Source organism: Diplotaxodon limnothrissa, linkage group LG18 (genome assembly GCF_057381915.1).
Source record: "Diplotaxodon limnothrissa isolate DT_005_m linkage group LG18, D_limnothrissa_male_GT1.1, whole genome shotgun sequence".
In the NCBI taxonomy this organism is placed as follows: Eukaryota; Metazoa; Chordata; class Actinopteri; order Cichliformes; family Cichlidae; genus Diplotaxodon; species Diplotaxodon limnothrissa.
In genome coordinates this window covers 32,761,362-32,833,450 of record NC_140613.1, presented here as the reverse complement: position 1 = coordinate 32,833,450, position 72,089 = coordinate 32,761,362, and the positions used below count along the sequence as shown (strand labels likewise).

At 42.5% G+C, this 72,089-nt stretch overlaps 3 protein-coding genes and 1 non-coding gene across 4 annotated transcripts; 3 read left to right on the top strand and 1 right to left on the bottom strand.

Moving 5' to 3' along the window:
* Positions 1-20,829: 20,829 nt before the first annotated feature.
* Positions 20,830-20,901, top strand: trnah-gug (transfer RNA histidin (anticodon GUG)). The gene has a single exon. It is a non-coding gene; the product is annotated as a tRNA-His (tRNA).
* Positions 20,902-32,685: 11,784 nt separating this feature from the next.
* Positions 32,686-36,113, top strand: LOC146614006 (uncharacterized). Its single transcript, XM_085377926.1, has 6 exons — positions 32,686-33,063; positions 33,187-33,287; positions 33,726-33,846; positions 34,542-35,089; positions 35,338-35,521; positions 35,786-36,113. The coding sequence occupies exons 1-6, from the start codon at positions 32,686-32,688 to the stop codon at positions 36,098-36,100; spliced, it is 1,647 nt and encodes a 548-aa protein (XP_085234052.1). The 3' UTR covers positions 36,101-36,113.
* A 505-nt stretch (positions 36,114-36,618) lies between these two features.
* Positions 36,619-37,667, bottom strand: LOC146614005 (uncharacterized). Its single transcript, XM_085378604.1, has one exon. The coding sequence runs from the start codon at positions 37,612-37,614 to the stop codon at positions 36,619-36,621; it is 996 nt and encodes a 331-aa protein (XP_085234730.1). The 5' UTR covers positions 37,615-37,667.
* Positions 37,668-39,413: 1,746 nt separating this feature from the next.
* On the top strand, positions 39,414-53,287 carry LOC146614004 (uncharacterized). The gene is made up of 8 exons (XM_085378603.1): positions 39,414-39,546; positions 41,532-41,726; positions 49,081-49,167; positions 49,839-50,092; positions 50,171-50,296; positions 52,454-52,594; positions 53,051-53,162; positions 53,283-53,287. Exons 1-8 carry the CDS (start codon positions 39,414-39,416, stop codon positions 53,285-53,287), a joined length of 1,053 nt encoding a protein of 350 aa, XP_085234729.1.
* The last annotated feature ends 18,802 nt before the right edge of the window (positions 53,288-72,089 follow it).

Below are 72,089 nucleotides of genomic sequence, written 5' to 3'. Positions count from 1 at the left end.
AGGATTTTGGCCCGATCCGCCATTTTGGGGGTCTAGCGCAAGTGAAAAGGGAGCGAAGTCACACACACCAGCCATGGTTCGTATTTGCTGTGTGGTCGGCTGCAATGTTCGATCACACGACCGGCAAGAGAATAAGGTTGAAAATGGTTTATCTTTTCATTCTTTCCCAACCTGGAAGCAACATGAGGCAGCTCGTGTATCGATGTTACCAAACGAAGGCGTCTAGCCTGGATAGCAGCTGTGAGACGAGCTGACGTGCAGTTCTCTTCCATCTCCAAATATCTGTTGGTGCTCCGGACATTTTCATTCCGGTAAGTGCTAAATATGTTCATATCACTCTTTATAGCCTATTAGTTTTATTTTCTATGTGCTCTGAGCTCATAGCAATTTAGAACAAACATCCTACTGAGTGATTTTGCAGAACTACCCTCTATTTATAGAGTTGCTAATTATTTGGCATTATTGCAGCAAACCAGCCTATGAAATGGATGAAAAATCGTGACTGGGTTCCAGCGCTACACAAGGGACCTGCTGCAAACATACCACCATGCCAATCAGATTACTTCTTCCATGTGAGGGTGAAGAGGTGACCCTCCTGGATAAGATGGTGAAGGTTTGCTGCGTTTTGGTGAACAGTGTGATAATAAAACCAGGGAAGAATGAAACCTGCTCCTGTTAAATATTCTTAAGTCTTGTGCTGTTAAAATTGCTGTATTTTTTCAAAAGATACAGTAAATAATGTTAGTAGTGGGTGATGTCATGTAAACACTCATGATTTTGTGTAAACATTTTGTCATTTGTAAACTATAAATGACATGGATTCTACATTGTAACTGATGTGATGTTCTATAAGGTGGTTTCAATAAAAAAAAAAAGAGGCAAAAATTAGTTTGTTTCTTTATTCAACTTTTGAACAGTGGTACTCAGTCAGTATATATTCAGTAAATGCAAATTATTTACATGGCAGTGCACTACAGGCATAAATCTAGACCCCTAGATAAAACATTATGGGTCATTCCCACAACCCACAGCTTTACTGTGTTCCAGCAAAGTATCCAATAGCAGTGACAACTCCTCCAAAGTAGCAGGTGGGATTTTTCTGTTTTGAGGACCCCTCCTTTTCCCTGTCACTACAGATGGTCTGTTTATGTTTTGATCAAGAGCCTTTTTTTGGGCAGCTGAAGAGGAGAAGTCTATCTTATGGCCAACCTCTGGCTGTATCTTGGTCATATTACCCAGCAAAACCCAGTATGCAGGTTCATCTGTAACAGTCCTTGTGCCACGGATCAACACTGTTGCTTCTACATTAAACAGAAGAGCAGCGACATGGCTGCAGGTCTCTGCGACTCCGGCCATACAGGTGCAGTGGGCGGCTTCAACCTTCCCTGTGATGCTCACGGTGACCCATGGCTGCAATGCTGGTTCATTCAGTCTTTGAGTGCAGTACCTGAAACACACACAGACAAAGTTCATTTAAAGACAAGAACTATGAGCCAAGGCCGACGTAAATGTGTTTTATCTACTTTATCATAAATGTAACAAAGTGTTTAGAAAGTTAGGACATACATGTAATTTTTCATTTCTTTATGTGTCCATCTATAGAACGCTGCATGTTATAGTGTAAATCTGCCTGCAGAAAATGAACCTAAAGTATGTACCGGTAATGCAAGGATGTCATCACTTTAGAGATGGAGAAAGCATAAAGTGACAATTATGAATCCCTTAATATGATAAGGAGATTCTGCAGGTCATTGATCAATATATAAAATTAAAATAAATTGTATTTTTAGTGACACAAGATACAAACATGGAAGCAAGATGTTTAATTAGGATTATTTATAATAAATATGAATAAATTAGTGCAATTTCTTTAACCATAAAGAATAACAATCCTTCAGGAGAATGTCACATCAATGCACTGAACTCGCTATGTTATCCACCTAACAGCCTCCACATGTTCTCACTGTAATTTCCCCTCATGAATGAATTTATGCTGCACTAATCTGAATGTTTGCAAGGAAATCAAACGCATTTCACTCGCAGTACTCCAGCTGACTTACCTTTGCTTGAATGACGACTTGTACGCGCTGATTCCACAGATAAGGTACGAAAATATGTCAGGCTACGTCAGTAGCGGTTGGTCTTCAGGGTTTCTACTCCACGGCCGTATTTCATATGGGTCCACATTTCCAATGCACGCTATTTTCTGCAAGTACCGCTGCTTCGCCTCTGAATGAAATCGGTCTCTATACAGTTCATTCTCTTTTGAGCTGCTTTTAAGCATCTTTCTTGTAGTCGTCGTTCCAACACAGTGTGTTTGGTTTGATTCGTAGACCCCGAAAATGGCGCTGCGCTCCCATAATGCATTGCGGCGTGACGTCAACTCCAAAGCCCTATTGCAGATTCAGTATTCCCAGCCTGGTGCAGGTCTACAATTTTGTTTCTTGTGTACTTTGGTCTTGGCCATATTGGAGTTTGGAGTGTGACTGTTTGAGGTTGTGGACAGGTGTCTTTTATACTGATAACGAGTTTCAAACAGGTGCCATTAATACAGTTAATGAGTGGAGGACAGAGGAGCCTCTTACAGAGGAATTTACAGGTCTGTGAGAGCCAGAAATCTTGCTTGTGTGTATCAGACAATGTAATTTTCTGGATTTTTTTTTTTCTCATTCTCTCTCTTATAGATGAGGTTGTGGAGGTATGTAACAACGACAGGAGAGGTCTCAGTGTCTCACTCCAACAACTTTATTAACTGACTGAACTTCACATATAGTCAGCGCCAAAATCTCCACCCCCACACTTCCCTTCAACTTGTGTGTGAGTGGAGCCACCTGGTGGTCCGCCACACATACTCCCCCTTGAACACACAGTCAGGTCTCCATTCAGTCCCTGGGTCTAAGCAAACGACCCGCACGACTGAACCTGGGAGGGAGAGAACAGGCAGAGGCAGAGGAAGGTCCATCCTGTGAACGAGGCTGGTGAAGGCGAGCAGGAAAGGCAGGAGGAGGCTCAAACGTTGGTGGTCCGGGGGTAGTCCTGGGGGGAAAACCAGAGACTGTCAACCCCAGCGCAGGAGGTCGGCCACGGCGAGGGGCCTGGGCCGGCACTACATCACTCTCCGGAAGAACATGTGCTGGTTTAAGTCTGTCAACACACACAGTCTCCCTTCGACCCCCAAAATCCAAAACAAAATGTTTCTGGCCCGGTTCAATAACCCTGAACGGGCCGTCATACAGCGGCCGCAGCGGTGTCCTGTGGGCATCGTGCCTGACAAAAACAAACTTAGCAGTCTCTAAAGTCTTTGGAACAAAGGTGTCAGGCACGCAATGGTGCACCGGACCAGGAACCCGAAGCGAGTGCAAAAGCGGGGTGAGAGAGAGCACCGATGGATCGAAGCAGGGAGGAGGATTTTCAGGCAAGAATTCTCCAGGCACGCGGAGGGGCTGACCAAACACTAGCTCAGCTGGGGAAGCGCCGAGATCCTCCTTAACCGCAGAGCGCAGCCCAAGCAAAACCCACGGGAGGCGGTCAACCCAATTGCCATCCTTTAAGGAGGCGCGAAAGGCAGCCTTCAGCGACCGGTGGAACCGTTCACACATCCCATTAGCCTGCGGGTTGTATGCGGTTGTGCGGTGGACTTTAGCCCCCAGTCCATCAGCCATGGCCGACCAAAGCTCAGAGATGAACTGGGGGCCTCTGTCTGACGTAATGTCCGCGGGTGGGCCGAAACGCGAGACCCAGGTCGACAAAAACGCCTTGGCCACCACTGCTGCGGTAGTGGACGCCAGGGGGACCGCCTCCGGCCACCTGGTGGTCCGGTCAACAACAGTCAAAAGGTGCGTAAAACCTTGTGACTGCGGCAAGGGACCCACCAGATCGACATGCACATGATCGAAACGTTTGCCGGGTATGAAGAACGGCTCCAGGGGCGCCTTGGTGTGTTTATGAACCTTCGCGCGCTGGCAGGGAATGCACGCCGACGCCCATTCCTTAACAGATTTGCGAAGGCCTGGCCAAACAAATTTAGAGCTGACCAGTTTAACAGAGGCCCGGACCCCTGGATGAGAGAGAGCATGTACCGAGTCAAAAACTTGACGACGCCAGGAAGCGGGAACCACAGGGCGAGGGCGGCCGGTGGAAACGTCACAGACGAGGAGGGGACCACCGTCCTGCACGGGTCTGTCCTCCAGTATGAGGCCCGTCTGGGTGGATTTAAGCGCGAGGATGTCAGGGTCACCGCTCTGATCGGCAGCCATAGCGGAGTAGTCTATGCCGAGAAAGACGGGAGAAACCAGCGCACGGGACAAACAGTCAGCCACATGATTGGATTTACCAGCCACGTGCCGAATGTCCGTGGTAAACTCAGAAATGGCTGCCAACTGGCGCTGCTGGCGTGCACTCCATGGATCGGAAACCTTGGACATGGCAAACGTCAAGGGTTTGTGGTCCACGTATGCGGTAAAGTGACGACCCTCGAGAAAAAACCGGAAATGACGAGACGCCAGGTGGAGCGCCAGTAGCTCCCTGTCAAAAACGCTGTAATTGCGTTCGCTGCCACGTAGCGTACGGCTGAAAAAGGCGAGCGGTTGCCAGACACCCGAGATTCGCTGTTCCAGCACCGCACCCACCGCTATGTCCGACGCATCAGTGGTCAACGCAATCGGCGCTGAGGGGGATGGGTGGGCCAGAAGGGCAGCATTAGCTAACGCTGACTTAGCATCAGAAAACGCTTGGATGCTGTCCGGAAACCAGTCAACGGGGTCATTAGCTTTTTTACCCTTTAACGCCCCATAAAGGGGCTTCAGCAGATGTGCCGCTCTGGGGAGAAAACGGTTGTAAAAATTCACCATCCCCAAAAATTCCTGCAGTGCCTTAACAGTCGTGGGACGCGGAAATTCCGAAACAGCTCGGACTTTGTCAGGCAACGGAACCGCGCCCTCGGCGGAAACACGGTGCCCAAGGAAATCGAGAACGGGCAACCCAAACTGGCATTTAGACGGATTAATAATCAGTCCATGCTCCGCCAAACGCTGAAAAACCTGACGCAGATGGAACATGTGCTGCTCCTTCGAGCTGCTGGCCACCAGTATATCATCAAGATATACAAAAACAAAGGGCAGCCCGCGCAAGACCGAGTCCATCAACCGCTGGAAGGTTTGGGCGGCACCTTTCAGGCCAAACGGCATGCGCAGAAACTCGAAAAGGCCGAAAGGTGTAATTACGGCGGTTTTGGGGACATCCTCCGCGCGCACGGGAACCTGGTGATATCCCCGTACCAAATCGACCTTAGAAAAAACCGAGGTCCCCGCAAGATGGGCGGAAAAATCTTGGATGTGGGGAATGGGATAACGATCGTTCTCCGTGACATTATTAAGACGGCGGAAATCCCCACAAGGTCGCTACCGACCATCAGATTTAGGCACCATGTGTAACGGAGAAGCCCAGGCACTGTTCGAACGCTGCACGATGCCCAGACGCTCCATGGTGGCAAATTCTTCCCTAGCGACAGCCAGTTTGGCGGGGTCGAGGCGGCGCGCGCGCGCGAACACCGGGGGCCCTACTGTAGTTATGTAATGCTCTACCCCATGCTTCGTCACCGTGCTCGAAAAAGTGGGGACAGTGAGTGAGGGAAACTCAGAAAGCAAACACTGAAAAACGTCACCCGAATCTACTGAGTTAGCATGCACCACGGGCTGAGCACCCCGAGTCAAACAGGGTAATGAGGAAAAGGACACAGCATCAATTAAACGTCTGTTAGCCACATCAACCAGTAGTCCGTGAGCACAAAGAAAATCAGCGCCTATTATAGGCACAGAGCTAGCAGCAACAACAAAGTTCCACTGAAAGTCACGGTCGTGAAAGCAAACAGTCACCAACCTTTCACCGAAGGTTTTGATGGGAGAGCCATTAGCCGCTGTTAGCAATGGCCCGCAACCCTCAGCTAGCCTGTCCGAGCCAGCCGGGGGAAGAAGGCTCTTCTGTGAGCCGGAGTCCACCAGGAAACGCCTCCCCGAGCGTGAGTCCTCTAAGAAAAGCAGCCTTTCCTTGTTGCCAGCGGTCGCGGCTGCTACAGAGCGCTGACATGCCCGTTTCCCTGGGTCTGGAAACTGCAAGGCGGGAGGCAGCGCCGTGCCGTGCCTTCGCTACAAAACGCTGGTGATAAAAACAAAGCCCCTTACCGCGGTGCCACAGTGGACGAGTCGGAGGGCCCGTGGAGCATCGGTGAGGGGGAGGGGGAAAACGCTGGTGGGTCCTGAATAACCGTCTGGACGCCGAAAGTCCTGGTAGCCAGGAGGATGCGATCCGCCTCTTCCGCAAGGGAGCGGTAATCCTTCGTGGCCAATAGCGGGGAGTTGGCAAGGCCAGCGCGCACTGGAGCCGGCAGCTGTCGAAGAAAGAGGTGGGTGAAGAGAAATCCTCCGTCCTCCGCGCCCAGCAAGGACAGCATGCTCTCCATGAGCTCGAGGGCGGTGCCGTCGCCCAGGCCCGCGATGGAAAGGAGTTTCTCGGCCCGCTCAGCATCAGAGAGGGAGTAACGCCGCAGCAGCAGCCCCTTGAGGGCGGCGTACTTGCCCTGGGCTGGGGGATCCCGGAGGAGAGTCATCACACGGCGGGTTGACAGCGGGTCAAGTGAGGCCACCACATGGTGGTATTTAGTGTCGTCGGCTGAAACTCCACGAAGAGCAAACTGAGCTTCTACGTGCATGAACCATGAAGGAGGATCGTGAAGCCAAAAATCCGGCAATTTAAGCGCCACAGCAAACGCAGCCATCGGCGGAGGTGAAGGTCCGGCGGCCGCCGATGCTTCCAGGCCAGAGCTGGCTTCGTCGTCGAGCCTTAGCATGTTCACTACAGGGGTCACCAATGTGGAGGTATGCAACAACGACAGGAGAGGTCTCAGTGTCTCACTCCAACAACTTTATTAACTGACTGAACTTCACATATAGTCAGCGCCAAAATCTCCACCCCTACACTTCCCTTCAACTTGTGTGTGAGTGGAGCCACCTGGTGGTCCGCCACAAGGTATACCTATGATGAAAATTACAGGCCTCTCTCATCTTTTTAAGTGGGAGAACTTGCACAATTGTTGGCTGACTAAATACTTTTTTGCCCCATTGTATGTCAATAATAGCATTTATTTGCCTTAGATCTGACTATTTGTTCTTCTTTTGCAGAATGCACAATGTCTGTATGTTATTGTCCGTGCAAAGAGAAAACTTGGAGGATGGATACATAGAGACTGTACAACAGTGATAAACAAATGGGTAAATAGTGAAGTTAAATAAAAAACAAAAACTATTGAGCCATTAAATATATAAATAAATAATTTTAAATGCATTCCACTGATGCTTTGTGGGCTTTTTAGAAGGACACTTGAACTGAGATCAGTTCTCTTATCAGTTTGCTTGTTGTCCAGGTCGATTGATTTTCTAGTGTCTGTACTAAATTATGCCTCTTTAACTGCTTGAGGATTTGGTGGACTTGCTCTATGTGGTTAAATTCAAATCTATAATTATTCATTCTGAATCATTCCTAGACACTACAAATTGACATCCAACTAATTAAGCTGCTTTTAATGTTTTTAATGTTTATGTAATTGAAGGGCTTAATACATTTGTAAACAACATATTCAAATATTCCTTTTCTTATGATGCTAAAAGTAATTTATTGACGCGTTTTAGTAATGTTGTAATTGCCAAGCACTGTATGAATAACTTCATGATTAGGGGCTGAGCCTGCTAAAGGTTTGATCCAAGAATTGCCCTGGTTTCAGATTACATCAGGATTTTCTGCACTCTGCTGCATAGTGATGATAAACCATAGAGCCACTGTAAATCCCCTAAATAACAGAGTTTGAGATGTCTGAATTCCATGGTGCATTTAAAGTACACAAATATTTTTGTTTTCATTACAAATAAATTAAAACTGTGTGTTGAGCTGTCGAAGTTCTTTCTAGTTGTAGTTCTAGTTGTATTTCCTTGCTCCTCCCCTTTGTGAGTGTGGACGCTTCATCTCTTTGCTCTTGAATGCTTTGCTTCTTATATTGATTTTTATTGATTTTTATGCTGATTTTTTCCCTTTTTTCCGTGTGAGCTTACCTGCGATAACTTCTGGACACTTGTAGATCATTAGGACTAGAGTGTTCTTAACAGAAACAGCAACATTTTATGGTTACCTTATCCTCAGCGCTCCGTGTGTCTGTGGCCTAGACACAGCTGAAGCCTGATTACAGCGTCTGGGCACCGAGCAGCCTCAATAGCCTGGAAAGGTGCTAACCGCTAGGCTAACTAGCAACAAGATGCCTTCCCTCTCCACAGATGACTACCACAGCCTCCTGCAGAAGATTGCAGTACTGGAGACAAAAATTCATCGCTTAGAAGTAAACGTGGAGGTAAATGGACTGTGTGGAAATGAAACAACCTTGCCTTTGATTCAAAACAATGGCGATGAGCAAGCTAGTACACAGCTAAGGAGCACAGATAACATGACCAAGAAAGTAGACTCTGTGCATTATTATAAATCCTCAAGTGATAATCCCCCCTTAGACTGTCTTGGTGCAAAACCAAGACATAAATCATGTCTCCTGGAAGGGGGAGGACGTATCACAGGCAGGGCACAGCGAGCTGAAATCTCTGAAACCGACTGGCCTTCACTTCCTACGAGACAGAGAAGCTCTTCTACCCCTGTATACGGGAGGAAACAGGACTGGACAACCGTGAATAGGAAGGTTAACAACAAACCTCCAAAACAACTGAATGTGAAACTGCAGAACAGATTTGCTCCACTATCAAAGGACCCTGGATCTATATCGGACAACCATCCATCTAAAAGCAGCGAAGTAAGGTCTGAAAATCTGTTGAAAAGTGAAAGGCCACAGGGAAAGCTAAAGGCTAGGCCTGAAACTCTGATTGTGGGTGACTCTGCCGTAAAGGATGTACAAAGGATGTGCGGTAAGAACACTAAAGTCCTCTGCTTTCCTAACGAAATTGCAGATGAATATCCAACTGTGACAAACATTGTTCTGCATACAGGGTCAAACGATGTGTCCAAACAACAGTCGGAGGTTCTGAAACGGGACTTTACTGGATTATTAAATACTGTAAACTCTCTGAATGCAGCTGTATTCATCAGTGGACCTGTACCGCCGGTCAGAGGAGGAGACGAGAGATTCAGCAGGTTGTTTACACTGAATAAATGGCTCATATCAGCATGTGCTGACCACTCAGTGCATTTTATCGACAACTTTAATATTTTTTGGGAACGCAGGCATCTGTTCAAAGCAAATGGATTTAATTTTAACAAGTCAGGGGTGAAACTGTTCACCTCCAACTTGTTTTATTCCATACGTCATCCATCCGTGCTTGGTGCCAAGGCTGAGATAAACGAGGAGTTATCTCATAAAGAGGAACAAACAGTACTCCAAGAACAGACAAAGCCCAGCAGAAACCTTGAGGAGGAGCTCCATCTGCCCCCACCTGGGAAGAGCCTCAGAAAGGAGAGACATCCATGGCATCTGAGGAAGAGCCTCAGAAAGGAGAGACATCTAAGGCAAGAAGAGGGGTCCCTATTTGCCTCCAACTCTCTCAACAACACCAACGACCAGGACAAGGGACCACGACCTTCCCCAGTCCCCCAAACCCCTGACAGGCCATCACCCTCCTCCCCCTCCCTTTCTCCCTCCTCCCCACACCTGAAATTCACTGAGGAGATGATGGAGCGGGTCAATGCTGGGCTCAGATCTACCCCCCGTCCCAATCCCTTTTTGTCCCCCATAAACCCCCCACCAGAGCGGCCAAAGGTTCGCCATCGAGCCCCACCCTCAACAGAGCAATCGAAGTCACATTGCCCAGCCTCGCCCCCCTTAGTTCCTCTTCATGCCCTGTCTCCGCAGTCTGATGCGTGATGTGTGAAGGGTCCGGGCTGTGAGGATTATGGCAGTGATGACTTTTCCCAGGAGAAGCTGGGACCCTGTTTACTAGAAGGTTTTAAAATTTCTGTACTTTTAGGTGACAGGAGACATGTGGCCTGGTCAAAACACAGAGAGCTGCACTCTAAAAGATCTTTAAACATAGTAAACATACCTCGTGTGCCACAGACTGCTCCCAAACACGAGGGGACAAGTAATACCTCTAAAACACTTAAGTTGGCTTTATTAAACATTAGATCTCTAGCTGGGAAAACATTTTTAATTAATGATTTAATCACTGAGCACAGCCTTGATTTTATGTTTTTAACTGAAACTTGGTTGGACCAAAGTAACAGTGGAGCTGTTCTCATCGAGACGACCCCTCCTAACTACAGTTTTATCAGTGAGGTCAGGGCGAGCAGGAGAGGAGGAGGGGTTGCTGTCTTATTTAATGAATCATTTCAATGTAAGCAGCTATCTCCTGGAAGTTTTCAGTCTTTTGAATATGTGGCTTTACAGCTGAAGGCCCCATCCAAAGTTGTGTTTCTTAATGTTTACAGGCCTCCCAAATACTGCACAGACTTTTTTAATGACCTCAGTGAACTGCTGTCTGTGATCTGTGTTGATTTTGACTGTGTAATTATTGCTGGGGATTTTAACATTCATGTGGACAACCCTCAGGACAAAGGGACTAAAGACCTGAGTAACACTCTGGGCAACTTTGGGCTGACTCAGCATGTAACAGAGGCCACACATAATAGAGGACACACTCTTGACCTACTGATCTCCAAAGGCCTGAGCATTTCAAAGGTTACTGTGTCTGATGTGGGCCTGTCTGATCATTACTGTGTTTTCTTTGAAAGTAAAATCTCAGCCCACACAAATATATCAACAACAGTGATCACAAAACGGTGTATAACTGAACACAGTAGTGCAATTTTTAACCAGGTCTTCCCATTAACACCTGACCTGCCCAGAGGGTCAGTCAATGAGCTTGTCAATAGCTTCAATGCTAACATGTTAAATGTAATGGACACTATTGCTCCCATTAAGGTGAAGGTTATCTCTGGAAGGAAAAGGTCTCCATGGAGAAACTCCACACTGGTGAAAAATGAAAAAAGAGAGTGTAGGAAAGCTGAGCGCAGATGGAGAAAAACAAACCTCCAGGTTCATTATGACATTTATAAAGAGAAACTTCACAATTATAATTTACAACTGAGGAATGCAAGGAGGTCCTACTTCTCTGACATCATCACTAAAAACAGCCATAATGCTCGGGTCTTATTTTCTACAGTTGACAGGCTAACAAACCCTCCTGTGTCAGTGGCAGCTGAACTTCATTCGACCATGGCCTGCAATGACTTTGCCAAATTCTTCACTGAAAAAATCCAAAAAATTAGACAAGCAATTGGTACATCAACAGCAGATCCAGGATATGTACTGTGTCCACCAAAAAACTGTTTAAACACCATGAAACAGTTTCAACCTATTAACAGCAAAGACCTGGAGGACATCTTAGGTCAGCTGAACTCCTCCTCCTGCTGTTTAGATGTCCTGCCAACAAGTTTTTTCAAAAAGGTCTCAAAGACTTTAGAGTCAGACCTGTTACAGATCGTCAACTTTTCTTTATTATCAGGTGTGTTTCCAGAATCACTAAAAACTGCTGTAATCAAACCTATACTGAAAAAGGACAATCTTGACAAGACACAAATGAACAACTACAGGCCGATCTCAAATCTCCCGTTTTTAAGTAAGATCATTGAAAAAGCAGTTTCTCAACAGCTCAGTTACTTCTTAAAACAGAATAATTGCTACGATGCCTTCCAGTCAGGTTTTAGACAGAACCACAGCACTGAAACCGCTCTGACCAAAGTGTTTAATGACATATGTCTGAATACAGACAGTGGAAAAATGTCAGTCCTAGTTTTACTGGATCTCAGTGCAGCATTTGATACAGTTGACCACAACATATTACTCAAACGACTGGAGAACTGGACAGGTCTTTCAGGAACTGTACTAAACTGGTTCAAAACATACGTAGAAAACAGGAAATACTTTGTATCAATAGGTAACTTCACATCTGAGCAGACAAGTATCACACGTGGAGTTCCCCAAGGTTCCATCTTGGGACCCCCTCTGTTTAACATCTACATGCTCCCACTGGCACAGATTATAAACAACAACAAAATAAACTACCACAGCTATGCAGATGACACACAAATATATATCACAATGTCACCAGGAGACCGAGGCCCTGTACAGGCTCTTGGTAAATGCATTGAGGAAATCAATGACTGGTTGTGCCACAATTTTCTCCAGCTAAACAAAAACAAAACTGAGGTAATAGTCTTTGGCGCCAAAGAAAAACGATTACAGGTCACCAGAGAACTTCAATCTATACATCTAAAAACGACAAACCAGGCGAGAAATTTGGGTGTAGTGATGGATGCAGACCTAAACTTAGAAAAACACATTAAGACAATAACAAAGTCAGCTTACTATCACCTCAAGAATATATCAAGGATAAAAGATCTGATGTCTCAATAGGACCTGGAAAAACTAGTCCATGCATTCATCTTTAGTAGGCTTGATTACTGTAACAGCATCTTTACAGGTCTACCTAAAAAATCAGTCAGACAACTACAGCTCATTCAGAACTCTGCTGCTCGAGTCCTCACTAAGACCAAAAAAGTGGACCACATCAGTCCAGCTCTGAGGTCCTTACACTGGCTGCCTGTCCGTCAGAGGATAGACTTTAAAGTTCTGATGCTGGCCTATAAAGCTCTGAATGGTTTAGGACCAAAATACATCAATGACCTCCTGACCCAGTATGAACCATCCAGATCCCTCAGGTCATCTGGATCCGGTCTTTTATCAGTTCCCAGAGTCAGAACCAGACACGGAGAAGCTGCATTCAGCTTTTATGCTCCTTATATCTGGAACAAACTCCCAGAAAGCCTCAGATCAGCTGAAACACTCAGTTTATTTAAATCCAGGTTGAAGACTCACCTATTCTCAGCTGCATTTGAATAAAGCACCAAATCCACACTTTAAGCTTAAATTTCAAAACTTACATTTAACTACTGATTTTATCTACTGTTCTGATTTTATCTGTTTTGATTTTATATACTGTTGTTTGTTTGTTTGTTTGTTAATTAGTTAGTTAGTTTATTTGCTTGTTTTATTCAATTTTAAATCATGCTTTTTATTTGTTCTTGTTTCTAATGTCTCTGTAAAGCACTTTGAATCACCTTGTTGTTGAATTGTGCTATACAAATAAACTTGCCTTGCCTTGCCTTGCCTAATCATGAAAATGATTACAGCCGCATTACATCCGCAAAATGGCGGAGCGAGTACTTTCCTCGCTTTCCGATTTTTTGACTTTAGAGGAAAAAAAACATGATCATTGTGGTAAATGGACTGATTCTTATATAGCGCTTTTCTACTCTCCCGGAGTACTCAAAGTGCTCTAAACGAGGAGAAACCATAGGCTTCTCAATTTAGATACAAATGAACAAACCAGAGCGCTGAATTACACATTAAACAAATTGTGTTTTCTTTCGGGCGACCTCCTGCGTTTCCTGGTCACATACTGAAAGAAATTTACCAAATTAATAAAAGTACCGTCAGTTTTTAGCCTAATGTAACGGTCTGTGTAGCGTTGGAAGCTGTTTTCATATCAGTTATAATCGGGAAAAAACGAAAAGATGGTTCACTTTTTTGAGCATAAAAGATCTGTCGATATAATCTGAGTAGACTCACCTAGGGATGATGCGTGATCGATTTTCATTTAATAATAGAAATATTAAACCTTCGTGTTGCTTAATGATATCGCTTAAGTCTGTTTATCCTTTCGAATCTCCCACAGATATTGTTGAAACTTTTCAGTCTTCGTTAGTATTTCAATCGTACGCGGAGTTACGCCACATTCCGTACAACGAAACCTCCCCGAATGAAAGTGAAAGTGTTCAACAAAGAGATGGAGCTGGCTCTGCCGTTACGTCATACAGCCGTTAGTTACAGATATTCTTGTTATGTCGTGCAGTATTTAACGTGCAGCAAGACGGTGTTTAAATTGCACTTTTTTTCCATCATTTAACTCCCTGGCATCTCCTGTGTTAGTTATTTGTGCCTCCCTATGAAGTCTGTCTTGTCTCCTTGTTTAGTTGGCTGTTTCCCCATTTATGTCTGCGTGTCTGTCTGGTTTCTCTTGCCCTGTGTCACTTCCACATTCCTTCTGTCACACTGGTCTTATCTCTATCTCCTCCCTTTGTTCCATGTATTTTGTCAGTGTATTTCACCGTGTTTTCCTGTGGGTGGTCTCTGTTTGTTTCCTGGTTGTTGTTTTTTTTTGGGGGGGGGGGTTTGTGATATTCTCTTGTCCCATGTGCATTATGTTGCTTTCTCACCCAATGGCACGTACATACTCTCCAACCAAAATTGAGCCAGCAGCAAAAGAAGATTAGAACTACGCTTCACATTTGATAAACATTGTTATGAATTCCCTCTTACTTTTGCTGTTTTGCTTCCACCACAGCTCTCTCTCTCTCAGTGTACTTCAAGAACAGTTTCCCATCTCTTTTCTTTCCTGCATCATTCATTTGCTTATTACGCACAAGTCATGTACAGCGCGGTCGGCTGCTGTTTTTTTTTTTTTTTTTAATGACCTTTGGCAAGAAAGCCTCATTTCTGCTATTTAATAGCAAAAAAATAAAACTTTTAAAAATGATGCCAAATTGCAAAACGCTTAGCTGTGTCTCTCTGTAACTTTGCTCTGCTTCACTTTAGCAGCATCAGGTAATGTTCATGGTTTTCTTCTGTTTTTGTTCTACTGCAGAATATTTTTAAGGTTATCTGCTATAAAAAGCCAGGCCAGGCAAATCTCATTCATGTTTTTCCGTGTTTTATGATAAGTTATTTGACATAATTCTGATAGATGATCAGAATTATAATATTTCTGACTGTTTGAGGCTAAATTGAATTGAATCGGGATGTCATGAATTCGATTTGAATGGATTATAGAAATCAGTGACAATACCCAGCTCTAGTGAGTAGCCAAAGCACGACAGAAGTGGATGTTATGTTAAGGCCCGATCTATCTGAAATTCAGAGCCAGTGCTCTGACACAGAGTCATCAACCTCTGAACACTGAAAAAGCACAGTGTATCCAGAAAACACATGCCGCGATAATTGCACTGCCCAAAGTGTCCCCTCTTCCCACTGACACTCACCAAATATTGTCTGTATGGACAGCAATTTTAAAAAAAGTGAACATGTAAAACAGTGGGGTTAAGGAATGAGGTTGAAAAGTTTGGGTGTGGCTAACTTTTGTGTTAGTGCACCTAAGAAAAAAAGTTAGGGGTACCAGTGCAACCGTGGCAAAAAGTTAGTCTAGAGCCCTGATTAAAGGACCTTCTGGTCCCAGCATGAAGCTCCTCAGCATTCAAAATTCAAATTCAAATTCAAATTTTATTTGTCACGTACACAGTCATACACAGTACAATATGTAGTGAAATGCTTGGACAACTACTCGTGACCTAAAGAAAACAAAAAAAGGAAAGGCTATGAATAAGATAGGAAATAAATATGCAAAATTAAAAAGGGTAAATTTAACTAGGAAGGAATAAAATATAAATTAAGGTTAAAAATGAAATAACTGTACAACACAAATTAGAATGAAGGGTAAATTTAACTGGGAAGAATAAGATAAAATATATAAATTAAAGTTGAAAATAAAATAACTGTACAACAAAATACACAATACACAATATAGAACTATATAAGAATGTATGAAGAAATCTAAATCTAAATAAATATATACACAATAACAGCAGCTGTACAAGTATTAACTGGAAATGAAGAATATAGTGACCAGTGTTGTGCAAAAACAATGTCCAGAAAGTCCAGTGTGTGTGTAAGAACTGTATGTGTGGGTCAGGACTGTGTGGTGGTGTGATTGAGAGACCGTATCGCCTGCGGGAAGAAGCTCCTCCTCAGTCTCTCTGTGTTGGTCTTCAGGGAGCGGAATCGCTTTCCTGACCTCAACAGAGAGAACAGTCTGTTGTTGGGATGGCTGAGGTCCTTCACGATCTTCCTGGCCTTGGTCCAGCACCGCCTGCTGTAGATTGAGTGCAGGTCAGGGAGCTCGGAGCGGATGGTGCGCTCAGCTGACCGCACAACCCTCTGTAGAGCTCGTCTGTCCTGCATGGTGCTGTTCCCGAACCAGGTTAAGATGTTTCCCGCCAGGATGCTCTCTATGGTGCACGAGTAAAAGTTCCTGAGCACCTTGGAGGGCAGTTGGAAGTCTCTCAAGCGTCTGAGGTGGTAGAGACGCTGTCGGGCCTTTTTCACCACGGTGTTGATGTGACAGGACCATGACAGGTCCTGCGTGATGTGAACTCCGAGGTATTTGAAGCTGTCCACTCTCTCCACTGGGCACTCGTTGATGACGGGGGTCTGGTAGTTCCTCTCCTGCTTAGTGCTGAAGTCCACTATCAGCTCCTTTGTCTTACTGACGTTTAGAAGGAGGTTGTTCCTCTGGCACCAGTTCTCCAGATTCCTAATCTCCTTCAGGTAGGCCGTCTCGTTGTTATCAGAGATCAGGCCCACCACGACGGTGTCGTCAGCAAACTTGATGATGGTGGTGGAGCTGGTAGTGGCCACACAGTCATATGTGTACAAAGAGTACAGCAGGGGGCTCAGAACACACCCCTGGGGGGCTCCAGTGCTGAGAGTGGTGGAGGCTGAGACATGTCCGCCCATCCTTACTGCCTGTGGTCTGCCAGTTAGGAAGTTGGAGATCCACTGACACATAGATGAGCTGAGTCCCAGATGCTCCAGCTTGGTGGTGAGTGTGGAGGGAATTATGGTATTAAATGCAGAGCTGTAGTCTATGAAGAGCATTTTAACATAATTCCCCCTTCTAGTGTCCAAGTGAGTGAGTGATGTGTGGAGGAGATGAGAGATGGCATCGTCTGTGGAACGATTTGGACGGTAAGCGAACTGTAGTGGGTCCAGTGTGTCTGGTAGTGAAGAAATGATGAAGTCTCTGACCAGGCGTTCAAAGCACTTCATCACTACTGAGGTGAGGGCTACAGGGCGATAGTCATTGAGAGAAGCAGGGTGGGGTTTCTTCGGGACAGGAACAATGATGGACTCTTTGAAGCATGTGGGGATCACCGACTGAGATAAAGAGATGTTGAATATCTCAGTGAACACAGGAGCTAGCTGGTATGCGCAGTCTCTTAGGATACGACCTGGGATGCCGTCTGGTCCTGCTGCTTTCCTGGTGTTCACTCTCTTGAAGGCTCTCCTTACTTCATGCTCGGAGATGACGAGCACGTTTCCGGCGCTGGCAGTATCTTCCTGTCTGCAGCCGTTAGCGCCGCTAACACTAGCATTGTTGGAGACCTTAGCTGCAGCCTCGAAGCGAGCATAGAAAGTGTTCAGCTCGTCTGCCAGAGTCACGGCCGCGTTCGTCATACCGGTTGTTGGTGCTTTATAGTCCGTTATTGTCCTTAGTCCCCGCCACAGGCTCCTAGAGTCACTCTGTTGGAGTTGTGACTCTAGTTTCCTCCCGTAGCGCTGCTTCGCCTCTTTCACCGCCCTCCGCACGTTATATGACGCGGCTTTGTACGGGTCCATGTCCCCCGTCATGAGTCCCGTGTTGTAGGCAGCGGTGCGGGATCTCAGAGCGTCGCGGATGGTTTTATCCACCCACGGCTTCTGGTTGGGAAACGTTGTGATAGTCTTTGTCTCCACGGTATCATCCGCTAGTTTCCCGATGAATCCCACAACCGCTTCCGTAAACACGTTGACGTCATCGTCGGAGCTGTTTCTGAACATGCCCCAGTCTGCGTCATCGAGTGCGTCCTGTAACGCGGCCACCGATTGATCCGTCCAGCGCGCGACCTTCCTCTGAACCGGAACTTCCTGTTTCAGCCTTTGTTTGTATTTTGGCATGAGGAAGATGGCGGCGTGATCAGATTTGCCAAACGGGGGGCGGGATTGTGCCTTGTAGCCGTCCTTGACCGTAGTGTAGCAGTGGTCCAGTGTCCTTTCACCCCTGGTGGGGCAGGTGATGTGTTGATAAAAGTTCGGCGCTGCGCGTTTGAGGTTGGCGCTATTAAAGTCCCCCGTCACAATAAGCGCAGCGTCCCGGTGTTGTGTCTGGTGCTGTGTGAGTGCCTCATGCAGCTCGCATAAGGCGGTGACCGTGTCCGCTTGTGGTGGAATATAAACGGCACTTACAATGACCGATGTAAATTCCCGAGGTAGATAAAAAGGACGACACATGATGGACAGTAGTTCCAGATTTGGTGTGCAGGAGCGTGTGAGAGGAACAACGTTCGCACTGTTGCACCAGTTGTTGTTCACCATTAAACACACGCCGCCTCCCCTTGACTTCCCCGAGTCCCGTGTCCTGTCCATGCGGTGAACCGAGAAGAACTCGGCCGGCTGGATGGCGTGGTCCGGCACCGCTGGGTTCAGCCATGTCTCGGTGAAGCATAGGAGATTGCAGTCCCGAATGTCTCTCTGGAACTTTATCCTGGCCCTGAGGTCGTCAAGCTTGTTCTCCAGTGACTGGACGTTGGCGAGCAGGATGCTAGGCAGAGGTGTGCGGTGTGCACGAGCTCTCAGCCTGTTCCTGACACCGGCTCGCTTCCCTCTAGGCCGCCGCCGCTTCCCTTTGTTCTCCCTCGAGATCTCACTCGGCCAGCTCGGATCCGGAGTTAAAAACTTCGAATTGTGAGTACATTGTATACCAATAGAAACAAGAGTGTCACTGTCATACCTAATGTACCCAATGGTGATGATTTTGCCGATTTAGAAACGCTGAAAACTAACTTAAAAAACAAAGACAAAGAAAAAGTGGTCGGAGCAGTCGTGACGGCAGCCGACCTCACCGGCGCCATCTTAATCAATATACCTCGAGCTTGGTTTAGCTTTATACATCTTAGTCTTAGACAAAGAACTACTTGACACAAGTAAGGCCATCTTGGATACAACTTTTGTTTTTTCAATAGGAAGAGGGCCATGTGACACATCAAACTTATTGGTAATGTCACAAGAAAAACAATGGTGTGCTTGGTTTCAATGTAACTTTATTATTTACAGGTTTCTCACCACTTATAAAATGTGTTCAATGTGTTCATTGTGTTGGATTGTCAATGCAACCCTCTTCTCCCACTCTTCACACACTGATAGCAACACCGCAGGAGAAATGCCAGCACAGACATCCAGTATCCGTAGTTTCAGGTGCTGCACATCTCGTATCTTCACACCATAGACAATTGCCTTCAGATGACCCCAAAGATAAAAGTCTAAGGGGGTCAGATCGGGAAACCTTGGGGGCCATTCAACTGGCCCACGAAGACCAATCCACTTTCCAGGAAACTGTTCATCTAGGAATGCTCGGACCTGGCACCCATAATGTGGTGGTGCACCATCTTGCTGGAAAAACTCAGGGAACATGCCAGCTTCAGTGCATAAAGAGGGAAACACATCATCATGTAGCAATTTCAAATATCCAGTGGCCTTGAGGTTTCCATTGATGAAGAATGGACCCACTATGGTTGTACCCCATATACCACACCAAACCATCACTTTTGTTGTTCCAACAGTCTTGGAGGGATCCATCCAATGTGGGTTAGTGTGCGTAATGTCCACCTACTGTTACCCATCTATATTAAGATTTAAACATCTAGTTGGTATTGGTATGGCGAGAAACCTTCAGTAATAGTAATAAATCACACAGCAATAGTACATTCATGTAGTTGTAAAAAAGCATGATAATATAGTAAGTAATCCAAAGTAGCCTATTTGAAATACGTTACTCTCATTGAGTAATGTAACAGAATATGTTACAAAATACATTTTAGGGGCATGTATTCTGTAACCTGTAGTGAAATACATTTTAAAAGTAACCTTCCCAACACTTCTTCTTCAGCTCAGAATGGAATCTTCTGGAGTTTTCATATTAATTAACAATAAACTTAGTGTATATGTACTCCTAAATTTGAGGAAAGTGATAAAAAAAGAGACAGCTGTCTCTGTCTCTCTCTCTTTATTCTGACATTTAACTAATTCAAAAGATATTTAAATATTTATTTATCTATAACAAAACAAGTTTACTCTAAATTGGTGTTCAACAGTAAAAAAAAAATGTTTTTATGTTTTCTCCCTCAAGTGTATGTAAATATCTGGTTTCAGTTGTGAATATACTGCTGTGTATTGAAATTCCTCTTGTTTTGCATAGAAATACACTGAACAATATACAAAGCATAATACATAAAATAACATCTACCTGAGTTTTTTCTTTGTAAGAAGCCTCTCATGTCCATTGTTGTGTTCATCAGTACATAACTGAAACTGGTTTAGAGAGCTTTATTTAGCCGTGGAGGGAAACAACTGAAAATATGAAATAAACACACATGTAAGCTAAGACTCTAAAAAAACAGCAGTTGTTGTTCGGCTTTTCATTTCACCATTTGTTGATTCACTCGACATGGGTCAAGTGATCAGTTTGATATCAATCTTTTGTGATACGCCGTCATGTTTACATTATTTGTACAGTATGAATGATTTGCTTTGGTACCTGGTCAAACTTAAGCTTTCCTCTGTCTGCCTGTCTGCACTTCTCCAACAGCAAACTCGCAGGCAGCAGCTTCTCCCCCCTCGCTTACATGCGTAAGTGCTGTGCTCAGTCGCCTAGTGCCTTTAGCTCGGATCATACCAAAATTAGTGGGAATTTTTGTTCTTCTGCACATCGTACAGGTCAGCTGTTACATGCAGATTCTAGTTTTTACGGTGGAACATGAAAAAAAAAGCAAATTCCAGACTGTAACTGGGATTGAAAAGCACAACATGTTCTGTGGATTGGAGGTGATCGACTACATGGACGTTCAGCCTGTAGCTGACTGGCCGTGATCGTATAGTGGTTAGTACTCTGCGTTGTGGCCGCAGCAACCCCGGTTCGAATCCGGGTCACGGCATTGAGCTGAAGTTTTTAAAGCAAATAAAGTGGAGCACGAGTTCAGAATTTAACGACAAAAAAGCTGCTTCCATAAAGTCTAAGGCATAATGGCTTTGACTTCTTGATATGATTCATCAACGCTGGAACAAGGACATTTTTACATCATGTGTTCCTACACAATAGGTGGTACTTAAACAACTAAACATTTTCTTATATATTACACTACAATTTTTATTTGAATTAATACCTATTTTACTTTATTATTTTTATTTTATTTAAGATGTGACATAACTTGATAGAAATAGCTGTTTTTAAACATCATTTTGAATTTTTAAAAAATACTTTAACCCTTTTTTTTTTGGCTGTGTTATGCCTTTGTTGGAAATCTTCTGTTTAATCAAAAAAATTTTTAATTCAGTGTCTTTTACTGTTGCATGTCATCCATACTCTGACAGATTTTGCCCCCTTTCAACAACTTTGTGAATAAAAATGTACAGGCACAAAGTCTGGTCAAGGTGTTCGTCCTAAACACGGTGCTGATCTCAGCTACCAGAAAGTCTTATCTGAAGCTGCTGTTTCATCATTATGAAATCTCAGGGTCACCCTGTGTTTTTCACAAAGCTGGGAAGGTTTCATGTTAAATGCTTGTGATGCTCTTGCAGTATAACAACATATTTACTGGAGCACTTCAGAGTTCTGTAATTCTTGTGAATGTGTGAATGTGATCGACTACATTGACGTTCAGCCTGGAGCTGACCAGCCATGATTGTATAGTGGTTAGTACTCTGCGTTGTGGCTGCAGAAACCCTGGTTCGAATCCGGGTTACGGCATTGAGGCGAAGCTTTCAAAGCAAATACAGTGCAACCCTCACTTACGAGATTAATTCGTTCCCGAGGGTGTTTCGTAAGTCTAAAATTTTCGTAAGTTGAAGCACCCATCGCGCCTTTTGAGCGAACGATAGGCTACAGGCTAATTGCTAACTGCAACAACAATACGTCGTTCAAGTGGAACAGCGAAGCGCAAGTACGAACGCCAAGGGGGTTGTCACATGATTCGTAAGGCATTGTGGGTTTGAATCATTATTCAATTGCACATGTGTTTCATAAGGAGTTGGAGCAGGTGGACAATCAGTCAATCAGTGCAGCCTAAAGGCATTAACTGACAAGAAATTCAGCAAAGCAAATACATGATCACGTCTTACCACAAGAGGACGATAAAGGCAATAAAAGGTACAGTCTTATCAGTTCCCAGAAAATGAAATGTTTTGGGAAAGTTGTTGCCTCAAAAAACAAAACAAAACAATACAAAAAATATGGTACTGCATCCTGTCTCAGTACTCAGGACGTAGAGTGAGAAGGCACCAAAAGATAAAAAGTGAAAATGAGTCACCACTTAAAATGAGATGCTCACTTATTTGTAGTGATGCGTGAATCATGAACGAATCGTTCAATACTTGAGAATCACTTTACTGACTCATGAATCATGATTCACAAGCCCAACTGACTCACTGACTCATCCCTGTTGCTGTTAGTAGCAATGTATCTAGCTTATAATTAAAATTGTGGAGAAAAACACAACATCCAGTATCGTAACAAAAAATTTCTGCTCTGAACTGGAAGAAAAAACCCTGAGTAGAAGCTCACATCAAGAAAATAGCTCCTTGGTTCACAGTAGCATCGCTCTGCTAACATGCTAACAGCACATTTGAGCTACTCACCCCTCCCTCCTGTGCTGAACCATAGAGCGAACGAATCACTCACTAACCCCCTCCCTCCTGTGCTGAATCACAGAGCGATAGAATCACTCACTCACTCACTCACTCACCCCCTCCCTCCTGGCTCACAGCTTCTTCTTCTTCTTGGTTGGCAACCAATGTTAAGGCGCATTACCGCCCCCTGGTTCACAGCTCAGTGGACATTTAGATGAGAAAATATAGGCTGTATCCCAATTCAGGGTCTGCAGCCTTAAAGGCCGCATTTTAAGGCCGATTACGTCACAGCGATGCGACGAAGGCTGTCCCAATTCGAAGGCTGCTCGAAATGCGGCTCTCAAATGCGTCCTTCATTTCCCTGAATTTTAAGGACGTGGTGGTGTAGACTTCGTGGCCCAAACGGCAGATGAGGGGCATCCGAAGAGTAAACTTTAAGTAAGTACTGAATATTATGTCACTTATTTATGTGCAAATGTTTAATAACGAAGAACATTAAAACATTACTGTTGGCCACATGTCGGCAAAGTTATGTGACATTAGTGACGTTTGTACTAACTTGGTTTTAAAGCCTTTACTTTAAAATATATGCCGTTCAATAGCTGAGCTTAATCCTACAGAGAATGATCAAAGCTCATGTAGAAACAAACAAACAAATGAACAAATGATTTTCTCCTTCATGTCTGTCAAACAATGCTGTATGAAACGTTTCCAGCTGTTAGTATCATGGTTGCTAGGCAACCTGGGCAGCGCGAGGGAGGCTAGACCGTCCCATTTCACAAGCCTCGCACTTCCGGCCTTAGCGGTCTTTAAGTACGCGGCCCTTGAGGATCGTTGAGGCTGCATACTTTGAGGCTGCAGACCCTGAATTGGGATACAGCCATATATTTAACACATTTAAGGAAAATACTAATAAAATAAAAATAAAAATAAATAAATGTTTATTAAGCAATTTTGATAGTAAATTGCTTAATTTTAGAAATGTTTTTGCTCTTTTTTTGCTCTATAAAATAGTTGGGTTTTTTTTAGAATCATTCATCTTAGCAGTAGGATTTACATGAAAAGAGAAACAAATTAAGTTTGAGTGAAAATGTACATTTTTTGCACTCTCTGGTCAACTGACTCAGTGAATCAAATGACTCAAAAACCCGATTCACTTTGATGAGTGACTCATTAAAACTCGATTCAGTAAAAAGAATCAAATTTACCATCACTACTTATTTGAAATCATAACCACTCTGCCGTGACCCGAATTCGAACCGGGGTTGCTGCAGCCACATCGCAGAGTACTAACCACTACGATCATGGCTGCACAGCACCCAATCATCTGCATAATACATCATCAGATCACATCCGGCTTTCGTTGCACAATGTACGGAGGACCAAAAGAAATAAAGAATTCTGTGCTAGAATAAATTCTGCATTTGTAAATTCATTTTTGAATTTCGACTGATTTTTAAAATGCTTTTTAAAAACTTCATTTTAAAAAATTTTTGAATTCCACTTTAATAAACTTCATTTCAAAAACCTTTTTCGAATTGCACTTTAATAAAGTGATTTTCAAAATGCTTTTTAAAATGGCAATTCCACTCCTCATTTCAAAATCCATTTCCCTTTCCTGTTCGCTCAGGGATTAACTGTTGGATTAGCTGTTGGATTAACGACTTTATTTTAAAAATCCTGCTGCTATTCAAATTAGCCGTGGGATGTAAGGAGCTCTCTGATTGGTTGGTCAGACACAGGCCGTCTCCCAGCCTGGATTTTTCTAGCTCATAGCTTCGCTCTGCTAAGAAGCGTGTGCGCTTGTACAAAGGCTGTTCAGGATTTACACTCGGCTCGACACGGATATGTGAAGAATGAAGAGACCCTGCAGCGAAACGGAGAGCGCAACCTCTGACTGTGTGCCTGTTTATTCAGTCTGACCACCAGGTAATATTTCTGTTGAAGGTAACGCTAGTGATGGGCAGATGAAGCTTCATGAAGCACTGAAGCTTTTCATCCAATTGGTTCACCCCAGCGCAAAGCTTCTTGAAGCTTCATTTGCTCTAGCAGGACACCTACTGGACGTAAAAATATTAGTTGGCATGAATTTGAAGAGTGTGGCCTTTTGCACACAGCCTGTAAATGTCAACAACAAAAGGAGTGTGTAAAACATGTATATTGTATTGATGGCAGTATACTTTGTATATTTATACTGGCAGCATGGAAAATGATCATTTGGAAATGCTTAAAATGGAAATGATCATTTACTGTGAGGTGAGGTGTGTTTGGGGTGTGGACAGTGGTTGTGCTTTTGTAACGTTGAGATATGGACAGCTACACACTGAGGCGTCAGTCCTGCCCATATTTTATTCAGTAAAAACTAAATTTTCACTGCTTTTATAACCTTTAGTGGGGAGAACTTAACTAGGATTTAATGATTTAACAAATCTTTTGAATCCTTTGTCCTCCACAATGCTAAATGGCTGGGAGTCCTCAATCACCATGCTGACCAGGTCTTCATCTATTGGAGATTGTTCTCCTGAGGAAAGACAATAAAGACAAAGCACAAATATAAATATCACACACGTAACTTATTACAGTTGTATAATATTGTTATATCATTTAGTAACATTACTGCATGCTATAGTATCATGGCATTTGATAGCTCACCTGGTCTTGCTCCACAATCGGTGTTCCCCTTATTCTCATGCAAAGCTCTGTAGTGCCTAAGCATGGATGAGGTGTTGTTGTTATATCCCAGCTCCCTGGCACATACCAAACACTTCACCTTGTACAAAAGTAAAGCCGCTTAACATAAATTATATTGCACCATCAGTATTATGAAAATACATCTTCTGTAGAAATTTACATACCTTGTTGGGAGGAATAAGATCAAAATGTTCCCACACAGGGGAGGACATCCTCCTCTTCTTAGCTGGCTCCATTCTCTCCTGACTTTCTCTCCTCACTCTCATAAACCTCCAAACTGTCTCCAGACTGTCTCCAAACTGTCTCCAAACTCTCACTAACCGCAACTCTCCATCAAACACCTACATTTTGAATGAAGTCTGAGGGGTTTATATCGCTGTCATATCTCGCGGCAAAGTTCGAACCACTTCATGAACCAGTCACGTGGTACAGCCGGGCAGCGAGGCTTCGGACGTCATCATTTTCAGCTCCTCCCATAAATGTAGCAAGCCTCGATACGCGCATCGCGGAAACGCCCCCTCCATTACTTGACACAAGCTTCGAAGCCTCGATACAGAACGTCACATCACTAGGTAACGCGCTTTTAAGGTCATTTTAAGGTCATTTTAAGGTCATCCTAGCTTATGAAAATTTTATGTCGCAGCTGTACGAGCTAGCTACGTGTTTTGTAAGCTGCTGTGCTCTTCACAAATAAAGCTTGAAGCAGCTCAGACTGTTAGAACCAGCACTGAGTCCTGTTACATTTATACAGTGTTAGAGCAATGGCTGCAACCTGCAGCCTTTAAAATAGCGATTAAAATGCAGACAGTAAACTCATCAGTCCAGATGTTACCACATTACTTTGTGATACTTGTGAGTTAAAACAACTGAGACAGGCTGATTAAAATAACAGCTGTCAGTTCTCTCATTCCTTATATCAAGACTGGAGATCACACTACTGATTTCAGTTCATTTAACATGTGAGTGCACAGATTCATTCTCAACTGGACATAAACGATGATCAAAGGTTGTATATATGATGAATTCATCAAATCCCAGCCTCTAACACAGTGCGCTGAATCTTAGCTCTGAATGTCCAGTATATTCTAATCAGTACAATTTAAGCATTCACTGAACCTACGGTATCTACACCTGTGTGGCAAACGTGTGGTAAAGACACAGATAATCAAATTTAATTATTAATACAATATACATCATGAAAAACAAAAGCTGAAATTGATTCAGTTTAGTACTTTTCTCTGTATGCTCTGTGATTATAAAGGCCTTAAATTCTGTGATATATACTGTAAATGATTTTCACAGAGGTCTTAAAGTACTTAAATCACTGCTGATAGTCTGGTTGTTTATATTTTCACATGTTTTTGTGTCTGTAGGGCTGTTTGATGATGATTTGGACTCCTATGGGAGATGAGGACACACCCACATCTGTTCCATACTGCACCCACCCAGCTGTATTGAAACTCCAGCATGCTAGCTAGTACGCAGTACGAGTTATTGTAACTGACTGTAAAAAGTCAGCAACGAAAGTAAACTACACCTAAACTTGGTTTATATCTGACCGAAATAAACTGCAGATCATAACTTCTTACTTGAAGTTCAGTTCACCTGATACTTGGACCGGCGGCCGCCTTCATAACAACTTGAAAGGTTGGGAGTTTAAAATGCAAACCAATTGAAGCAGAAGACTATAATTTCACAGAGTATACGGTGTCTATTGTTGTGTAGATATTTATAAATAAGAAATATGCAGGTGGAGTGATCTTTATCAAAAGTGGAAGTTACATCTGTGGCTAAACCATTATACACCACAACTTTAAAAATCTATAGTGTGTGGCTGTGTAAGTAAGGGGTGGCTTGCCCTTCTCGTCCCGCGTGTAACAAACCATCTGTTGGCGGTAGTGGATTTGACACCTCAGCATTGTGAAAGTGGGGAAAGATGCTTCTGGCTGAGCATAAGATTTCTGCTTACAACTTAGAATCTCAGTTCTAAATGAAGTTCAAATTCAAAACGCAGTCATTAATCTTCCAACTGTATCTTTCTGTTCTGACTTTGGAGTCCTTGTTTGTTTTCTCAGCCGTACTTTGGGAGTCATACTATTTTGATACTGGGGAGAAAAGGGTAAGGTGTGAGAGACTAAACCGTTACAAACAAAACTTCAAAAATTTAAAGAGTGTGAGACTGCTAGCTGTGTCGTTCAGCAATATTGTTTGGAGCAGACGCTCGCGAAACACAAGTGGATGCTGTGCAATTATTCAAAGCTATACGAAGACAACACATGGTACCAGGAGTAAAAGTGGGAGAGCGGAAGCGATAGTAGCTCAAAGTTCTGTTTGAGATGGAAAGTTTGAAGCCTCCGGAAGGACTGAAACTGGTGGGGAATGTGGACAGCAACTGGCGGTGTTTTAAGCAGCAGTTTGAGCTGTACATGGCTGCCATGGGACTGGACTCTAAACCCGATGCCAGGAAGATTGCATTGCTGCTCACGGTAGCTGGTCCTCAAGCCATTGAAGTCTTCAACACGTTTGAGTTTGAGGAAGTTGGTGACAGGAATAAGTATGACAGAGTGGTTGAAAAGTTTGATGCACACTGTTCACCACAGAAGAACACAGTATATGAAAGGTATGTTTTCCGATCTCGGATGCAGCAACCAGAAGAGACTTTTGATTGCTTTGTGACTGATTTGAAGCTGAAGGCACAGTCATGTGATTTTGGAGAGCTGAAAGATTCTATGGTTCGTGATCAAATTGTGTATGGGATCCATGATAAACGGACTAGAGAACGGCTGCTCAGAGATTCCAAGTTAACTCTGGATGAAGCAGAAAGACTGTGTCATGCAAGTGAGTTAGCCCTGCAGCATGCAAAGACATTTAATGAGACGAGCGTCGCTGCAGTACATGATAGTGCAAGAATAGCTGTGGTTAAGAAGAAAATGAGGAAGAATATGTCGCAGAAGCCCAGCAAAGAGGATACAGTGTACTCCTGTAAGCGATGTGGTAGCAGACATGAACCTAGACAGTGTCCAGCTTATGGCAAAAGATGTTTGAAATGCGATGGAAAAAATCATTTTGCCAAACAATGTCTGTCGAAAGCCAAACCCAAATCAGTGCATGTAGTTGAAGAGACTGACTTAAGCGAGACTTTCTTTGTGGGCATAGTGTCACTTGAGGATGTAAAAAGTGAGCATAACGAAGCAGAGGACAGTGAGCGATGCTCAGATTATGAAGACACGTGGATTGTTTCACTCCCAATACAAGGAGCTTTGGTGGCACTAAGGATTGATACAGTTGCGCAGGCGAACCTAATCAGCATGACAGAGATCCATGCCATGAAACCAAAGCCCAAAATAATAAAGAAAAGAGTACCTCTAAAAGACTACAATGGAAAGTATATTGAGAGCAGTGGTCAATGCAGGCTTAAAGTGACAATAAAACATAAAGATTATGATGTATTGTTTAATGTTGTTCCAGAAGGTCGTGAATCACTGCTGGGTGGCGTGACATCCAAAAGATTGAACCTAGTAGAAAGAGTGTACCACATCAGCTGTCCAGAAACAGAAAGTGGACAGCGAGGAGCAGTTGACTCCATTGTACAGTATTATGAGGATGTCTTCAAAGGTTTGGGATGTCTACCATGCAATTACAGTATCCAGCTGAAAGAGGATGCAAAGCCAGTGATCCATGCACCACGTAGAGTCCCAGCTCCACTGAAGTTCTTTGAAGAAGTTCTTTGAAGAAAGAACTTAACAGGATGTTACAGTTGAAGGTCGTTACAAAAGTGGAAGAACCGACTGCGTGGGTAAACTCAATGGTGTGTGTGGATAAAAGGAATAAAAACAATGATTTGAGAATATGCATGGACCCTGGCGATTTAAATCAAGCCATAAAACGTGAGCACTACCAGATACCAAAGCATGAAGAGATTGCAAGTGAAATGGCGGGCGCCAAATACTTTTCAAAGCTAGATGCAGCTCAGGGTTTTTGGCAAATAAAGCTGGATGAGAAAAGTTCAAAATACTGTACTTTCAATACACCTTTTGGCAGGTATAGATTCCTCAGAATGCCATTTGGCATAATCTCAGCATCTGAAATTTTTCATCGTGCCATGGACAACATGTTAGAGGGTTTACAAGGTGTTCGCTGTTATGTTGATGATGTGGTTATATGGGGCTCCACCCTACAAGAACATAATGAAAGACTGGTGAAGGTGCTGCAGCGGATGAGGGAGAATGGATTAAAGCTAAATCGTGACAAGTGTCATTTTGGTGTGAAGGAAATAACATTTCTGGGAGACAAATTCTCTGCTGGAGGTATTGAGCCAGATGAAAGAAAAGTAAAAGCCATCGCAACAATGCCACGCCCGACAGATAAGAGAGGTGTGCTCAGGGTGAGGGAATGATAAACTTTGTAGGAAAATTCATACCTAACTTGTCAGTGAGAACATCAGCACTAAGGGAGTTACTTCGTGATTCCATAGAATTTAAATGGTCAGCGAGGCATGAACAAGAATGGAATGATTTAAAAACCACACTGACAACGTGCCCAGTGCTTGCATATTATGATCCAACTAAGAGTCTGAAAATCTCAACAGATGCCTCAAAGGATGGGCTTGGAGCTGTTTTACTTCAGGCTGAAGAAGGGAGTTGGAAACCAGTTGCTTATGCTTCTAGATCCATGACTAAGTCTGAAGCTAGATATGCTCAGATTGAGAAAGAATGTCTCGGACTGGCATATGGACTTGATATTTTTCACTGTTATGTTTATGGTCTTCCTACCTTTACAGTTGAGACAGATCATCGTCCTTTGGTGTCAATCATTAAGAAACATCTGAACGAGATGTCGCCGAGGATTCAACGTCTCATGATGAAACTGCAAAGGTACAGCTTTGACTTGATATACACACCAGGAAAGCATTTATCTTTAGCGGATGCACTGTCGCGAGCATCAGAGGTGTGTCACGCAAGCTCCACTGAGAAAGAAGTAGACGATCATGTTAATATGATAGTGGAGTCTCTGCCAGTGTCTGACGCAAAGATAAAACAAATATGCGAGGAGACAGCTGCAGACAGGGAGCTGCAAACGGTGATGGAAAATATCCAAGGAGACTGGCCCAAAGGGTCTTGTTCAAAGTATTATCATGTTAGATCGGAGTTCAATGTGGTAAATGGACTGCTGTTGAGAGGCAATTGGATTGTGATACCACATAGTCTGAGACAGCTGATACTTCAAAGAATACATGAGGGACATCTGGGAATAGAAAAGTGTAAAAGGAGGGCTAGAGACACTGTGTACTGGCCTGGCATTAATAAAGACATTGAGACCATGGTCGGAAAGTGTGAAACATGTAACAAGTTTCAGAGCAGACAGGCAAGAGAACCCATGATGATTCCTTGGAGGAAAGTCGGAACAGATTTATTTCATTTTAATGGGAAAGACTATCTGTTGGTGATAGATTATTACTCTAACTTTATATGTTGATTCGTGGGACCTATGTTGTCAGAGAAAAGGGGATGTGGTGATGTGTGGGTGTTCATGTGCTAATGGGGTTTTGCCAGTAGGGGGCGCTGTATTTGAGAGGGCTCATGAATGCCTCTATAAAAGAAGACTGATTTGTGAATGAGATAATAAAAATGTTTGGAGCAGACGCTCGCGAAACACAAGTGGATGCTGTGTAATTATTCAAAGCTATACGAAGACAACACACTAGTAATGACTTCATGAACTTCTTCACAAATAAAATTTTTATCATTAGAGAAAAAATTACCAATAATCATCCCACAGATGTAATATTATCTACAGCTACTCTTAGTACCATTGATGTGAAGTTAGACTCTTTTTCTCTAATTGATCTTTCTGAGTTATCTTCAATAATTACTTCCTCCAAACCATCAACGTGTCTTTTAGACCCCATTCCTACAAAACTGCTCAAAGAAGTCCTGCCATTAATTAATGCTTTAATCTTAAATATGATCAACCTATCTCTAATAATCGGCTATGTACCACAGGCCTTCAAGCTGGCTGTAGTTAAACCTTTACTCAAAAAGCCATCTCTAGACCCAGCAGTCTTAGCTAATTATAGGCCAATCTCCAACCTTCCTTTCATATCAAAAATCCTTGAAAGAGTAGTTGTCAAACAGCTAACAGATCATCTGCAGAGGAATGGTTTATTTGAAGAGTTTCAGTCAGGTTTCAGAGCTCATCACAGCACAGAAACAGCTTTAGTGAAGGTTACAAATGATCTTCTTATGGCCTCTGACAGTGGACTCATCTCTGTGCTTGTCCTGCTAGACCTCAGTGCAGTGTTCGATACTGTTGACCATAATATCCTATTAGAGCGATTAGAACATGCTGTAGGTATTACAGGTACTGCACTGCAGTGGTTTGTATCATATCTATCTAATAGACTCCAGTTTGTGCATGTAAATGGAGAGTCCTCTTCACACACTGAGGTTAATTATGGAGTTCCACAGGGTTCAGTGCTAGGACCAATTCTGTTTACATTATACATGCTTCCCTTAGGCAGCATCATTAGAAGACATAGCATACATTTTCACTGCTATGCAGATGACACCCAGCTCTATCTGTCCATGAAGCCAGATAACACACACCAATTAGTTAAACTGCAGGAATGTCTTAAAGACATAAAGACCTGGATGGCCGCTAACTTTTTGCTTCTTAATTCAGATAAAACTGAGGTTATTGTACTCGGCCCTGAAAATCTTAGAAATATGGTATCTAACCAGATTCTTACTCTGGATGGCATTACCTTGGCCTCCAGTAATGCTGTGAGGAACCTTGGAGTCATTTTTGACCAGGATATGTCCTTCAACGCACATATTAAACAAATATGTAAGACTGTGTTCTTCCATTTGCGCAACATCTCTAAAATTACAAATAGCCTGTCTCAGAGTGACGCTGAAAAACTAGTTCATGTATTTATTACTTCCAGGCTGGACTACTGTAATTCATTATTATCAGGATGTCCAAAAAACTCACTGAAAAGCCTTCAGCTAATCCAAAATGCTGCAGCAAGAGTCCTGACAGGGACTAGAAAGAGAGAGCGGATTTCTCCTGTTTTGGCTTCCCTTCATTGGCTTCCTGTTAAATCTAGAATTGAATTCAAAATCCTGCTCCTCACATACAAGGTCTTAAATAATCAGGCCCCATCATATCTTAATGACCTTGTAGTATCACCCTATTAGAGCACTTCGCTCTCGCTCTGCAGGCCTACTTGTTGTTCCTAAAGTATTTAAAAGTAGAATGGGAGGGAGAGCTTTCAGTTTTCAGGCCCCTCTTCTGTGGAACCAGCTTCCAGTTTGGATTCGGTTTTTCTGAAAGTTTTTCCTTTCCAGTCACCTTTCTCACTCACTATGTGTTAATAGTTGGGTTGCGGTCACGTGGTTCTGATGACGTGCGGAGGCAGCGCGATTTTTGAGTGGAGGGCGGAAGTAAACATGGAGGACACTGTGGAGAGTCAGGAGAGCAGCTATTGTGCAACTTTAGACCCCGTTTCTCGGGAGAGATATAAACAGATAGTTAAAAAATATATCGGACGTGATCCGTATTCTTTGAAAATGTCCGAATACACCACAGAAGTAAAGGATTTGCCTACTATCGAGGCTGTGGATATCACCAACTACTTGGTCCTCCAGACTTCTTACTACACTAGGCAGCAAATGAAAGCTTTCAAGAGTCTGGAGGCGTACAATTTTTTTGTCAGCGGGTGGGTCCACAACCTTGGAACAAAACGTCTCCGTGATGGATACAGTTTGGTGTTTGCAAGGGTGAGTGTTTGTTCTTATATTGCTTTATCTTAAACACACTAACAGTTAGCGGTAGCGGCTTTAACGTCAACAAACATGCCACATCCTTAGGACTTCGTTAGAGTGACAGTTGTTTGTTTCAAGGTAAACCATTCTCAGCGGTCTAACGAGACACCTCTGAAGACTTGGGTAATTGCAAAGGAGGATGGAGAAGTGATTGCAGCTCATTGCAATTGTATGGCAGGGTTAGTAGCCTAATTAAGTAGGATGTTATTGCAATGAGAACACACACACACACACACACACACACACACACACACACACACACACACACACACACACATATACGCATAGGGCACTGCTAGCATTTTGCAGGTGTACTTCAGTAGTAGTGGGGAGAGAGTGTTTTCTTTTAGCTAAGAATTCATCAGCTAAGAATTTGTGTGATTGCCTTAGATCCCTCATGACACTCAGATGCATTTTTCAGATAGAGGGTAGAACTATTCAGTCATGTCATCACCTAGATAATGATTTCTCTATAGGCTGTTGAGAAAGAGTTAATGAATAAACATGTTACTTCAAATAAAGTGCCATTGCACATTAGTATTAGTAAGCTATGCATCATCAAAATGTACTGTAAATATTGCATTTCATGTTAAAAAGATTATGTGCTCTATTTCCAGACTATCAGAATCATGCTCGCACGTTGGAGCTGTTCTTTTTGCAGTTGAAGCTGGGGTGAAAATGAGAGCGACATGCACATCAGAGCAGTGCAAGTGGCTGATGCCATCTCATGTTAAAAAGGTAAGCCAAAAAGCAAAATGTAGGATAAAGAATGTTATATTGGGACTTCATGTGACAGTAGGATAAAATATCTTCCCCTATACTGCTACCTTGTCGTGGTGGGGAAGCTTGAGTGCCTCAATGACCCTGTAGGCTATACCGGCGGGGGCTTCAAGCTCCTGGTAGATCTAATCAAGCCGGGCAGGTTGCAGGTGAGGGGTCAGACAAAAGGCAGTACTTTAATAAATGAAGAGTTCTATTCCAAAACGCTATAACAGCATTTAAAAGCCATTTCCTTTTTCATGACTAACATAACCATGACTGCAGAACCGTATACTGTATATCACACCCTTCTCATGCATGCCTCAACACCCTAGCACTTGTTTTCTGCGCACACACACACCTGACTGCAGCACTTTATATATTCACATTTCTCATGCATTCCTCAATACTCACAACTCCTCACACCACATTTTCATCAACATGGAACTGCTTACTTTCCACTCCTTTTATACCCAGCACATGGCACCTCCATCCCCACCCAACATACACACACACACTTCACTGCCAACCAACCACTATACCCAGCCTAAAACACACATACTCACTCCACTGCCATCACTGTTCAATTTCGAATATTTTTGGAAACGAATATATAGCGTTTTGGAAAAGAGCTTTTTAAATTTTAATGATCTTCTTTGGCTTAATTTTTCCAGATTCCTGCTTGCCCAGTAACTCTGATTGACTTCTCTTCAGCAAAGTCAAAAAAACGAAAGCTTGAGTGTTCCATTGATGGCTGCACAAGTACACAAAAGGTTGGGAAATCACTTCCATGCCCAAGAGTGCAGAGAGATTCAGAGACATACTGTAGGTTTTTTGAGAGTTTAAGCAAAAACTGTCCAAGGAGTGCAGCACTGATGTCTAGGGAACCTTACCACAAAGAATTTGTCCCCCAGTCTAGCATGCTTCCTAAAACTGTGCCTGAGTACAGAACACCAGAGACACTGCAGCTCCCCCCCAAAGACCTTGAAGAGCTATGCCTGGACTTCCAGCTTGAAGAGCTCACCCTGTCCCAAGTCCAGGCTGTAGAGAGGGCGACTCGAAGTCAGAGTGCAAGCAGTATTTGGTTTAGGCAAAGAGCTGGACGCGTAACTGCCTCTAAGCTGAAACAAGTTCTTAAGACCAACCCCCAGCAACCATCAAAGAGCTTGATCAAGGCCATATGCTATCCAGAGGCATATAGGTTCACCACAGCTGCTACAAGGTATTTAGGGTTTGATGTAGGGTAAGGCAGAGTTAAGATTTGGGGTATGAAACTGTCCATAACTGTAACTAAAAAGTGTTATGAAGATGGAGGTTAGTTATAGGCTTATACGGCTAGGGTTATACAGGGTAAGAACTAAGTATAGTTTAGGGTAATGGCATATTGTATAATACATCACTTTACTGTTTTACACATCCAATACTAAGTAATAATTTCCTTTTCATGTTTGGCATGTGTACTGTTTATAGTTATGGATGCAAACATGAAGCACAAGCCAGAGGAGCATATGAGAAGCTTATGAGCCAGGAGCATGCAGGCTTCTCATGTATGGACAGCGGTCTCTGGCTGAACCCCAAGTGGCCATACATGGGGACCTCCCCTGATGGGATAGTCACTTGTGACTGTCATGGAACTGGCATCTGCGAGATTAAGGTATTGACTCTGTTGTAGTCAAGGCCATAGGTGTGACATCTTTCCATAAGAATCAGTGAACTGAGTAAAAATGCAGGAAATACCTTTTCTAATTTCTAATCTATTGTTCAATTAAGATAAGATGAGGCTTTATTGTCTGTGTCAAATAGACATTTGTTTTGGGCAATGAGAGATTATGATAACACAGACCACACCCATCATCTTTGCTTCTTCACTGTTTCATCAGATAAATCTTGATTGTTGTTCTCATCACTGTGATTTTAGTGCCCACACTCTCAGAAAGATGCGGTCAACCTGCGCATGCGTGCTGGGGAGAAGGGCTTCTGCCTCATCAGTGACGGGGATAATGTCACACTGGACCCAACTCATGACTACTATTACCAAATTCAGGCACAGCTTCACATTGCAAATGCAGAGTACTGTGACTTTGTTGTGTGGAACCGCAATGACATATTTGTTGAAAGGATTTTGCCTGACCTTGAGTTTTGGGATGATGCGATTCCTAAAGTTGAGTGTTTTTTTAGAAACAGTATACTCCCAGAAATACTGGGACAGCAAGTTACAAACATACATGTGTAATGTGATAAAAGGACGACAACATAATGACATTTTGAATATTGTTATGACCTGATGGTAGTCATTATGAGTTCTGGCTATTGTATTTGCTCTGACGTAGCATTAGAGCACAAATTGTCATTTAATTTTATTGTACATTTAATTGTGTCATTTAAGTGTTGTGTAACACTACACAATGATTAAATGCTATTGAGGCAGCATAATAATACATTGGTGGTTTATTTACAAGATTAGACTTTTAAACAAATAAACAAAATAGATTGCAATCCATCTCACAGTATAATACTGTACAAACTGCCAGCACAATATGACAGTTGGAGAAAAATATTTCATTTGAAAACATTTACAGACTAATCAGGAGTCAGGACTTAGGTACTACTATTACTCTACCCTGTTCTACTTATCACCAGAGCCAAGCAGCAGATACTGGACACTACTCTTCCTCTCCACCCCCTTCTGTGAGCCGTGACAGTGACAAGACATTTAATTTTTTTTAACTGATCGATTACCACCCACCCCCCTTACTCCAGTGGGACAACAGACTCGGAGAGATTTGATAAGGCACAACAAATTACCCCAATCTTGTCGATCAATGCATGTGTCTCACCTGGCTTTGTGGACATGTTCTCTATTGGCATAGCCCTGCTCTGCAGAATTTGATATTTCCTCCTGACTAAATCTATGACTCGCTCAACATGGATACGCAAATTGGCTATTTTCCTTGTCTCTGCCACTTCATAGGCTGACAGCTGTTTTCTCCCTTTAGTGAATGCCGGTGTCTGTAGTGAAGCACAGTAAAACCCCACATTATCGCCAATATTGAACCCACGATCTGCAAGGACAATATCTCCAGGTAACAAGTTCTTTAGGAGGCCACTCTCTATTGTGATCTGCTTATCGCTAACTCTCCCTCCCCAGGCAGAAGATATGTAAGTGACGTAGCCTTGGGGGGCAACACCAATCAAAAATTTTACAGTGTGATGGTGCTTGTAGTTGGACCAAGTTTGAGCTTGTGCAAGAAGATTAGATGGTCTCTCAATAAAGACTTCAAAGCAATCAACAATCACAGCCACTTTACATCCAAATGCCTGTCTGAAACTCAGTGGCATCGTAGCTTGAAGAACATGTCGCTCTGGCCACTCAATTAGGAACTCTAACCTTTTATGAAGTATGTCAATTACTTTATGCCAAACTCTAGAAGCAGTGGACAGAGAAATATTGAACCTGAAAGCTAAATCTTTCAGGGGCAGATTTAGTCTCAGCCTCAGCAAAACTAGTATGAATTGTTCAAATTTGGACAACAAAGACATAGGTCCCGAGGTGATATAGGGCTCGCACAGTTCAAAAATCTGAATTAAAACTAAGAAGTTGGGGAGCCCTGTGTAGAACTTTGTCTTGTCTTCATTTTTTTCAAAAGCCTCCTGGCTGAACTGTGTGTCCAGAGCCTTGCTCCGAAGATCAACCAGCTCTGCTGTGTTCTGTCTCAAAACATCCTCCATCTTCTCGATGTCATCCATCGTCAGCTCTGTCTGGCATCCAGCATCCGCACAGCCTGCAATATAACAGTGGGGGAGCATAATCAGCATAATCCCGATGATACCGAGATTTTTCATTTTGATCATTTAGAGACAAAAAACCTCCACGAGGGTTGCATATTTTCTGGTTCATGCCCCAAGTCACGCACATATAAAATTATAATAAATAAGATGTAATGTTAATGGAACACCTTGAAAACCCATCAAATGTCAATGAGAAAGAAATCATGCTGGAACAAAAAGATGTCACAGCGTTAGACAGAAATGAAAACGATCATCCTACATCCCAAAAATCAAAGTAAAAAAATTACTATTAAATTTTACTTGATAACTAAATCAAAACTAATGCACGAGGACAAAAACGATGGTTGACTGCATTGACACTTTTATTAGCAAATAAAAAAACAAAAACAATCATTTTCACTTAGTTATTGGATGTGTATATGATCTGTTTTAATAAGTTATTTATTTTCATACTGTAAAATAGCCTAAAAAACATACTAAGCATTCTAACTTTGTGTTATTCAGTCAGTCCCATACATGAACATGGACACACACTTGATCTTGTTTTATCTCATGGTTTTTCTGTTTGTTTCTGTTTTTAACGTAGAGATTTGTGATGCTGTGTTTTCTGACCACAGTCCTGTGATGCTTCAAGTTCCTCTTGTCTGTACCTCAGTTAAACCGCGCTGCTGCTCGCCGCTGTCGTATTTTTGACCCACTGCTGAGCAGTTTTTAACAGTTTTTAACCAGAACTGTAAAGTCCCAGAGTTTTTGTGCAGCCAGACTGAGGAACTGAGCTCATGGTTTTATTTCAACTACCAGATTGCTTTGGACACTGTGGCTCCGTTAAGAACCAGGCAGCCTAAAACGAAATCTGACCCCTGGCTGAAGGCTGTCAGACGCAAGTGCTGTCGAGCTGAGTGTGAATGGAAACAAGCTACAAGTGTCATTCCAGATGCTAAAGCCCTGTTGTATGGAACGCCAGGACTGCCATAATGAATTAATTAAATACACCATTAAATAATTAATTAAAATTGGCAATAATTAATTAAATAAATAGTTATGACACATTTAATTAATTAATTATTGACACATTTAATTAATTATTTATGTATTTCACATTTTAATTAATTATTGACACATTTAATTAATTAATTATTGACACATTTAATTAATTATTTAATGATATATTTATTTATTTCATTTTGGCAGTCCTGGCGCCTGGCTCTCATCATGAAATAATTTTATCTGTCAGCCTCACCCATCACAGCAAGGAGGCGGGGTTAACGCTCTCCCTGTAGCTTGTCTGACATCTGATTGGTTAAACTGTAAAGCAAGTCCACACAGATCGATCCCTGATAATAGATTGATGTCCGTCCATCCATCCATCCATTCGCTTCCGCTTATCCTTTTCAGGGTCGCGGGGGGCGCTGGAGCCTATCCCAGCTGTCATAGGGTGAGAGGCGGGGTACGCTCTGGACAGGTCGCCAGTCTGTCACAGAGCCAACACACAGGGACAGACAACCATTCGCACTCACATTCATTCACACATTCACACCTAGTGGCAATTTGGATTATCCAATTAACCTATCCCCACAAGCTGATGATTGATGTACTCCCATTAAATCTCACTCCGATCCTTTAGGTGGTGATATTCATTTTTTAACTTTGCTTGGATGCGCTATGCAGTTGGAAGCAAGAAGTTGCCGCCATAAAAATCAAGACACTTGACAATAGTTGTGTACCTCAATTGATACATTGCACGACGTGTACGAGAAATGTCAAAAAGCTGTCCGGAGCTGCTGAGAGAAGCAGCGAATTTAATTGAAGAAGCTCTGAGGACAAATTCCCCAACTCCGTCAGCTCAGACACAGCAGATACCTGCGGCACCATTACATACACCTGTCCAAAGTAAGTAACGTCAGCCACGTGTTATACTAATTGATGACTTAGCACACAGTTAAATCTTAGCAATTCATATGAGCATCTAAATTTCAGTGGGCGGGGGTTGTGCACCTAGGTTTATGTGTGGTAGTTAGCTAATTATGCTTTGTGTGTGACTCACTTTCGTTGTGTGTGGATGGGGCATGAAACTAGATAGTCAGTAAAACGCCCTTATTTTGCAGCACCATGCCTGGTGCTGATGTGTAGCGTTAGTGACGTTTAAAATGATGCTAAGCTGAAAGTTCAGACTGTTGTAGCTGACTGGTGGTCTGTTCCGCTGGGATATTTTCTTTGTGTTGCAGCCGAGCTAGCAAGGCTCTTTGCTCCGTATAATGGTGGGAGTAGAAGAAATATGATAAGACGGTCAGCACAGAGCCTAGTACCTAGAAGAAGCTACACACATACGTTCTGTTGCTTGGCTGATCACAAGGCTAACAAAGTTCCAAGCATTCAGCTTAAAGCAGACCTCCATGCTGCAGGACTTGGAGAGCAAAAAGTGACATTTTCAGGTAAGTCTGATAGTAGAAATTTACCAGAGCCCAGTTTTGATTGTGGTTCACTGTAGGGTTTTTTTGTTTGTTTTTTGTTTTTATAATTTTTACCGTGAATGTGATAAATATTTGGTCATTTTAATTTAAATTGGACTTAAATTTCAACTGTGTGATTGTTATTTTGTGGCTATTAGATAGTACTGGCTTGTTTTCAAATATGTGGGTGTTTGATTGAATGGAGATTATCTGTTTATTCTTTTAAATACAGGGAATGACAATGATCCCGAGACTGTAAGAACTAAACTGATGGAAGTGTTTCCAAAGCTCCAAGAAGGGGGAGGATTTGAGTTTCTAAAAATTACAGGATCTACTCGTAGTCGAAATCTTGCATTGCTTCAATGTCCCAGCACTGGATATACCATTGCGTATCTGAAAGACCCATCTGCAGTGATTGGGCAGGCTACAATCTACATCCGTCCACTTCAACAGGACTTACACTTTGATTGTGTACATAAATCTATATTGTCATCATTTCACACATAATAATATAAATAAATAGCATTGTGGAATTTACATTTATAAATGGATGTTTTTTATCTTTTAGGAGAGCTCAGGTCATGCCTCTGGTCCACTCATCTCCTGTATTACTTGTCAGAAGGAATTTTCCTTTTCTGAAATAAAAATGCACAGAGACAGCTGTGCTGGGTAAGTACTAACAAAGACATATGTGTACTACATATTCATTTTACATTAGGAAAATGAGAGAGTATGACAATGTCAATTTTGTTAACTTCAAGGACATCCACGCAGGAATCACATAGAGAACGAGAGGGAGGCCATGTTGAAGAAAATGATAGAGAGCCAGCCACAGTCAGTGAAAGTGTGCCAGTTAGGCCTGAAACATCAGAAACCTCAGCTCAAAGTGCAGTAGTAACTGGTACTGAGGAATTTGTTCACAAAGAACCTGACAATGGTTTGTGTAAACACATAGAGCTGCTATAAGTTTGCAAACAACTTACATTCATTCAGTAATAAAATATTACCTTTAATAAAATTACTTTAAAATAAATAGTACTGCATGTAATCAACAATATAATTCACGACTATTAATGTTAAAATACTTTCTTGGGTTCTTAATGTTGTTTGGAAACCCTGAAAGTGATGCTAGGGTAACTGAAACCAGGAATCAAACCTCATTCTGTGCAGAAATGGAATATTTAGAATATTTCTGGTAATATGTATTAGAAGATTGATTGGGTGAATGCGACTGTAGTATAAAGGCCTTTTAGTGTTCGTGGTAAAACACTATATAGGTACTAGGCCATTTGCCTTTTGGTGCTGCACTGAATGACATTTTTCAGGTGTTCTTCATCTTTGACTGTAAAGGAATGCATATCTGCATGTAACATGTTAAGACGGTTTTTTCTATGTGTAATTGTTTCATTTATTTTTGCGGTCTAGATTGGGTGGTGATTAAAGATCCAGCTCATGCTGCCAAAGTTTTCAGAGAAAATCTACTTCGGGAACATGCATCTGGGACACCACTTCAGCTGAGGATGGATGTGAGGGACTCTGAGGAGGACAGAGACCGGGCACTTCTCTCATTCTATAAACAGCAACAAGAATGGGCATGTCCACTTCATTGTACCCTTGATGGTTAGTAATATATATATATATATATATATATATATATATATATATATATATATATATATATATATATATATATATATATATGTATATATATATATATGTATATTTATTTTTTATTTTTTTATTTTTGGCCTGTCCCGTTTGGCTCTTTTGCCCTCAGAATTGTTGTCTAAAGGCAAAGAAGGATGCCCAACGGATTTACTTTACCAAACTGACCATCCCAGCCTTGCCGTAATGGTCCATTTGATTCACCTTTTATTGTTTATTTTATTTTCACTTACTGAATACGGGACAGACTTGACTGGGGGAAAGAAGGGGAGAAAGAAAGAGGGAAAGAGAAACAGCTGAGAAGAGGGACGGGGGAGAAGGGCAAAAGACAAAAACCAACAGAATGGGCAGAGAAAAAAAAATGCATATATCAATCACCTGGGTCACCTGCTGAGAAAGAAAAAAGAAAGCAAGCAGAAGAGAACAAGAGTAATAGAATAAACAACATCACAATGATATATGGGAATATGACAGTAAATACTAAATGTTAAACATTATTGTGCAGCACATAAGATCAACAGAACACAGTGTGCTTTGAGGTAGGAGCCAAAAAGGGAGTAGTTTGTGGGTGTGATTACCTGGGTGTACACCTGTGAGCATGGACGCGCTTGTTTTTTGTTTTTTAAAAGGTTCCTTCATGTAATAATCTGCTAGAGGGTGTGGGGGGGCCACAGCCCCGTCCTCCAGGGCATGAAGCAGGTGTGGAGGAGATCAAAACTCCAGACATCCAGAGGCCCCCAGAACACAAGAGACCAAGGAAGACCAACAGAGGGGCAGCTGCGCCACTATCCCGGAAAGAGCTGAGGAGAGTCCCAGATGAGGGCTCACTCAGCAGCCGCGGAGCAGAAGCCAGGGGGAGTTGCAGTGACGCGCCCGTGAGCTCCGCCGGCAGCCAGCTGCGCCTGAGTGACCGAGCCCCAGGCCGAGAGGCCGGGGGCACCCCACCTCCGAAGTGGCCCGAGCGAGCCCCAGGCTCCAGGCCCCGATAAGCGGCCGCCAAGGAGTGAGCTGGTGTGTACCTGGACGCCCATCCCCGGACACAAAGAACCACCAACGCACCGATGTCTGAGGGGGTCCGCCACTGGCAGGGGAAGTGGTGGTAGGGGGAGATAGGCCTCCAAACCTTGGAGGGCCTGAGATGTCCCCAGAGAGGTGGCGCCTGACACCCAACCTAACATATAGACACAGACATACAGGCACACACAGATACAAACATCCATTCCCACCCTCATGCTCTCATATGCACTTACTCCACACTCAACCAACGTGGAGACAGACATAAAGAGACGTTGTACACACGATCACACTCCCCAAGCGTACTCTACAAACCGGGTCTAGGTGCCCCCGCCCCTGGAGGGGGGAACTGCACCCAGACCCAGGTGGTGTTACCCTTTTCCCTGCGGTGGGGGGAGGCAGACCGCCCCGACTCCGCAGCAGCAGGAAGGCTCCACACTCCAGACCGCAGTCGGACGGCCAACTCCTCCTCCTAGCCCCCCTGCTCCAGCAGGTCGCAGAGAATGGGGGTGAGAGAAGACTCCAAACCTCCCTCCACCCGCTCATTGTAGTGTTGATGCATGATGGTTTTAAGGTGCATTTAAAACCCAGGAGGGCTTGGAGCTACCTGCCAGAGAGCAGCAGGTAAGCGCATGGTCCCTCCTGCTAGCCCTCAATGTCTATGTGTATTTAAAATTGAGAGGTGGGCAACGATGCCAGGGGTGGGGTGTACACCCTGATGGTACTTTGGACTCCGTGTATCGTGCCCACCCCCAAGATCCTATATGTATGTGTAATGAGAGTGTGAGTAATGTGAATGTCTAAGTTGTGGGATAAAATTGAGGCAGAGGCAGCCAGAAGGGGACAGAGGGGGGGGTAGCCTCCTCTGCACCCTGGTGACATACCCCTACTCCAAGGCCCTGCATGTGTGGGTGGTTGTGGTGGAGCGGGAAGAGGGAGGCAGCTGGAGATGGGGAGGGAAGGAAGGGAGGGGCAAGTGACCCCTCCCTGGGGTCAGCTCCCCCGCTGACCCCAGTAGGCACCCCCACACTCCGCGACCCGCCAGGGAAAGGGGGCCCAGGCCCATCCAGACCGGGGCCCAGCGCAGCAGCGCCGCCCGGCCCCACAGAGCCCGGGACAGTCCACCCAACCCCACCACAGAGAAAACTGCACCCACCCCACCATCCACTCATCTTCCAGACTACATAAGACAATAAACACCCAGGCTGAGATCTTCCTCCACCTCTCCTGTATCTCCCCCTCCTGCAGAGGGAGCTCCTGAGGAGAGGAAAGCTCCTGCAAGATGTGACAATCTCCCCCACCAGTTGAAGAGCCCCCCAGGTGGCTCGATGCACCGGCGGCACCCTGCTCCAGGGCTGGGCCCCCATGCACCCACCCGCCCACAACCCCGGCAACACACCAACCAGGACCCAAGCCCCCGAGGCCCGGTCCGGGTCCCAGCCCAGAGACGGAGCGCCCCCAGAACCTCACGCCCATCCCGGACCCACCCAGGGGCAGCCAGGCTACCAGGTCAGTAACCCACGTCCGTCAGCACAGACCCTCCCCTAGCCCCGCTGCACGCAGCCGCGAGGAAACAGTCACCTGAGAGCCAACAGAGCCCCTAACCGGACATGACCGCTACCCCGGGTTGAGCCCCCCAAGGAAGATGTCTCCGGGGAACCCCCCGACGCCCTAAGCCTGTCCCTACCCCCACACCAATCACAACAGTGAAGGCGGGACCAAACTATGACCCCCCACCCCCACTAGGTGATGGAGCTGATCAAAGGAGCCCAGAGCAATTGATCTGATGTGGTGGCAGAGGCTGTATCAAGACTAATGTAATCTAATAGATAATTTCTATATTGGTTAGAATTAAGATTATTTTTATTTTTCCAGTTCATGAGGACTGTTTTCTTGGCTATGCATAGGGCAGTGAAAACCATATGGGCTATATTCTTTTCTGAAGTGACATTATCTAAGCTGCCCAACAAACACACTAAGGGGGAAGTTGGAATGTTACATTTCAGACACTTCGATAAGTCTTCACATATCTCGCGCCAAAACTTCTGAACTGGTGGACAGAACCAAAGAGCGTGGATATAATTGTCCGGTGAATTGGTTTGGCAGTGTGAGCAGTTGTTGGTAGACGTAAAGCCCATCTTGAACATCCGATGACCTGTATAGTGCACTCTATGTAATATTTTGTATTGAATTAATTGAAGACTGGGATTTCTAATTAGATGAAAGGTTTTTAAGCAAATCTGAGACCAGAAGTTTAGGTCTAAGTTAACTGATAAATCCGCTTCCCATTTTGCAATAGGAAGTGATATTGATTCATCTGTTTTAGAAAGCATTCTGTATATTTTGGATAGTAATTTGGGGGGTTTAAGAGTAAGAAATTGAACCACTCTTGGTGGTGTTTGTAGTTCAACTTGACCCGGTTTAAATTTCTTTTTTACTATGGATTTAATTTGTTGATATTCTAAAAATCTTTTCTTGTTGATCCCATATTGTGTAACTAGTCCGTCAAATGAAATAAATTCTGTTCCTTCTAGTATATGTTCTAAATATTTGATTCCTTTATCACTCCAATCTGAAAAGTTTATCATATTATTGTTTTGTAATATGTCAGGGTTGTTCCAGATAGGTGTACGTTTGCATGGGATTAATGAAGACGCCGTCAATTTTAGAAACTCCCACCATGCTGTCAGAGAAGAGCTGATGTTGATGCTTTTAACCTTCCTGCCTTCTTGGGACCTTTTTGTGCCACTGCTATGTGTTAAATGGCTGCCATTTCCACTGTGTTCAGTGGAATATAACCAAACTTGCCACAGGATAGTTTTTACCTGTCAATGTTAATATTCCAGTGTGAATTCCTTAAATCAGCCTAAAATGGCTGAGCAGCAGAAATCCCCACACCCATCACCCTGGGGACCATTTTCTGCCCATTGACTTCCATTATAAACGCTATTTTTCAACCCCAAATTATCATCATATGATTTTATTTTTTCTTCTTTTCTTGGATGTCAATGAAGACTCAGGGCCTTGAAGTTTTAATTTTTAAATTGCAAAAAAAATGCAAAAAAAATAATGGCAGGTCAAAATGTATGTTGGTGCCAATCTTTGGTCCATCTAAAGGCCTACTTATAATGACAATCACATATTACTTCAACTGGTTTTTTGTGGAAATATTTAGTTTCGTTTTTTGGTTTTTGGGGCTTATAACACAGGGCGCTCATGTAATAACACTGGGATTTGAAGGGTTAAAACAACGAAAATATAATCAAAACTTTACATGAATATTTCAGGGAGAAGTAGTTTTACAAGGTTGGCTAATTTAAAGTGGAATAAAATATGGATATATGGTCTTTTTATGGCGTGGCTGAGAATGGTCCCTAGGGTGATGGGTGTGAGTTTTTTAAAGGATGGCAGGAGGGTTAAAGCATTCATGTCGTTGGATGTTTGAGCTGATAAATGGTAGGTCTGAGATCTCTAGATTATTGCAGAGTGCTTGTTCTACATCTAGCCAAGGTTCATCTAAGAGGGTGTGTTTTAGCCATCCTGAGATAAACTGAAGCCTGTTGGCTAAGAAGTAGTGCTGAAAGTTAGGCAGTTCTAGTCCTCCTTTATCCTTGGTCTTTTGTAGTGTTTTTAAGCTTATACGTGGGGGTTTATTTTTCCAAAGGAATTTGGACATACATGAATCTAGAGATCTGAACCAATCTTGTGGCGGTTTAGTTGGGATCATTGAGAATAAATAATTTATTTTTGGTAAGACCATCATTTTTATAGCGGCAACCCTTCCCATGAGTGATATGGGTAGACATTTCCATCTAGCCAGATCATCTTCTACCTTCTTTAAAAGTGGGATATGGTTTAATTTAGTTAGATCTGCAAGCTTGGGAGAAACATTAATACCTAAATCAGAATCAGAATCAGAATACTTTATTGATCCCTGGGGGAAATTATTTTTTGTTACAGTGCTCCATTTTAAACCAACATTAAGACAAGACAGACAATACGCTAACTAAGAATAGTACAATATATACATATATATACATACATACATACATAAGTCACTTATAAATAAATATTTGGAAAAGAAACATGTGTAGTTGTAGCAGCAAACAGTGTGTTAAGTGGATGCGTTGTACAGGGAGATGGCCACAGGCAGGAATGATTTCCTGTGTCGTTCAGTGGTGCTTTTCGGTAATCTCAGTCTCTCACTGAACGAGCTCCTGTGACTGACCAACATGTCATGGAGTGGGTGGGAGGTGTTATCCAACATTGTCTTTATCTTGGACAGCATCCGCCTCTCCGACACCACCTTGAGGGAGTCCAGCTCCATCCCCACAACATTGCTGGCCTTACGGATCAGTTTATTAAGTCTGTTGGCATCTGCGACCCTCAGCCTGCTCCCCCAGCATGCAACAGCATAGAGGATCGCACTGGCCACCACAGACTCATAGAAAATCCTCAGCATTTTCTGGCAGATGTTGAAGGACCTCAGTCGCCTCAAAAAATAGAGACGACTCTGGCCCTTCCTGTAAAGTGCTGTGGTGTTTTTAGCCCAGTCCAGTTTATTGTCAATGTGTACTCCAAGGTATTTATAGTCCTCCACAATGTCAACACTGACCCCCTGGATTGAAACAGGGGTCAAGTGTTTCCTGGTCTTCCTGAAGTCCACGATCAGTTCCTTGGTCTTTGCCACGTTGAGCTGCAGATGATTCTGCTCACACCACGTGACAAAGGAGTCGACCACAGCCCGGTACTCTGTCTCATCATCCCTGCTGATGCATCCAACCACCGCAGAGTCATCAGAAAACTTCTGAAGATGGCAGGTCTCTGTGCAGTGGCTGAAGTCTGTGGTGTAGAGGGTGAAGAGGAAGGGGGAGAGGACAGTCCCCTGTGGTGCCCCTGTGTTGCTAATCACCTTGTCAGACACACACTGTGGGAGACGTACATATTGTGGTCTTCCTGTCAGGTAATCAACAATCCAGGACACCAGAGAAGCATCCACCTGCATCGCTGCTAACTTATCACCCAGGAGGGTCGGCCTGATGGTGTTGAAAGCACTGGAAAAGTCAAAAAACATGACCCTCACAGTGCTCGCCGGCTGGTCCAGATATTTTATATTTCCCGATTGCAGTGGTGTAGAAGAGGAATTATGGAAGGAGCAATTAATCGGTAGGACTGTAGATTTTGACCAGTTAATTGAGTAATCTGATATTCTTGCAAAAGAGTTTATCAATTCAATCACCCCAGAGATATTGGTTTGTGAATTTTGGAGAAAGAGTAACACATCATCCGCATAAAGGCTGATTTTATGTTCCACGTTCTTGCATTTTATGCCCTTAATTACTGAATTCTGTCTAATTGCTGCTGCTAGTGGTTCGATAAAAATTGCAAATAGTGAAGGGGAGAGTGGGCATCCCTGCCTGGTGCCCCTCAAGAGACAGAAGCTGGAGGATGTCTGGTCATTTGTTCTAACACAAGCTGTTGGGGAATTATATAATATTTTTAACCAGTTTATGAAAGTGGATCCAAAACCAAATTTGTGTAAAGTTGCAAATAGAAATTTCCAGTTAACTCTGTCAAATGCTTTTTCTGCGTCTAAAGAGAATATTGTAGTTTCTAGGTTTTTACTGTATGAGTAGTCTATCAAATTAAGTAATCTACGTGTATTTGTTGATGAGTGCCTACCTTTTATGAAACCAGTTTGGTCAGGATGAATTAAGAGGGGGGTTATTTTCTCCAGTCTCTTTGAGAGAGCTTTGCAGATTATTTTAAGGTCTACATTTATAAGGGATATTGGACGAAAAAAAAAGTAATAGAAATATATTGTGTTAAATAAATTTAATTAGTTAAATGTCTTTTAATGGAGTTGTCTTAGTGGCTTACTGATTTCATGTGGCTGAAATGCATCATACGATGAGCTCCGTTGGCCAATCATGCTAACTACAATGACAGTTATAGTGTTTTTACTCTATCACACAGAAGTAGCCCTGTTACAGTGAAAAACTGAATTGAATATTAAATAAATTTAATTTGTTACAGGTTAATAAGTTTGTTGTGAATGGGCCCAGTGGTCCTAAATAATATACCTTACCACTATTAATATAAATGTGTATTGTACAATACTCCTCTTTTTTTGTTTTCTGGCAGGGTCAGGATTCTAGGATTCCAACCAAAATAATATTGCTTTCTCTTTAAAAAAAAAAAAACAATAAATAAACAATGTTTTTAATTAAATAGGTTTGGCAATAATACTCAGCAATTTTTTTTGTACAGTGTAATCATCTGTATTTTATTCCAGGTGATGCTGCTGTTGGACAAGGGGTGATGCGGTACTTTGTGACAACAATAATATCCAAACTCCAGTTTGGATTCAGAGTAGATCTTGGTAAGTGTACCACTATTTTCATATGCTTTTGTTGTGGAATTTTTCCATTTAAATAAAGCCTGCAGACGAGCGGTAGCTAACATTCTTTAATCCAAACACACAAAGAACAGACAACCAAGCTTGGTGGAGCCTGCATGTCCGCGGGACAGACGGTCAGCAGAGTCTCTCTGAGCCCAGCATGGCTCTCAGTTAAATACCTTCTCCAGGAACAAAAGGCAGTACACACTGTTTCACACCTTAAGGTTCACACTCCCTTGCTACCTCCCAGAGTCCTCGAAGAGACAAAAGACTCTTCCTGTGGAGTCGTCTGCTCCCCTAACTTCCTTACCTAGACCCCCATCATTTGTCTTGCTGTATGAGTGTGAGACTTGTTAAAATCCAGTGGCACCAAGGCATTATACGATAAAATAATGTGATTAATACATAAGTAAAATAAATTCCTATACACGGTATTTCACCACTTTTAAATGTATTTTACTCTTATGTGGTGTTTGTGTCTGGATTTTTTTTTTTGAAATTAACTAAAGGATAATATTGGTATATATTATCATAATTACCTTACTCTCCTTGTTTTAAAGCTTGTGATAATTTTGAAAATTCAGTTTTACATAAAGCACTGGCAAATTTAAAAAAGTAAAATAAAGAAAACCCTGCTTTCTTGGTACTTCTAGGAGGAATGGGTCGAACACTGCTATTTGAGGGTGAACCGGACCATCTGGTCCCAGCAACATCAGAGGTACTTATCGAGAGCAGCCTCTTCCGGGTTGCAGGAAGGATGTTGGCCCACACCTTTTTGCATGATGGTCCCCGTGTCACAGGATTAAGTCCTGCAATAATTCACGTGCTGTTCAATGGTGACCCGGAATTGGCAACAATTGTTATAGAAGACTGTCCTGATCTGCACATCCGGAGTATCATACAAATGGTATGTAAAATTAAAAAAATAATTGAATTACAATTAGTGTGTGGACTACCATAATAACTTGTTTAATCTTAATTTTAGCTTAAACTCGAAGAACTTACTCAGGAACAGCAAGACACAGTCTCTGATCTTTCCCTGTCTTGGGATCTCCCAGCAGTAAATAAAACAAATAGGAGATGGCTGCATAACAAACTTCTAGTGCATGCGGTAGGTTCTTGCTGGTTAAGTATCAAAGACATTGTTGTAGTTGTTGAAATTAATAAGCAGACGGATTTGTATAGAGTAGCTTTTTCTTCAACACTGGCAGGCAATGGTCATGTTTCCTTCCCCCCCTTTTTATTAGTGCCGAAATTAGTTTTGTAAATATTTGGTTTTTAAGCACTAAAATTTACCATTCTCCCAGTCAAGTTAAAATTCTTCTTCTTCTTAAATCATGCACATAGTTTTTCATAACCAAAAGCTGACCTTTTCCTTCATACCTGGAAGTGTTGGCACTCACACCCTAATTCCACAAATGCGCGCACACAAGATGAAACTTCAAACACAGAAATCCTGTTACAAAATATCTTCAGGCTGTAGTATACTGACAGCAGTTAAAAAATTTACTGTATGTTTGTGTTTTTAAAATTCCCTTCTTAAAATAAACACATTCCAAATCACTACTTGATTTAGAAAGGGAATCTGCCCACTCACCCATCAGTTATGCCTTCAGCAGAACAGTTATCTCAAGTCTGCATTACCACGTTTTGCACTTAAATAGGAATTAAAGACACATTGTAGTTAATGAAAAAGGTTACCTTAGCAATTTTTTTTATTTATTTTTTTTTACTGCAGAATGTGGTTTGATGTTGGGAAAATAACAAAGCCCCCATAAAAGATGTGTGTGTGAATTGAAAAGTACACTCAACAAAAATATAAACGCAACACCTTTGTTACTGCTCCCATTCCCCATGGGATGGACGTAGAGACCTAAAATTAATTCCAGATACACAATATAACCATCCCTCCCAAACAGTGGTCACAAAGCAGTCCAAATGTGTGGTAGTGGGCACATCTGCTATATTGAGATAATCCATCCCACCTCACAGGTGTGCCACATCAGGATGCTGATCTGACATCATGAGTAGTGCACAGGTGTACCTCAGACTGCCCACAACAAAAGGCCACCCTGGAATGTGCAGTTTTTTGCGCTATTGGGGGTCTGGGGACCCAGAACCGGTCAGTATCTGGTGTGACCACCATTTGCCTCATGCAGTGCAACACATCGTCGCATGGAGTCTATCAGATTGTCAATTGTGGCCTGTGGAATGTTGGTCCATTCCACTTCAATGGCTGTGCGAGGTTGTTGGATATTCGTGGGAACTGGTACACGCTGTCGTATACGCCGGTCAAGCAAATCCCGAACATGCTCAATGGGTGACATGTCCGGTGAGTATGCTGGCCATGCAAGAACTGGGACATTCTCAGCTGCCATCTGCCCTGAACAATGTGAACCATGATTCATCCGTGAAGCGCACACCTCTCCAACGTGCCAGACGCCATCGAATGTGAGCATTTGCCCACACAAGTCTGTTACGGCGACGAGCGACGAAATTGTTTGGTTGTGCAAACCAATTGTTCCAGCAGCTGTCTGGGTGGCTGGTCTCAGACGATCTTGGAGGTGAACCTGCTGGATGTGGAGGTCCTGGGCTGGTGTGGTTACACGAGGTCTGCGGTTGTGAGGCCGGTTGGATGTGCTGCCATATTCTCTGAAACGCCTGTGGAGACGGCTTATGGTTGAGAAATGAACATTCAATGCACGGGCGACAGATCTGGTTGACATTCCTGCTGTCAGCATGCCAATTGCACGCTCCCTCATTGCTTGTGGCATCTGTGGCATTTTGCTGTGAGACAAAACTGCACATTCCAGGGTGGCCTTTTGTTGTGGGCAGTCTGAGGTACACCTGTGCACTACTCATGATGTCAGATCAGCATCCTGATGTGGCACACCTGTGAGGTGGGATGGATTATCTCAATATAGCAGATGTGCCCACTACCACACATTTGGACTGATTTGTGACCACTGTTTGGGAGGGATGGTTATATTGTGTATCTGGAATGAATTTTAGGTCTCTACGTCCATCCCATGGGGAATGGGAGCAGTAACAAAGGTGTTGCGTTTATATTTTTGTTGAGTGTATATTACTGTAAACTGTGCAAATTTATTATATTTGTCTTTGGTGTATACAGTCTACTACAGTGTAAATAGATATGGCAAAGCACGTCAGTGTGTCTTCATGTAAATTTCCTCTACCGTGCCAACTTGTGTAGAATTCAGGAGGATATTTGTTCTTATACTGTGGCTTGTGTCTCTCTGCCTGGAAGGTTATTGGGAGAACCATGCGCCAACTCAAACAGCAGAGAAAGGGAATCAAGGATGTCATGGTATGGCCCCTGCTAACGAGTAGGCCAGATGTTGTCCCGCTTCTTCTCCCACGAATGGCAGAAATGCAGTTCACACCACAGGTAAACCAGTTCTTTCTCATCACTGATAAGAGCGGTCCCCAACCTTTTTTGCACCATGGAATGGTTTATGTCCGACAGTATTTTTAGAGACCAGCCTTAAATCTGTAGTGGATTAATACAACAAAATAAAACCAGTACCGCTAACAAAAAAAGATGTATTCATAGCACACGGGTAAAGAACCAAGGAAACAGATTTAACGATAAAAACCCTGAAAACCATAAATTTCACACCTGAGCATCAACTCTCACAGCCCCTGTACCTGATGACTCACCGACCGTTCCGTGGCCCAGGGGTTGGGGACCACTGATTTATGAGACCTTATTTATAAATGTATTTGGCGAACTTTCCATGATATAATATACTGAAATTGTTGTTTCCTATTAATAAAAATGATAAAATATATATTCTTTTCACCAGTACTGTAGACTAAGTTGTCCTCTTCCATGTTCTATCAGATGGTAATAGACAAAATCACATGGGCAGCTCAGGATAGTGATGAAGATGAGGAATTTGATGTTGAGTCCATGTGCCGCATCACTGGATTTCTACGGATCTTCATTGAAACCGGTATAGGCACCTTTTTTTTTTTTTTTAAATAAAGCTATTGCTCATATTGCAAATGCTTGATAATAAGCATTGAAAGTTATAATGTATGAAATTCACAATTTCACTGTATATTCTCTGCAGCATGATGAACAATTAACTAAATGTTTTCTTAACTCCATTTCTGACTTTCTGGCTGGCCCAACTGATGAAATTCTGGGTTGGCTGGGAGATGCTTCCTCCTGAGCTCACTAACAGATCACTTATTCATAAATTTCAATAACAGGCTTATTATACTCACCAGGGACACGCACACCTCTTGCATTCAGAAATCCATGCATTAGCTTGTAGCCGGTGTTTGGATGGCTTCTGTGGACTTCACTTACAATACGATCCAACTCCTCATCAGTAACAGATGAATAGAGGTCTGTCTTTCTACACAGATGAAAAACACTGAGTAATGTTGGAGTTTACGAAATATTATCTTAGACTGGTCGACAATCAGGTCTATAAGTGATGACGTGATGAATCCTGCTTCCACGCTCAAACTGATCTGTGTTTTTTAAGGCTGTTGTGCTTTTAACACGTTTTAATGCTTTGCATCTTGGTCTATCTAATCTCAACAAGCCCCTAAAAACAGTCAGTGATCACTGTCGGCCTCTCTAGGGTTTCATTACCACTGTTGATTTTAAAACTCAGTTTTTAAAACCTGGGTGTAACTGCAGCCCAGCCCATGCAGCAGTATATTAATGACTAACCTATATTAATGACTGGGTGGATTATCTCGATTGTTCTCCTGACTGAAGTTTTGTCCATTTACAGCAGGGGTCTCGAAGTCCGGGCCTTGAGGGCCGATGTCCTGCAGGTTTTAAATGTGTCCTTGAGCCAACACAGCTGATTTAAATGGCTAAATTACCTCCTCAACATGTCTTGAAGTTCTTCAGAGGCCTGGTAATGACCTAATTATTTGATACAGGTGTGTTGACCCAGGGTGAGATCTAAAACCTGCAGGACACCGGCCTTCGAGGCATGGAGTTCGAGACCCCTGATTTACAATCCTGCAATGCGATTGCATTTTGGCCCTAAACATCGAGAAAAGTTAGCGTGCTCCAGCTTCACTGTGTCTATGCTGTGTAGCTAGCGATCACATAGCACATCATTATATACCAGCTAGCCCAACTTCATTAACCCCACAAAACGTTTACTTTCCTGTCTTCATTTATGTGAAGTGATAGCAGAGCTGTACATCTTAATTTGATTTAGAAAATCTCTTGGTGTGAACATGCAATATTATACTTAGATGGAAACTAGCGAGCTAACTTCCTGCTAACTTCTAACTCCGTTAAATTTCATAAATTGTTTTCATGGATGCCTGGATGTAGAGCTGGGCGATAGAACGATAACGATATGTATCGCGATATAACTTTTACTCGATAGAGAAATTAAACTATCGCGATAGACTTCACCGCTCTTGTCCTCTTAAAAAAAAAAAAAAAAAAAAAAAAGGTCAGCCAATCCAAATTAAGTAGCGCAGAGCCGAACCAATCACAGCCGCAGCGTCACGTCGCGTGACTTGTTATGTACAGCACAAGTGCCAAGCCGCACGTGTGTTTGTTTGGGAAGCAGCCAGCGGGTAATGGAGCCAGCGCATAATGGAGGAAATGAGTGTGCCGACTAGAAAAATCAACCAAGCGTGACCGAAGAGAAAACAGATGATGGTTCCAACGCCGGAGAGATTGTCGAACGGAAGAGCCATAGAAGTTCCGTAGTGTGAAGGTATTTCGGCTATTTCAAGTCTGACAAAAAACAGAGTAGCGTGCACTGTAAATTGTGCCGAAAGCAAGTCTGGAAATACAATAAACTGGAGCATGCGTCACACTGTGCGCCACGTTATTGTTTCGGTGAAATGCATTTCTACAATACTGTTACTGTTAATTCTACTCTCTGCAGTGTTTAAATGCTTACATATACACAAAGTTACTGTCCCTCCACACATACGACTCGGTTCTGCTTCTATGCCCCAGCTTTTACTTTTTCCCACTGAGGCTTCTAGACTTCTGATTGGCCAACATTTCTGCACGGTTAGGAATCTAGCGCCACCTGCTGCTTTGGCATGTTCATAGCAGCGTTTTCCTTCATTTCTGCCTTTATGTGTGTGAAAACGGAAAATCTCAGTTTTCAAAAATACCCGTGTACGCGTGGACGTAGCCTCAGTCTCTGACTGGAAGCGCTAATTCGTCATTCGGCTTGTGTAACTGTTAAAACTGTTTGAAAAGCTAAGCTATACAACAAGGAGAGATTGAGAATTTCCTTTTAGTTCTCAGTTTATTTGATATTGACAAAAGTTAGTCAGTTTTGTCTGTTCTTCTGTAAAACAAACTAAGATTTATTTTTAGAATTAATATTTTGTTTCTAAGTGGAATTGACAATTTAGTCTGTTTCGTTTGTTCTATTTTGAAACTTAACCGCTTTAGCGGCTGCCTTTTGTGTAGTTTGTAATATTTGCCTTTATTTATCTGAAAAAGTCTCATGTTCCTTAAGTACATTTCACGAAAATCCCCCATGACGGTAGCCATGTTTTGCAAGGAGCCACTCCAGACCAAAGCAATAGTTTTTGACTCGATAGGTGTTAACCCCGCCTCCTTGCCGTGATGGGTGAGGCTGACAGATAAAATTATTTCATGATGAGAGCCAGGCGCCAGGACTGCCAAAATGAAATAAATAAATATATCATTAAATAATTAATTAAATGTGTCAGTAATTAATTAAAATGTGAAATACATAAATAATTAATTAATTAAATGTGTCATAACTATTTATTTAATTAATTAATTCCAATTTTAATTAATTATTGCCACATTTAATTAATTATTTAATGGTGTATTTAATTAATTCATTATGGCAGTCCTGGCGTTCCATACTGTTGGCATCAATATCAAAAAACTGTAAAAGATGCCAAAAGACAACACTTATCTGACATTATTTCGTCAAACTGTCGCAACCTGCATGTTTTATTTAAAACCATTAACTCTGTTCTTAGTGCACCACATACTGACTGCAGCCTCGTCTGCAGCCTGTAAACGTTTTTTTAAACACTCTTTTATTGAGAAGGTCTCCTCCACCGGGGCTCAAATCTCTTGGTAGCCCTACTGAGACCCCCAATGTGTATTTAGAGACCTTGGCACAGTACGTTAAACCAGCTGTGACAAACATGGAGGTCAAAGTGAACTCTGAACTGAAGCTTGGCAGTCAGATTAAGGCAGTGGTAAAATCAAGCTTCTTTCAGCTCAGGCAGCTGATAAAATAAAGACATTTATTTCACAGCAGCACTTTGAGACAGTTATCCACGCCTTGGAGGGAGCTGAGAGGTAACTCAGGTTTTAAAAAGGCCAAATCATCATCCAGGGATGAACAATCATATTTAAAATCTGGATGCATGGGTCTCGGAGGCAGAGGAACATCACTAGGACACATGAAAAACGTCACTTCATCATCCAGGGATGAACGATCATTTTTCAAATCTGGATGAATGATCTTGTCAGTGTCCTTTGAATGAAAGCTGGCATCAGCAGGTGGAGGATTTGAAGAAACTGGAACATCCCAAGTCATCAGCCTCATGCGTTTAGGCATCAAATGTTCCTCTTCATCCTCCACAGAAATAACACTTGAATATCTGCGCTTTCTACCCAGACCTAACTCTGCAATGGGTGGAGGTGTCAGAGGCAGAGGACACATTAAAAAGGCCAAATCATCATCCAGGGATGAACAATCATATTTAAAATCTGGATGCATGATCTTGTCTGTGTCCTTTGACTGAAAGCTGGCATCAGCAGCTGGTGGACTTAGGAGCTCACATGCAGGTGCGCTGATAGGTCTGAACATGAAAGCGGGAACTTCATTGTCCAGAGCACAACGGTCTGCATTGGATGAGTGTGGGAGCTTCTCCTTTGCCTGTGGAGGAGGCAGACTTTGAGCCAAAGGGATCTCGTGTTGCAGAGAAACATTCAAGTCATCTGACGTTTTGCTCTGTTACATATTATTATTGTTGTTGTTGGATTTTTCTTTAAAAATTCACACAATTTAATGTTTAGGAACAGACACAGTGAAGGGTAACTTACCACAGCTCGAGCCATTTTAGGCGTCTGTCAAGGCAAAGACGCAGGATTTGGTTTCTCTGTGTAACATTACAGGACAGTTGTCAGTTTCATTTTCAAGTCAGTTGGATAAATTCATATCAAACTTCTCAAACTGTATCATTAAAGCGTTGTTTAGGTGGACAAATATGAAAGATATGAAGATAAAAACAGTAACAGCTGGCAATCAAGGGAAAACAACCTTATGAAAAAGGTCTTAATCATTATTGTTTAAAAGTAAATCTTTCAGTCCTTACTTCAGTGATTGTTTGAAGTCTCTGTGCTTGTTGTCAGTCGCAGATTTGTGTAAAATAGTTGCAGTTTGTGAATAAAGTTTGCAGGAGCTCCAAAGTTTGTCTGTTCAATACCAAAGTAATGAGGAGACTGAGTGCAGGTTTGGAATCCTCAGTGACAGAAGAATGCAGCAATGTTTGAATTTGAATTTGTTATATTAACAACAACTACCAGGATCATACCATAGCAGCACAGTGATGCCCAATCAAATGTCAGGTACAAGGGATAGCCCACATACACATCCAACAGCACAGTAAAGCAATGGGCACCAATGCCACCAGTCAGGCCTTAAAAATACCAGAGTTATATAACAGCACACTGACAGTGTCTCATACAAAAATATAAAATGTATAAATACAGTTAATATAATTTTTATTTACATCTTATTTAATTCTCTTCATATAGTGCCAAACAGATGTCTCAAGGCGTCACTGTTACAACATAGATAAACATGAACATGAAATCCATTATTTAATTCTCTTCCATTCACTCCAGTTCAATTCAATAGCTATATAGATGGATAGACAGATATTTTATTAGATACTGTATTATATACTATATTGATTCCAAATGGAGAATTAATGTGTTATATCACCAGGATAATGAATTCAAGCAGTACAATCTCCAATAAACAGACAACACAGTTCAAGTTCAAAGTGCAATGTGTGCAGGATCCAGGCTTTATATTGTAAGATGCAAAATGTTTATATATACATAATATTGTCACTGTGGCTGATGTGATTGCAGTATGAACCCAAAAGCAGACAAGGGAGAGATGGAACTGAATCTTAACAAAAAGCAAACCATTTATTAGGTTGAAAAAAACATGAACACAAAACAAGGCCCAGCAAACAGGGGTGAAAACTAAAACCTACACTGGGAATAACTCGGTACAACTATGACAGGAAAAACATGAACATGAACCTAAACAGAATCAGGAGATAACCTGAAACCCGGAATAACGTGAACGGAGGAAAACAGACGCACCAACACTGACCAGAGGAAGACAGCGGACTTAAATACACAGAAGAGAAAGGAGGGAAGTGGAAACACAGCTGACACAAATGAACCTGACACCACAGGGGAAGCAAAATGAAACACACTGAACATGGAAACACAACCCTTTCAAAATAAAAGACAAAACAAGGAGAGACGTAGACGTGTGATGGGCTGAGTTGAAAAAGCAGGAGGAGTCACAGGAATTATTACAAAAACATGGTTTTCATTTATTTAACCCAAAAAAGCTGTGATGGATGGCCTTCGCCTCACGGTAATGCACCAAAGCTTTATCCGCCACCCTCCAGCCCAGAGGAACGAGACGCTCTTGTAAAATTGACATTCTCCTCCCTGGCAGCGTCCCCAGCAAACCATGTGGAAGTCAACCTGACCGCGGAGCTACTCATGCAGCAAGGTGGTTCCCCTCTCTTCCTAATCTGTCTTGGGTGTGTGAGGGCTCAGAGAAGCACTTCCAGTTCATTAAAGGAAATGTGCCATCTTTCTGCACCTTTGGTAATCACATCCCATTTGCTTTGCCATTCACACAAATTTTGACTAAGGGTCCCCAGCCTCTGCATGCCATTTTATATACTGTTGCAGAGTCAGTCACAAACCAAACATGAGAAGACAAAACAAAATCTTAACTTAAATAACGTCTTAACATTATCAAGGTAAACTTATTTTAGAAGAGGTCTTTAAAAAAGAATTTTACAAGCAGATCTTCAATTCAGAGTAACAATCGTGTTGTACACAGTTTTTAACATCTTTCCATGAGCGATTAGCTAGGTCTTTTTCCACTTCTAAGCATTTCATGCAGTGTTCTTTTTTTGGAACTTTGTGCTCTGCTACAAATTTTCCCAGCCGTCTTTGCACTGCCGTCTTCTCTGCTTCACTCCATGGCCTCCTGACCTTCGCACAGGGGATCTCTACAAATAACACAAAAGACAACATGGACTGTTAACTTTACAACATGTATGTAACCGTAGGTTTTGTTTGTTTGTTTGTTTTTAAAATGGGGTTCTGCTTCTGTATATATACAGAAAATGCCTAACCAAACGGTAGGTTCAACAATTTACTCAACATTTTGTACCCAAGATATGTAGTAAGCAGTTTAAAATTAAGTATTTTGAGTTTACAGAAACATGAGATCAGTTGTTGAGTAATATACTTAGAGTGAAACAGCAGCCAGTTTACTTCTATACATTTTGTTTTCACAGGTACTTGTTGCATCTAGCCTTTTAAAATAAGATACTAACTAGTTATTTCTGCTAAAATCATTCGCCATAACAATATTGTTGTAAACAAAACAAAAAAACCCTGTCACACTTTAATAATTTGTTTTTGTTTTAAATAAGGCAAATATTTCTGATGTACTAGTAATAAAAAAAAAAACTGTGGTGTTGGTAATAATCATAATCAGCCCTAAATATATGCTTTAGCAAAAAGGAAAGTTTGAAGCCTAATCTTAAAAGTAGATAGTGTCTGTCTCCCGAATCCCAACTGGAAGCTGGTTCCACAGAAGAAGGGCCTGAAAACTGAAGGCTCTCCCTCCCATTCTACTTTTTCAAGGCCAAGTACAATAACCCAAGTTTTATCTCAATTTAGAAGCAGAAAATTAGAGGTTGTCCAGGTCTTTATGTCTTTAAGACATCCCTGTATTTTATCTATCCATGAAGCCATAAAACAGGAAGTGATACGATACCAACAACACCAAGTGAAAGAACCAGTGAGCAGTCAGTCAGCAACCATGTAGTCTACTTGATGAGCTTTGTTGCTTGTACTTGCCGTTTCTTGCTGTCTTTTCACAAACCTCTCACTGAAAATGATGGTCCAGACTGTCAATCTAGTTCACTTTAAAGGTTTTGATTTTAAAACACAACATCTAAAATATTCATTGTAAGAAAATAACATTGATGTAAAGTAGTTGTCTTTAAGTGGTAAATCATAGGACTAGTGATGGGATTTCCGGCTCACTAAAAAGAGCCGAACCGGCTCTTCAGGTTGTTTTGTTGCTTTAATTAATTTATTATTAACAATAATATAAAATTATGCACAAAAGGAATTACTAATGTAAAAAAAAAAAAAAGTGGTTTTATTTATATATGTTTATATATAAATATATGCGGTGGCCCCTAGAGACAAAGCAAGTACAAACTCCAAAAGACATTTCTAGTGTTAACTGAACTTCCAAAACAGAGCTACCTAGATCACTTAAATTACACAATTGAAAGCATATGTGTATGGTTTGTGTATTTATACACAAGCACTCATATATATTCAAATAATTAAAAAAAATGTTAATTTACCTGTTTGTAGCAAGTACATAAGCTAAAGAGTAAATTGAGTTGGTTATGAGTAGTTGGGCTAATTCAGAAGATATCAGATTCGGCTCTAGGAGGTGAGTGAAGTACAATAAACATACAACCACAGATATTGTGATTACAGTTATTATTTATAGTGAAAATAAAGTGCAATTACCAAATACCAATATTTACAAAATCTGCAGACAGGAAAAAGATAAACCATAATTCAAACTTGTAAAATATCCGCTGCACAGCGGTGCAGCAACCTCGTCCAACCTCTGGCAAACAATGTCCATAAAGTTTATTTCATAATTGATATAAGTCCAACGCGTATGACAGTCTGTAACAGGTTGAAATTGGAAGTGTGATGATCAGCACTAAGATTCCAAGACTAAAATCTCGGAAGTGAGATTTAGGGGACTGAAAACCAGGGGGGGAGAGTGTAGGCCGCAGCAGCCTCCTACCAGACCGCAGGAAGTTGTAGCTGGGGTTCTGGCTCGTTGGGCCTAGCTCGCCATCCAAGGTAGTGGTGTCGCTGTGGTCTCTCCAGGGCACCACTAGCCTGCACATTCACTACGTGCGATGTCACATATGAGCCTTCACGCATCTACCCACGGCGGTATCAAAGTACTGTTGCTTCCATCCGCTAACGCCTCTCCCCCGCGTCTTTCCGAGACGACAACCCGGAAGGCATATATCGGTGCCTCGCGAATGTGATTGGTCACAACAGGCACGTGCAGACTCGCGGCGTGGCGTGCGTCATGACGCGTCGCGATGCCTTCACGGACACGCTCCAGTTGGAATTTAAGATTTCGGTTTAGTTATAGATGCAGTTCTTTTTATTTTTATGTGGGTTACATGTTACTACCACACACCAAAGCCGGTCATAGCCACTAGGTAACAAAAGCTCAAAACTGCACCTAGCATTCTGGAGCACTTCTGTTGTCTTTTGTACGTGCTTCGGAGTTTGTACGTGCTTCGGAGTTTTTACGTGCTTCGGAGTTTGTGTGTGCTTCAGGGTTTGTACGTGCTTCGGAGTTTGTACGTGTTTTGGAGTTTTTACGTGTTTTGGAATTTGTACGTGTTTTGGAGTTTGTACGTGCTTCGGAGTTTGTACGTGTTTTGGAGTTTTTACGTGTTTTGGAATTTGTACGTGTTTTGGAGTTTGTACGTGCTTCGGAGTTTGTACGTGCTTCGGAGTTTGTGCGTGCTTCGGAGTTTTTAAGTGGTTTAGAGTTTGTAAGTGCTTCGGAGTTTGTACGTGCTTCGGAGTTTTTATGTGGTTTGGAGTTTGTACGTGCTTCGGAGTTTGTACGTGCTTCGGAGTTTTTATGTGGTTTGGAGTTTGTACGTGCTTCGGAGTTTGTACGTGCTTCGGAGTTTTTATGTGGTTTGGAGTTTGTACGTGCTTCGGAGTTTGTACGTGCTTCGGCGTTTTTACGTGTTTTGGAGTTTGTACATGCTTCAGGGTTTGTACGTGCTTCGGAGTTTTTACGTGCTTTGTCTCTAGGGGCCACCATAAATATACTTTTATTTATTCACTCCACATAAAATTTAATAAATAAATCATATAATACCAAAAACAACTATTCACATTTCAACTTTTAACTATTTCAATTTTTAGCTTTTTCCTTTTAAACAAATTTAAAGTGCGAGAGACAGATTTGGTGTTACAAGCTTCATGTTATGGATTAGTCAAGTGTAAAACTATTTGACCACACAATATAATTTCCAATTCAATATAGCAGGACAGGGAAAAAAAGACAATAAATACTCTATCATACATACCAGCAACAGAAACCTCCAGGGTGCTGAGGTTCTTGCCCCTTAAGGTGCCAGTGCCTTCCTCCATTGCAAACAGAAGCTTGCTTATCTTAGCAATTTGAAAGGTTTTATCTGTCTGTCTGTAAAAGTCCTGGTGAACTCTGATGTCATGTCCCATGAACCTTGCAACTTGCTCGAGCTCTTGATCATTAAGATCCAGGAGTTGACAAAGTGTGGCAACCTGTTTTCTTAATTTAGTTGGCCTCAGAAGCTCAGGGGTTTCTGCTTTGCTTTGGTTTGCATATTTTTGTGGGCAGTCACATCCACGTATGTGTGTCATCCCACCAGGTCTAGCAAAGAGATAGGGATTTTCAGCAGGTACACCAGCTGCTTCTCTCTTTTTCACCAACAAATCCATTGACTCCTTCATTCTGTCGCTCAAAAAACACTGCCACTTTCCTGCCTCTCTTTCCCCTGATTCCCCCTGCGGGTTAATAGCTTGCTTAGCTCCTTTTCTAATGGTGACAAGGTTTCGTAAATGTCTTCATTAATGGGACTTGTGTTTACGTTCTTGTAGGTCTGAAGAGTCAAGCATGATGCTTCCCCTTCACGTCACTTGTTAAAGACAATAACCTGTGCCAAAACAGTCTCGTTCAATGCCTTGTATGCTGCCAAATCCATGTGCTGCATCAGTCTCTCTCTTGCTTCACCTTCCACGGTACGGAGATGGTCCCTCAGAGCAATCACATATTTGGTGAGGGGAATGTCATCCTGTTTATTCCACCTCTTTTCTTGTATTGTTTGGTGAGCACTGACAGATACACTGTTCCTCCAGTTTTTGTCCAGAAGTTCAAAGAATTTTTTGGCCGCCTTCTCTGCATGGTCATCAGCATTCATAATAGTCTGTCCAATCAGGACCTCGACTGCTCCTTTAAGACAAAATCCAATTTTGACTGCTGTTGACGGTTTGCCATATTCATTTTTGCCTGGACTAAAGTTTGTAAGATGCTTGGCAACACTGACAACTATTATACCCGATTCTTTGATCCCCATGATAGAACAGAGAAAACCTGACTCAGGAGTGGTCAAAACATTTGTAATTCTTTATTCAATCATCTTCCGGAAGAGAGAGCCCTGCACAGCCCAAAGCCCAAAGCAGAATCTCTAACATTAGAATCTAAAAATGCGTCTCATATTGTGTTATTTTGGTACTTCACACGTCACACAGTTTCAGTACAAACAACTCCTTATATGTCAGTAGCTTCCTCTTTTTCTGTTTAGCTTCCTCTATTTATTAATATGCTTGTACAGCTGCACACAGACTTCCTGTTTTTCAGTCTGGCTGAGCACTTAGTTTGTGAGTCAAAAGTGGCCTTGGTTTACAAGCCTTCATTACTAAAATACATAAAACAATATAATCAGCAAATAAGCATTAAGAATATATATTTATTTCTTAACACAACAAACTCAAATTTTGATGGTTTGCACAAATCTTCAAGAACATTCACTGTCTTGTCCATATCTTTTGCAGCTAACATGAACCGGCCAAGCTCCCTCATGTAATGTATTGGTGCTTAGACTTCACACGGCCATGTCTTGCATATAGCGATTCTCCATATTTGCAAATCAGAGAATCACTCCTGATGTGAAAGGACACTTGATCTTGTCGCATGTTGTTAATAATAGTCTGACATCCTTTAGATTAATGTTTTATTGGAAGCAGGCGTGCAGCATAACTCTGGACTCTAGGATGTCTTTTTTTTGACACACACAGTTTTTTATTTTTGAATGACAACTCACGTTTCCATAATGTCTTTTTGCTATACATTCCAAAGCAATACAGGCAAGGTAAATATGTTCCTACTATGGCTTAATTAGATGGCTGCTTCCATGTTACAACTTGTCCTCTGCCTTTTTGTATGACTTTGCTGTTGTGCTTAAAGTCTCCTTTATTGCGAAGTTGTTCTAGAAGATCCTTCCTTTCTTTGGAACCTAGAGGGTAGCTAAAGGCATATGCCACATCACTCATCTCCATGTGCTTCCTCTGCAGGTGTCTTGATGTTTTGGCTTGGGACTTCCCACAGTAAAGACAATAATGTTTTTTGTCCCATACTCGTTTGTTGTCCTACCTTTTTGTACATGTTTTTACAGTCACCTCTGATTTCCGTTTAGCCTGTTTAGCCTTTTTTTTTCTCCCTTGTGATCATTTCTTTCTTTTCCCATATGTTCTGGGTGTCTTTTTAAGAGTCATGTTTCTCAGTTCTTTATTATCACTGTCGCTATTGCTAGAAACGTCAGTGATCTTTAGTGTCTTACTTTGTTGACTGTGGGTGTCCTCATCACTTAAGTCTGAAATTTGACTTGGCACGTATTCAGAGTTGGAACAAATGGAGAAATCCAGCTCAGAGCAATCACTCTCCTCCTGAATAGGTAAAGAGAATAATCATCGTGAGAAGAAGTCAATTATAGGGATAGAGTTATGTAATAAAGCTGTAAAACTATCTTCCAAAAGTTGAGACGCTGTGTAAAATGCAAGTTAAAATAGAACGCAATGTTTTTCAAAGCCCACATCTCAGTGTATGGGGGTGCATTAGTGCCTATGGAGCTAACAGCATGCACATGTGGAAACGCATTGTCAGTGCCGAAAGAAAATACAGGTTATAGAGCAACATATGCTCCCATCTAAACAACATCTTTTTCGGGGAAGGCCTTGGATATTTCAGCAAAGCAATTATAAATCGCATAGTGCATGTATTATAATGGCATTGTTTCATAGTCCAATACTCTGAGTGCTGAAATGACCAGCCTGCAGTCAAAACCGTTCACCTTCTCATAACATTTGGAGCATCATGAAACGAAAAATACGACAAAGGCGGCCCAGGACTGTTGAGCAGGTAAAATCTTACATCAGACAAGAAAGGGACAACATTGCTCTCCTTAAAGTCCAGCAACTGGTCTCCTCAGATCCCCGATGTTTCCAATGTTGTAAAAAGAAAAGAGAAAATTCACAGTGGGAAACAAGGATAAAGCATCCATAAATTCCGTGAGAGGACTCAGTGCTTTATTCAAAGATTCAAGAACATCCATGTCCTGCCATGTTAGGACTAGATGTCTTGTTTTTTTGTCTGCACGGAGAACCTGTGAGAGCGCTTTCTCTTGCTCTATAACTCTGTTAATCATATGTTGTAGGGAGCCCCACCTGGTAGGGGTGTCTGTGATAAGCTGGTGAGCAGGTAAGCCCAATTCTGCTTGAACCTTGGCCAGTTCATGTCGTCTTTTCCATGAATTGGAGAAGGCACTCACCAATCGCTTGCAGACACCAACTGCTCGTTCCACCTGAGGTAGTTTCAAATTCCTCTCTGTGTAAAAAAAATGTAAGATACATATATTTATCGGTTACACTTTAAGGCAGAAGTAACATTTTTTTAGGCTACATTCTAGTAAAATGTTAATTTGCACATCGTAGTGTGGCAAATCTCCGTTAATGAGTTACAGCATTTCGCCCCGTGCGTGGGGCTGGACGGTGCTAACGGAGACTCGTTAACGGAGATTTGTCGTGTTAATGCAGTTGTGGCGTAAACGTAATTTTAACAAGATTAACACTGACAGCAAACGCTGCAGGGAAAATTATGCCTTAAGCAAATTGTTTTGGTAGCAATTAATCTTCCAAGCTTTTAACATGCTCGTTTAAATTGTACCTTTAGAACTGTAATATCCTACGTGGCCTGCTATTGTTTATTATTATTGAAATATAATTTTGCATTTAGACACTCACCAATGGCTAGGTGGAGACGGTGACCAAAACACTGTAAGCGTGTCCACTCATTCAGCTGAAGTGCAAGGATGTTGTTTGCAGCATTATCCGTAGTGACACACACTAGACGATCCTCATGCAGTCCCCACGACACAAGAGCTTCCCTGAGGCCTCTGGCTATCATTTCTCCTGTATGATCATCAGGAAAATAACTTGTCTGCAAACATCGACTGTAGAGTGTCCAGTCTCAGATGAAATGACTGACTTAATCATAGGGCCTTAAATTCTCTATACATGACAGTGAATATTTTAAAGACATTAGCTTGAAACTTATCTTTCTCATACAGTTTATTTAATGTTTCAAAAGCCTCTTCAAAAATGCACTGTATTTTCATTTTCTATCTGTTACACACGAAGACTGAGACCAGCCAGATTCAGAAGACTGTGAGCTGCCTAAAGCCGCAACCAAACAGCTTTCCAAACAATGATCTGGACCTGAAACATCCAGAGCCTGAAAGGGTAAATATAATCCAGTGTACCACTTAATGAACTAATAATTTAATCTATCATCATTCTTTATGGATGCTGTGTGTGTGTGTTTGGCAGTCACCTGGGTGTGATGTGATTTACATGGACCGTGGCTTGTAGGTCCTTTTCATTGTTTCAAAGTGCAAGTCTGGATAACATCTGAGTGTGTTTGTGTGTTAACCACCCAAATGTGACTTAGGAGGACCACACTGTTATTGGGGGACTCCGTCAAAGTTTGCTTCATGGTGACATCACTCTGGTTTTAGGAGGGGTCTTCTCGTATTTTTTTGACAGTTTGACCTACAGCATGCAGAACTGACTGCATGTGCTTTGTTTCTAAGTTGAAATGGTTTGAAACTCAGGCTTGAACATTAAGATAGATAGTACTATACAACTTCTTAACTTGTTTTAGGCACTTTTTACTGCTGTAGTGCATGGGTTCTCTCTGGCTGTGTACTCTGGCTTCTTCCCACAGTCCAAAGATGTAGCTTATGGGGTTAGGTTAACTGGTGATTCAAAACTGCCCTTTGGTGTGAATGCAAACGCTTGTCCTTCCATGTTAGACTGGTGATCTGTCCAGGTTGCACTGCCCTATGGTAGCTGGTATCAACCCGTTCTCACTCCCAAAGCGTAACATTTTACGCTAGGTGACAAATCGTCACCATATTACGTTTTCGGCTACCCACCACGTTCCTAAATGACGACCTCGGAAAAAGAGGAAATATGAGAACCGTCTGGACTGAACCTACACATGTTCGCTCTTTTTCTTCAAATCGCTTAGAAACACGCTATTTAACATCATTAAAGTCCTGGTTAAGGTCAGGAATAAGGTTATGGTCAGGGCTAGGGATAAGGTTAGGTTTAGGGCTGGAATACAGGGCTGGAACGTCTACTACCGCGGGAGCGTCATTGCACTGGATTCCAGCAATAACCCGCCGCGTACCATAAGAACGCCGAAGGTCTCCTTTCGCGTTCCTCAGGAACGCCGCGGGACGTGACAAAACGTCGACATGTTACGCCTCGGGAGTGAGAACGCTCTGCTGGTATAGGCCCCAAACCTGCTACCCCACAATCCTGATAAGGATAAGTGGAAGAGGATGGATGACTGCAAAGGAATCAGCTGTTAATTGGAGTGACAGGCTGTCGCAGGGTATCACATTGACAGACTCTACCACACTCACACCTATGGGCAATTTAGAATTACCAGTCCAGCAAGCCCCATTAACTGGATGTCTTTGGGCGGAAGCTGTAGTTGCCAGATACAACTCGGGTGAGAGGCATTGTACACCCATCATATTTGGAATAGGTTCCAGCTGCAAGGATAAGCAAATAAGGAAGGATTGTTTTTTATTTTGTTTTTGTTTTTTGTTTTTACTCTGACCCACCTCACGCAGATAAGAATGCATGTGCCATTTTTAAGAAGCTGCAGTGTTTTAACTCAATTTGCTATTCTAGATAACAACAAAGTGAAAGAATCAATTCCCCTAATCCCAGTAAAATGGTTCCAGTAGAAAAAAGTGAAGAGGTCAATTGCGTTCAAATTTTATACTGGGATGAAGTGTATTAGTTGATATCTGAAACTGAATTGAAAACACCTCACCTTTCCAACTGTCCAAAACAAATAAATGTTGCAATATTTTGCTAACAGTGTCACAATCATCGTCTGGTGTGCACAACAATATCATCTTTGGACAAGTGCATTCAGTGTGTGGGACCGGTTTCCTCCCTCAAGTGGCTTGGCTATAAGTGCAAAGGTGAGACATTTGGTAAATGGCCTGTATTTATATAGCGCTTTACTAGTCCCTAAGGACCCCAAAGCGCTTTACATATCCAGTCATCCACCCATTCACACACACATTCACACACTGGTGATGGCAAGCTACATTGTAGCCACAGCCACCCTGGGGCGCACTGACAGAGGCGAGGCTGCCGGACACTGGCGCCACCAGACCCTCTGACCACCACCAGTAGGCAACGGGTGAAGTGTCTTGCCCAAGGACACAACGACTGAGACTGTCCAAGCCGAGGCTCGAACCAGCAACCTTCCGATTACAAGGCGAACTCCCAACTCTTGAGCCACGATCGCCCCACTAAATGTGTACCTATTCACATTTAGTGAATAGGTACAGTATATAGTAAAATTAAGATAGCTGAAATGAACACTGCTCCCTTTTTAATCAGTGGGTGGTCACGTCTAATTAAAGAAATGTAGTATTACCTCATTGGTCACTTTTGAATGCTGGCGGTGATTTCATTTTAGTGGTAGCATGAGACAGTCTACAACCCACACAAGTGGCTCAGGTAGTGCAGCTCATCTAGCGTAGCACATCAATGTGAGCTGTGGCAAGAAGGTTTGCTGTGCCTGTTAGTGTAGTGTCCAGAGCATGGAGGTGCTACCTGGATGTGGAGTAGGCCATAGGAGGGCAACAACCCAGCAGCAGGACCGCTACCTCCACCTTTGTACAAGGAGGAACAAGAGGAGCCCTGCAAAATGACCTCAAACAGGCCACAAATGTGCATCTGTCTGCTCAAATGGTCAGAAACTGACTTCATGAGGGTGGCTTGAGGGTCCAGCGTCCACAGGTGGGGATTGAGCTTGCAGCCCAACACCATGCAGGATGTTTGGCATTTGCCAGAAAACACAAAGTTTGGAAACTTCGGCACTGGCACCCTATGCTCCTCACTAGAGCAGGGCGATATGGCCAAAAATATTTATCACGATATATATTTGAAAATTTGCGATAACGATATAACTGACGATATATTTGATGCGAGACAAAATACAACTCCACAACATTAATAGCGCAAAAAGACAACCTTCCATTTATTTTCACTTAAACAAGAAGCTGGTTTTTATGTACATTAAAGCTTTATAAAAATGTAACAGTGCAAATGCAAATTCCTTGCTGAAAGTTTAACCAAAAGGCATTTCCAGTAGAAATGGGCTGACATATCCTGAGCATAACCATGTATAATATCCACTGAAGTTAAAAAGAGGTGCTTTGCAACATTAAACTGCAGTGTGCAGTACGCATTTTTTGGACCATAAGGTGCACGGGATTATAAGGCACATTAAGCGAAACAAAGCAGTCAGATAAATCAAACTTTATTAAACTCATTCTTCTTGCTTCCTCCACTTCTGTACCATTGATTCATTAATGTTGAATTCTCTGGCAGCTGCTCTATTCCCATGTTGCTGCAGTATATTAATGACTAACCTCGTATTGTGGATGGATTATCTCAGTTGTTCTCCTGACTGAAGTTTGGTCCGTTTACAGCATCCTGCCATGCGATTGCATTTGTCTCTAACTATCAGGAACTTTAACGTTAACTTTTATAAGTGGAAAAGTGTTAGTGTTTGTCCTCCAGCTTCACTGTTTATGTTATGCTAACATACAGTGGGGCAAAAAAGTATTTAGTCAGCCACCGATTGTGCAAGTTCCCCCACTTAAAATGATGACAGAGGTCAGTAATTTGCACCAGAGGTACACTTCAACTGTGAGAGACAGAATGTGAAAAAAAAAATCCATGAATCCACATGGTAGGATTTGTAAAGAATTTATTCGTAAATTAGGGTGGAAAATAAGTATTTGGTCACCTCAAACAAGGAAAATCTCTGGCTCTCACAGACCTGTAACGTCTTCTGTAAGAAGCTTTTCTGTCCCCCACTCGTTACCTGTATGAATGGCACCTGTTTGAACTCATCATCTGTATAAAAGACACCTGTCCACAGCCTCAAACAGTCAGACTCCAAACTCCGCCATGGCCAAGACCAAAGAGCTTTCGAAGGACACCAGGAAAAGTATTGTAGACCTGCACCAGACTGGGAAGAGTGAATCTACAATAGGCAAGCAGCTTGGTGTGAAAAAATCAACTGTGGGAGCAATCATCAGAAAATGGAAGACATACAAGACCACTGATAATCTCCCTCGATCTGGGGCTCCACGCAAGATCTCATCCCGTGGGGTCAAAATGATCATGAGAACGGTGAGCAAAGATCCCAGAACCACACGGGGGGACCTGGTGAATGACCTGCAGAGAGCTGGGACCAAAGTAACAAAGGTCACCATCAGTAACACACTACAACGGCAGGGAATCAAATCCCGCAGTGCCAGACGTGTTCCGCTGCTGAAGCCAGTGCATGTCCAGGCCCGTCTGAAGTTTGCCAGAGAGCACATGGATGATACAGCAGAGGATTGGGAGAATGTCATGTGGTCAGATGAAACCAAAGTAGAACTTTTTGGTATAAACTCAACTCGTCGTGTTTGGAGGAAGAAGAATACTGAGTTGCATCCCAAGAACACCATACCTACTGTGAAGCATGGGGGTGGAAACATCATGCTATGGGGCTGTTTTTCTGCCAAGGGGACAGGACGACTGATCCGTGTTAAGGACAGAATGAATGGGGCCATGTATCGTGAGATTTTGAGCCAAAACCTCCTTCCATCAGTGAGAACTTTGAAGATGAAACGAGGCTGGGTCTTCCAACATGACAATGATCCAAAACACACCGCCCGGGCAACAAAGGAGTGGCTCCGTAAGAAGCATTTGAAAGTCCTGGAGTGGCCTAGCCAGTCTCCAGACCTCAACCCCATAGAAAATCTGTGGCGGGAGTTGAAAGTCCGTGTTGCTCGGCGACAGCCCCAAAACATCACTGCTCTCGAGAAGATCTGCATGGAGGAATGGGCCAAAATACCAGCTACTGTGTGTGCAAACCTGGTAAAGACCTATAGTAAACGTTTGACCTCTGTTATTGCCAACAAAGGTTATGTTACAAAGTATTGAGTTGTATTTTTGTTATTGACCAAATACTTATTTTCCACCCTAATTTACCAATAAATTCTTTACAAATCCTACCATGTGGATTCATGGATTTTTTTTTTCACATTCTGTCTCTCACAGTTGAAATGTACCTCTGGTGCAAATTACTGACCTCTGTCATCATTTTAGGTGGGGGAACTTGCACAATCGGTGGCTGACTAAATACTTTTTTGCCCCACTGTAGCTGTGTCGCTAGCGATCACGTAGCACATCATTATATACCAGCTAGCCCAACTTCAGTAACCCTACAAACGTCACTGCTGTTTAGTTTCCTGTCTTCATTTATGTTGGAAGTGATAGCAGAGCTGTACGTTTGAATTTTTTCAGAAATCTTTCAGTCAGAACATGCAATATCATG

What these genes read in the sequence shown, in the direction of transcription:
- LOC146614006 (XM_085377926.1), top strand. Translation starts at nt 32,686, where the DNA reads ATGACGTGCGGAGGCAGCGCGATTTTTGAGTGGAGGGCGGAAGTAAAC. An exon ending in CATTGCAATTGTATGGCAGG is followed by an intron (nt 33,288 to 33,725) that starts GTTAGTAGCCTA and finishes CTCTATTTCCAG; the next exon opens with ACTATCAGAATCATGCTCGC. An exon ending in CTGGCATCTGCGAGATTAAG is followed by an intron (nt 35,522 to 35,785) that starts GTATTGACTCTG and finishes CTGTGATTTTAG; the next exon opens with TGCCCACACTCTCAGAAAGA.
- LOC146614005 (XM_085378604.1), bottom strand. Translation starts at nt 37,614, where the DNA reads ATGGATGACATCGAGAAGATGGAGGATGTTTTGAGACAGAACACAGCA.
- LOC146614004 (XM_085378603.1), top strand. Translation starts at nt 39,414, where the DNA reads ATGTCAAAAAGCTGTCCGGAGCTGCTGAGAGAAGCAGCGAATTTAATT. An exon ending in ATTACATACACCTGTCCAAA is followed by an intron (nt 39,547 to 41,531) that starts GTAAGTAACGTC and finishes TTTGCGGTCTAG; the next exon opens with ATTGGGTGGTGATTAAAGAT. An exon ending in AAATGCAGTTCACACCACAG is followed by an intron (nt 52,595 to 53,050) that starts GTAAACCAGTTC and finishes ATGTTCTATCAG; the next exon opens with ATGGTAATAGACAAAATCAC.